At 46.6% G+C, this 60,177-nt stretch overlaps 2 protein-coding genes across 4 annotated transcripts; one reads left to right on the forward strand and one right to left on the reverse strand.

The window, feature by feature from the left end:
* Positions 1-3,622: 3,622 nt before the first annotated feature.
* Positions 3,623-9,902, forward strand: CD40LG (CD40 ligand; the record flags this gene model as incomplete). Its single annotated transcript, XM_082289315.1, has 6 exons — positions 3,623-3,778; positions 5,572-5,709; positions 6,893-6,935; positions 7,226-7,282; positions 7,564-7,626; positions 9,535-9,902. The coding sequence occupies 6 exons, from the start codon at positions 3,623-3,625 to the stop codon at positions 9,900-9,902; spliced, it is 825 nt and encodes a 274-aa protein (XP_082145441.1).
* Positions 9,903-13,968: 4,066 nt separating this feature from the next.
* ARHGEF6 (Rac/Cdc42 guanine nucleotide exchange factor 6) lies at positions 13,969-47,032 on the reverse strand. 3 transcript variants are annotated; one of them, XM_082289217.1, is made up of 21 exons: positions 46,946-47,032; positions 43,899-43,983; positions 39,136-39,263; positions 38,523-38,724; positions 35,871-35,941; positions 34,569-34,663; positions 33,823-33,918; positions 32,879-33,001; positions 31,436-31,574; positions 29,509-29,568; positions 27,237-27,383; positions 26,287-26,373; positions 25,222-25,300; positions 24,217-24,350; positions 23,810-23,935; positions 20,983-21,003; positions 20,078-20,171; positions 18,881-18,970; positions 18,086-18,185; positions 17,203-17,257; positions 13,969-16,285 (listed from the first exon to the last, which is right to left on the reverse strand). In XM_082289217.1, exons 4-21 carry the CDS (start codon positions 38,719-38,721, stop codon positions 16,145-16,147), a joined length of 1,857 nt encoding a protein of 618 aa, XP_082145343.1. In that variant the 5' UTR covers positions 38,722-38,724; positions 39,136-39,263; positions 43,899-43,983; positions 46,946-47,032; the 3' UTR covers positions 13,969-16,144. The 3 variants fall into 3 exon arrangements, with proteins under 3 accessions (XP_082145343.1, XP_082145341.1, XP_082145342.1); XM_082289215.1 differs by lacking the exons at positions 43,899-43,983; positions 46,946-47,032 and having other exon boundaries at positions 39,118-39,217; XM_082289216.1 differs by lacking the exons at positions 20,983-21,003; positions 43,899-43,983; positions 46,946-47,032 and having other exon boundaries at positions 39,136-39,259.
* Positions 47,033-60,177: the final 13,145 nt, after the last annotated feature.

Genomic DNA, 60,177 nt, shown 5'->3' on the forward strand with positions numbered 1-60,177 from the left:
TTTGACAGATCACAGGGGCAGGCAACCGGATATTTTCTCAGTAAACAAAACTCAGAGCCCTGAGTACAAATGGAGACAATCTGCTGATCAGCGGAAATACCACAACTAGGGCAATAGGAATGCAAGCAATGGATCACATTTTCCCATCGTCTCACCCAGGGGTTATCTGGCTGGATGAACTGTGCTAGTTTGGGTTCACAAGTGGGTGGGCATGGTTATGTTGAGAGAGTTTGGTGGGAGGTGAGAGAAAACCCAGTTTGTTTCTTGGTGATGGGCTCGTCACTGGGTGAAGATGTGACTTCATCTTCCCTGGAATTATCCCACGAAGGCAGACTCTTCCTTCTGGCGCTGGGTCCTCTCTTGCCCGTCATCTCTCTGGATCATGCCCCACTTTCCCCAAGACTCTGTTCCCCACCCTGCTACACTCCCCCATGTTCCTACAGCAACCAAACAGTCAGGGATATGCATCCCCCCCATCCCTACCATCCATGTGGGGTGGCAACAGAGCATGTCCCAAGGGGCCAATGACCCCACACGCCCTGCAACAGGTCCTTCCTCCTGGGTTGCCTGGCTCTGAACAGCAATGGTGCCAGAACAGCTCACTGAGGCCCTGCCTGCCACAGGGCTTGGTCAGCACCTCCTGTCTGATCCAACACTCCTGGCAGAGCAGCCATGGTGGTCAAGCACAAGTCGGAGAAGCCTCAGGACCAGGTGCTGCAGGGTGGATGGCTCCTGAGGGTTGCTCCCCACCAGCTGCAGCAGTGAGGGGCTGCACTGCCGGTGTGAAGCAATGGTTTCCTGAAGAGGAGCTGCCACAGACAAACCTCTGCCAGGATCCCCACTGTCATATTTTCCACCTGGTTTCTCCTATCAGCGTGCTGCCAAGGAGCAACTCAGTTTCCTGGTTTGCAGCACAAGCTAGCCAACTGGTGATGTTTTGTTCTGGGTACCCAAAACTGGAGCCTTTCCCCATCCTCCTCACCAAACCTGTCAGCGCATTCAAGGCTCCAGCCTCCCCATCAAGGTGCATGCAATGGGACCAGCAACATACTTGGGCTTTTCAACATTTCCTACAGGATCTTCTCATTTCAGTGAAGCAGGTGGCTATACAGAAATGTCTTTGGAAAGGTTTTGTCTGCTGGAGAAAGCCAGGGCTCAGGAATAGCTGTGCAAAAACTTTGCAACACTCAGCGCTGTGGTTTCACACATTATTGGCTGCCTCTGTCCCAACACATTCAGGAACAGTATCAAATGATGACTTGTCATATCATTTAGTTTCACATGTAGTGACTTCCCCCAGATGTGTTAAATTTAGAGGAAACTCTGAAGAGCCCTGGAAAATGCTGGTGAGTGTGATGGGACTAAGGCATAGCATGAGGACTTTGGGGAGCTGGTGCTGCTCCCCACTGTGGCCTCACAGCCCTCAGCTGTGTGGGGTGTTCTTGGGAATTTTCAAATGGCTTTTTGCTGGTGGCAAACTTGTCGTGGTAGGAACAGTGTGCAGGAGCTTGATGTCAGACCAGATGCCTGAGAAGAGGCCAGGCTTGGCCATTCCAAAGATTATGGCAATTTTAAGACAAAAAGAAACAAAATCAGGCACTTGGCAGTGGCCCCAGGCTGTGTGTGCGCTTGGCCCTCTGCACAGCAGAGCTGCAAGCCTGAGGGACCAGGTCCAAAGCTCAGTGATGCTGAGGAGACCCCCTTTGGGGACACAACTAATGTATCCCCAGCACTGTTTGGGTCTCCTTGCTGCCATTGGGAGGACGCTCCTGAGGAGACTGGAAAGCCTTGGCGAGCTGAGCAGCAAGGCAGCCCTTGGATGCTCAGGTTGTGTGGGCAGCCCTCAGTGTATGGGCACTCAGGGGCAGGGACTCCAGTGGCCACCCTCTCCTCTAGAAGGCAGAAGCGGGGCTGACAGCCTCTTCCCAAAGGATGAGCCCTACCCATCATGGCAGAGGTGTGATAGTCCTGGCAATCTAAGGAGTTACATGACTCCAAAGCACCAGCCAGGGCCTCAGCCCTGAGCTGTCCTCTGCCCTGTTACTCAAATGCTGCCCACAAAGACCCTGGAGTCATCCCGTACTTGTGATTAGGATGTTATATTTAGGAGCACAACGACCTGCTAAGGTCAAACCCTGATTCAGCTGCAGAGGTGTTTGTGCTTTGTTATCAGCATTTGCATTTGCAGCTCACAGCACCTTAACCACACAAGGCAGGATGCGGGAGAGAGGGCAGATAGCAAAAGCAGATGCTGGACTCCATCCTGCAATGCTCTAAGCAGCCCCAAAAGGCACTGTGTACCCTCCTCTCCTGGGGCTGTTAGCGAGCAGCACCTGCTCAGCATCCCCCTACCTCAGCAGGATCCAACCCTGTATTGGCTGTGGGCACATCTGATAAGAACATCTCCTCTAACAGACCACTTTCAAAACAACTCCACATGATGGTTGATGATGCCTTCAAACCAGCGTCCCAGCCCCCCTCAATACATCCTTGAGCCCTCCTTCCCTACATCCCAAAAACCCCCCAAATTTATTCTCTTTACATGGAGAAAAAAGGTCTGTCCCCATTGCAAGCAACGAGAACCCTTTGGTATATTATTTTACAGGTGTTACATGTACTCATGAATGTCGGGTTCCTGAAGAGCTGGGGGGCAGGACCTCAACTCCCTGCAGCCAGCTCAAGAGGGGTCAGGGTGTAGAGGAGACATGGGTTTCTCAAAGTTGCATGGCAATGATGTTGGGAGGTCAGAAGCTGGCAGGAGTATCTGGCATTCCCAACAGCCCTTTTCATGCCTAGGTACATAGATACAGGTAACAGGGATAAGTGGGGCAGGGTCTGAGATGGCTTGTGTCCTTGGGTACAGGATGAGCACCTCACTAGGGTATCAAGAAAACTGCTTAAAACTTGTCTCTCCAAACTGATGGCCAAGCACCAAGCCCAAAGTCCCACTGTCTGCTGTGGAGCATAAAAGCTGTGCCCACACCAGGGTCACGGTGTCTTTACAGTGAGTCCTTTCTCCCAGATCATCCAGACTACCCAGGCAGAGATATCACCCATGAGGAGCACAAGGGAAGGCAGAAACCAGCACAACCCACCTGCCTCAGCAAGCATCTTCACTGCAGAAATCATCCTTCTCTTAGAGGAAACGAAGAGCAAAAAGCCATTCTTCCCGTTCTGAGAAACAACCAACTTTCTGAGTGCTTCCCAGCCCCTGGCAGCCCACAGTACTGCTCAGCAGCTCTGTACCTGTATCCAGTCTTCATTTCTTTTAAGACAACGTGCCACAAAACTTTCATCCACAGCAGTAAAAAAACCCCACCAGGGAACATTTTGGAGTGATTCAAGGGCAAATATGAATGTACAAAACAAGAACCTCTCTCTGTTTCAGGTAGAACAGTAGGAAAAAGCATGGAAGTGCAACAGAGAAGAAAGTCTAAGCAACTTTTTTGTTGTTGTTGTTGTCGGAGATGGTAGTGAACAAACCTACCCACTACGAAGAGCTTTTTCCAGGAAGTGTAGGTTGCTGTACCCTGTATCCCTTGAGCAGCAGGCGCTCGCACAACAGTTCTCATGCTACTTGCAAGCAGCGCATTTGGAGGAGCCCCAGCAACGTGCATAGAGGATGAACGAACCCTATGGCCCTGAGGCACCCCGTCCCATCGGCAGCCCATCTCCCGGCATCATGAAAATGTTCATAGGCTTCCTCACTGTATTTATTGTAGTGCAGACCATTGGGACCGTGCTCTTCTGTTTGTATCTTCACATGAAGATGGATAAGGTAAGCGGAGAGAGAAGGTTGTCTCTGTCTCTGCTGGGTTGCTGGCATGGTTTGACTTCAGCTCTGGTGAGATCTGCTCACCAAGAGGATGAACATGGTGGACGATGGTGCTGACCGCTGGATGGAGGCAGCAGTACCATTTATCACACCCATGTTCTCATTTCTGCTTTAATTTGCCACGGAGATGCATGTGGGAGGAGAGGTCTGTTCCCTTTGCTAATAGAAAGAGAATGACCAATTGAGAAGAGACATTAAGAGCAAAGCTGGTAGCTGATGGTCAGTCTGAGGACAAGAGGGTGTGGTTTAGACATGCAAGTGGCTATTTTAGGCTTGGTAGGGGTTTTTCTGATTTTGTAGCACTTAGTAACGCTCTGACACTAACTGAGAGGCTGAAAGGTCCAGAAATGAAATTTTTTTTAGTGTTTCAGTGATTTTACCAACATCTCACTTCAGATGCTGTCTTGCAGTTTAGGGAAGAAAAGACTGGACCACAGCACTTTCTCAGTTTTTGAAGGTACACAGTACCAGTGATCCTGTCCCATACTTGGGACAACATTTACCAAAATGTTAAAGTCTGGAAAGCTGGTTTTGAGGCTGGTATGACTGCAGCTGCACTGCATGATGCCTAAAATCACCAAGGTAAAACCACTTTCCTCCAAGCCAGAAACAACTGCCAGCTAAAGAAATATGTGCCTAAAATCCAGCATGAGTTTTTCTTACCAGATACACTGATAAGGTGGATGTTACTGATTTTCAAATGTGTTGTCTCAACTTAAATTGAAATTTAACAGTGTGATTCCTGATCTACAAGGGTGGAGAGCAATCTTGAGCTAGGGGGGCTTTAATATCAGAGGGTTGGAAGGGGACTTCGCTTCATGGAGGTTGCAGCCTGTGGTAAAAGAGTGTGTAGAGGGTCTCTGGCAGAGGGAAATGTGACTGCAGAGGGACATGTCAGAGGATCAGAGGCAGCTGAAAGGCAGTCACAAGTGGCAAGAGGATTTCAGTTGCCTTCAGAGCTTGTGGCAGGGCTTCAAATCTGACCCTGCCCATCCTAGCGCTGCCTATGCTGAGCACTCTGCCTGGCTGTGTGTCCTCATGTCCAGCTGCACTTTACCATTTAACTGAATGTTAGATTTTTACAAGGAAAAAAACCGAACAGGTGTAAATTTAAAAATCAATATTTGGATGCATCTAATTATTTTCTTACTGGCTTTCTGAATTTTTTTTATCTGAAGATCTTGGCACAATTCAGCCCCAACACACATGTTTTGTTTTGTTGGCAACACTTTTAGTCAATAAGCAAGCAGAAAAAATTTAAAGCCCCTCTGTGTGGGCAGGGCACACAGAGGGCAGAGCCCCTCTGTGAGGGGCTGAGTGAGCATCCCAGCTGCCTGCTGGGGCCCTTGGGGAAGGAGCTGCAAACCTCAAGCCCCTGAGCCACCCACTGGGATTTCTGTGCCTTTAAGAAAAGTCAGAGATGGACATTTAAATTATTTTTCAAGGTGATAGAAAACAGATCCTGAGCAATCCTCCTCTCACCTAGCATTGTCAGTCAGGGTGAGCTCCATGGGTGCAATTCCCAGTGGATGAGGGCACAGATGCTGTGCTGGGTCTGGTGAGAGCTCTTGCTACTCACAGATTGTCTGCTCAGCTTATCCCTGTGCTGAATATCTGACCCTGAGCTTCCCAGGCTGGATTTATTGCTGGCAGGAGTGCAGCATGGCTCTGCTGCCAGCTGTTTTAGGTGTCCTACTAACATCCTATTGACCCTCCTTTCTCTCCTTTGTCGGCAGATGGAAGAGGTGTTGAGCTTAAATGAAGATTACATCTTCCTGAAGAAAGTACAGAAATGTCAGACAGCAGAAGGTCAAAAGTCTACATTGTTGGACTGTGAAAAGATTTTAAAGGGCTTCCAGAACATCCAGTGCAAGGTACGTGCTGTTGGGTGGATAAAGATCCCACTGAAGGGGGACAGGGGCTCCCAGTCACACACAGAGCTTCACCCCAAGCTTTTTTTTAAAACCATGGGTACTTTCTACTTCAGGGCTGTGTAGCAAATGCCCTTTTTTTGTACTGTGTTCTTTTTACACTATATTGATATCATCGGAAAATCTCATTGATTCTTTTCCTAAAATGCTCTTGATCAGAGCACATCCAGCTGCAACATGCCATAGTATGTTTGGGGCTTGTGGTGGGAGGGATGGAGCTGCAGCCACTTTGGCTCTTCTCCCTGATTCTGGTCTGAAAAATATTGATTTTCTGCTGTCTCACACCTGGTGGGTGTGAGGACGCTTGTGGCCACCTGCCACTAGGAACACTTTTCCACCCACTTTGCCCAGGTGTCAATGACAGTGCAAGGCTTGGGCCAGGAAACAGAGCTCCTGGCAACCAGTGAGGAGCATGAGGGTGCTGTGCAAATGCCATCCCATGGACTCAGGGGTGGCATCTCTAGTTGGAGCAGTGGCTTCTCACATTTGGGTGCAGAAGAGCCAATTTGCATTGCAATATCCTCCAAGAGTGGCTGAGGGATGCCCAGCCAGGAATGAGGTGCTCTCATCCTGCTCAGCCCTGAATTCACTTCTTAGGAGTGTCTGTGCTGGCCAGAGTAGATGGGAGAGGAACATTCTTCCTCATTGTCACTGCCTGATGACAACAAATGCCTCAGCTACACCTGCCTCAGATAAACCTTCAGGTTTGCAACAGTACCCAACAGACCACCAAAAAATATGTCTGAGGTAGGCCATGCTCAGCAGTCCTGAAAACCTCCACTGCAGGGCAGGGATATGCCTTGGCAGCACTTGCAGCATGTCTCCCACATGAAAAGGAGATCTTTTTTTTTGTTTATCTTATTGTTTTCAAATTTTAATTTTAATTGAATTAAACTTAAGAGCATAAACCCTACAAACTCCCTGCTGCAAACAGCCCATGGTCATATGTGAAACCGGGGAAGGTACTAGAGGGGCTCTCTGGTTTCAGGTACCCTCTGTCAAGAGCTGACAGGGCTGTTGGAGCCAAATATCACCAACCCCAGCAGTGACCAGAGCATATTTTATATAGAAACTTTCAAAATCACTGATTTGGAAAAAAACCGATATATTTTTGCTGTTGTTACAGGACGGAGCCCTCAAGGAGCAGCCCAAGTTTGAAATGCAGAGAGGTGAGTTTCCTGATGTAACCAGTGCACTCATGGCTTGCAGGGGCCGAAGGAGTTCCTTGGCCTGGGAAGGGACTTCAACAGCCCATGAGTGTCTCAGGGCATGCTGTGGAGGCAGGGGACAGGTTGGGGTTTGGAGCATCCCTATGGGGGTAGGACTGAGCTCGGTGTGGGCTGGCAGAGGGGGACACTGGGCATGGCCATCTCCCCAGGGCAGGCAGTTTTGGGTGTCACAATGTCTGAAGTTGTTGAAATCAAACCCAAAATTAAATCTGCGGCCTTTTACATCGCAGGTCCTGAGCACCATGAGCATTCTCGTTTGACACACAAGAATGAGACGTCTTTTGCAGGTGAGGTGTGCACATCCAGGTCCTGTTCCAATGGCAGGCATGGTGACATCATCTCCTCCACAGGTTTTATCCGTCAGAGGTTTCACTTCAGAGGCACCTGCAGGTCTTTGTTGAGTAGAGGCCACGTCCTACCTCACTCAGGGGTGGGGGTGGAATTTGGAGATGGTGTCTTGGCCTGTAGAGAAACATTAAGGGCAGGAGGTCCTGCAGTCCCTGCAGAGGAGCACTGGGGAAAAAGTGGGTAACAAGGCATCAATAACACTGGCCTTTCTAAATTGCAGCAGAGAAGAGGGAGCCAATTGCAGTTCACCTGGCAGGTCAGCAGAGCAACAAGGCAGGCTCAGGTAAGACAGACTCACTCGGTCCTACCTCAAGCAGGGAGCCAGAGGGATACAGCAGTGTGCATTCCCAATCCTGCCCTGTGGCTCTCTAAGGGCAGGGACAGAACAACTCCAGCATGAAAGTGTGCCCCAAAACACAGCAAACCTCCCAGTGGCCACATGTGCAGCTGTGCCACGTGGGGTTCGTCCATCCCAGCTGTCCTCAAGTAGCCCTGTATGTGCCTTCCTAGAAATGTACCACAAGGGCTTAATCCTTCCAGGATTTTTTATGAGCGGAAAACTTTTTGTCTTTGTATTTAAGGAAAACAACCTCCCACTTTTCTTTTGTTCTTAAAATTGATCTTTTTGGTCTCCTGGTCATGTCTCACTGGGGTGGCTGCTGCAGGAGGGCTCTGCTCCCATTTGCATCTGCTGATTTAATCCTCTTCTCACCCAAAGTGGTCCTGGCAGCAATATGGGCTGGCTGAGGGCTTTACAGTCGCATCATAGATGGCTCCAAACGGATTTAGTCAAGTTGCAATTATTCACAGCCATGGCCACATTAGGTTTGAGAGATATACCTGAGACTTTTTGCGTTTGTGCATCCCACTGTATTGGCCGTGGCTGCTCTTGCTGCTCTGTCCCCCAGCGTAGCCTTAGTTGAGGGACTTCCCACAACAGCAAGGACTACCAAAGTGAGTATGAGCTTGCAAGGTCAGTCACTCCATCTGGCAAGGATTTCGCAATCTGAGCATTTCTGATTTAATTCTGGAGTAACTGACAATAATCAGCAACTGCTCTTTCCATCTCTGACGCAGCATTTCACCCAGACCTCATTCTACCTGTGGAAAGCTTAGTGTTAGATAAGATCAAAGAAGTGAGAAACTCGCTGCATTTTAAAACTCCCTGCTCAAGCACTTGTTGAGCCTAAAAAGCAGGGTCCAGAGAGCAGCAGCTGCCTGGAGCTCAACTCGGTGTGGGGAAATGTCCCTGTGGGATGCTTGGTCATGGCCCATGGGCTGCGTGGCACCCCCAGGACTACCCATAGCACACTGTCTCTGGGCAGAGACAGCCGAACCCATTATTCCCCTTGGAGCCAATCTGCTTCCCCTGGCTGCTCTTGCAGGTGTCTCTGTAGGCTGGGGAAGGCAGAGGTCCAAATTCCAGAGGTCATAGCTGAGCTCAGCCCCCACAGCCATGGCTTCCAGGTCTCTGTATTGGCTTATCTGCACCAACTGCATGAGCTACTCTGATGACACCAAAAGTATCCCAAAATCCATGGCATCACCTGATCTGTGTGGGCCATGGTGCTGGCAGTGGGAAGAAGCACTCACCGTGCAAAGCCCTTGCAACTCTGCACCCAGGCAGGGATAGCAATTGTGCAATGTTAATTTTTGTACTTCCTTGGTAAAGTCTTGCCATCCTCAGAGGCCAAGTGGAGGAAGGACTCTGGAGGAAAGGCAGCCCCCAGCTGGGAAAAACTGGGATGGGAGGCTCTGAAGAGCAGAGTTGCAGCATATTTTGGTAGTGCTCTGAGGGCTTGGAGGGTGTCCCACTGAAGTCCATGGAGGCAGCAAAAGGAAGTAACACAGTGTTTGGTCTGTTGTGGTAAACACAGGCAATCCTCCTCCCTATGCATTTCCACTCGGCTGGATGAAGGAAGCTAAATGTTCCTCCACTCACATACCGATTCAAGGGTGACAAAGCCAGTGATCAGCAACATGGGTTAAACCTGCTCTGGCCTTGGGGAAGGGGTCCCTGCTCCCATGGGCTGGGAATGGTGTCCTGGGCTGGGTACCCCACTAACTGCACCCCACAGACAGACAGACAGAGGCTTTGAGGCCAGATGTCTGTGGGGTGCCCCCCCAAATCAGCCTGCCAAACTTGGAAGTCTCCTTCTTTGAGCTCACCTACCATGCTCTCTCCCTACAGTGCTGGAGTGGAAGGAGACGATGTATGGCCCCACAAACAGCTTGATATCCAATAAGGAAGGGAAATTGAAGGTGGAGGAAGCAGGGCTCTACTACATCTACTCCCAAGTCAGCTTCTGCACCAGGGAGGTGTCTTTGGCGCCCTTCACCCTCTATATTTATTTGCATATCCCCAAGGAAGAGGACCGGCTCTTGCTGAAAGGACAAAAGACACAGAGCACCTTGAAGTCCTCCTGTGAACTCCAGTCCATCCGGGTGGGAGGTGTCTTCAACCTTCGGGAAGATGACATGGTCTTTGTCAATGTGACAGACTCCACAAAAGTGAACTACAGCCACGGCAACACATACGTTGGCATCTTTAAGCTGTAGTGAGAAAAGGGCTGTCCCGAGCTGGGAATCCAGCCCAACTTTCTTGAGCAAAGTGCCTTTCCCTGTTTCCCTTATTTATGTTCCTCTGCCTCTCTGTTTCTCTTGTTTCTTAATTTGTATATTTTGTTATTTATTAATGAGGGCCAAGAGGCCCTGAGAACACAAATGGAACAAAGTTTGAAGCTGTTTTTGTTTGCTCTCAGATTTTTTTCTTTCACAGCCAGTGACTTGGTACCATGCTGGTGTTGTGTGTTTGGGTCCACCAAACCCCACATTCCTGGCAGGGTCGATGTCCCTGTTATGTCACAAGAGCTTTGTTTACCAAACTCTACCATCAACGTTTCTTTCCTAGAAACGTAGGATGGCTCAGGGCACTTCAGTCAAGCTCGGTTCACACATATCTCCAGCACCAATCTGCTTACAAACATCAACGGAAAAACATAAAAAGGCTTAGGAACATCTCCTCTAAAGGAATCAGTAAGCCCAGCACTGTCTTTATATGGTTGCTGCTGGTGAGGCAATGTTGCCACTCCAACTGTCTGCTGTATCTGGAGAACCCCCTCTTTTCCATCAAGGCTTGTCTGTGAAACTCAACCACTCAACTCCTCAGGGTGGCACTGCCTTGGCTAGGTTCATACTTGGTGACAATCGCTCTACACCAGAGGGGTGACTGGTGGCCAAGGGAGGACTGCAGATTTCAAGGCAGAGAGAGGGGAGGGCACCAGTGGTGGTCTGCTCTTGGTGACCTGAATCTGCTCACCAGACTGTCCTCCTGCCTCTGCAGGCAGAGGAACCTTTGCCTGTGGACTGTTTCACTCCCCTGTGGAAGGGGCACTGGGTACCACCATCAAAACTGGAGCTGCATCTTCTCCTGAGACCCCTCCTATCCAAGGAGAAGGACCAGGAAAGCACGGGGGTGGCAGGACCAGCTGCTTCTTCCTTCCAAAGCACATGTGCAGAGCATCTTCTGGCTGTCCTCAGTGAGGATGTGTCCACAGTGGCACTTTTCCTGGAGCTCCAGGACAGTAGGACTGTGCAGACGGGCAGGACCCTTCTTGGGCAGGGGGTACCTGGGTGACACCGCACACTAGGGTCTTCCCAACCCTATTCTCCAGCATGGCCTGCAGGGAAGGTGAGCAGGGCACAAGGATGTTGATGCAGCATTTAAAAAATGCATTTGAAGATGATAAAGGTGACAGGCCTGGGGTTTTTGGTTATACAGGTCACACTTAGAGTGCCAAAGTTTGGAAATAATCCTGGAAGCCAACAGGTTTGGAAATGGAAGAGCTTCCAGATTTGGACAGTCTTTAGGCTTTGTTGTGCTGGAAGCTGCAGGTCTAGTCCTAACACGGTGCCCAAATGCCACCACTGTGGGACAGAAGGGGCATTCTTTGCACAGCTCATTGCAGAGCTGAGTGCCCAGCACAGCCCCCTCCAAAGTCAGTAGAGCTCAGAGACTGTCTGGTTCCACTATAATACAATAAGTATTTTTTGGTTGTTCTCCAAAACTGCCTAACTTTTTTAGGGGATGAACCACTCTTGTCTGACATCTTGTATAAAGACTATTTATTTAACTAAACTCATCTTACATTTTAAACCAGAGAGACTGTGTGCCAGAGGACTGTGCATGGCTGTAGCTGTGTTCTGCAGCATAATTCAGTGTTTGTGGTTCCCCCTTCCACAGTGTGGGGTTTCTTCCGCCGATCACCCCACAATTAATACAATTTATGAATTAAGACATAGATGGCTCTGTACATTTTGAACACTGCTCACCCTTCCCAGCCCCAGGCTGAGATTTCACAGGATCCTGCTTGGGGTCTGGGGACTAAGAGGGCAGTGGGGTGGCACTGGGGGTCACCCTGGGGAAAGCCAGTCCCAGCAGCCTCCAGGGGCAGTCATTCCACCATGCTCCTTGGGGCATGTTGAGGTGCCAGGGCCAGGCAGCACTAGGAACATTTTGGAAGGAGAAGGAAGAAAGGAGCCCCTGTCCTGGGAGGGTAGTGAGGCACAGGTGCTGAAGCCCCCAGCACAGCTGTGGAAGAGAGGGGTGGGGACTAGTTTTAAGGGGATTTAGGACACCTGACTGAAAGAGGATTATTCCTGTCTGTCCTACAGTCATGGAGCCTGCAGGGATGTCTCTGCTTTGGAGCAGCGGAATGGATGCTGTACATGCTGCGTGTGGGGCTGGGCAGCTGCTGACTCCCACAGTACCCCGCAGTGGTGTGGGTCCAACCATATCCCTGCTGCTGCTGAAACACAGCCAGCCCTTGGGCCAGGCTCCTGGAGGAAGTGCTGGCTTCCCTGAAGAGCCACAAACCTCCACAGGGGAGGTGGAATTGCTCGGTCACGGTGGAAGTGCTGGTGGAAGCTACAGGAGAAACCAAAGATGGTGCAAACTGGGATAGTCTGAGACTGGGGGAGGGCTTGGGAGCAAGTAGATGGGGAGGAGAGAACTGTGAGGAGCACGTGTGTGGCCAAAAACCTCCAGGAGTGGAAAACCTGCTCATCACAGGCAAGGAAAACCTGTGAACAGTGCACACTTCTAAACCTCCTGCAGGCCCCAGCCTCAGTGGCCAGGAGCACCTGCCAGAGACCTTGGGCTGGGCTGTGATCCCCAGCCCAAATCACTGAGCAGGGATCCAGGAGCTGCAAATTGCATGATTGGGGAAAACAATTAAAGAGGGAAGGAGAAAAATAGTCATAAAACGAGTCCATAAAGTCTGCAGCAAGAGCAGCAGATGCTGTCACCTCCCCTGCCTGTGGGCTGCCTGACCAACCCTAGCCCCTGCCCACACCGCTGCCTTTCTCAGGGCTTTTGTTCCTTGCCTCTGTTTCTTGACTTACCAAAAATAGCCCATGGGATTCAGATGTGAAGTAGCATGTAGGAGGGGACGAGATGCAATTGCTGCCATCCAGCTCTGTCCTTCTCCCACAGCCCTGCCCGTTGCTGTAGCTGGCACGGTTTCCTCTCCCCATGGAAAGTTTAAAGGTCGTCAAAATACTGATTTCTCCCTTGACGTGAGGCCTCTATGCCAGTCCTCAGGCCGTGGATTTTGCAGTTTCCAAACTGATTTTTGTTCTTTCTGAGTTAAGAAGGGGTTGAGAGGGTGATGAGTTTGTGGGGCACATCAGCAGGACCGGCACAGGGGGTCATGGATGAGCAGCAGCAGGAACAAGCAGCAGCATGGTCATTTGCTGGGAGAGGTGTTTGCATGGTTTAATACACACTGAGCTCACTTTTAAAAAAAACCAGCTATACATATATATATATAGATACCAGGTTGCTCCAAGCCCCACCCAACCTGGCCTGGAACACTTCCAGGGATGGGGCAGACACAGCTCCTCTGGGCAACCTGTTCCAGGGCCTCACCACCCTCACAGGGAAGAATCTCTTTCTAATATCCCATCTAACCCTGCCTTCTGGCAGTTTTGGACTTCAGTGTTTTCCCATGATGCACCCAAGGCTAGTGTTTCTTTTTTCTCTTGTTCTTTTTCCCACTCTGAGTGCTGTGTTTGGGGAGGGAGAGCAGGGTCCAGCCCTGCTGCCTTTGATCCTCTACTTCTGCTGTGGGCTGAGACCGTGGCATGTCTCTATCAAAGAGTTAAAAAAACCCCAGCCTGCAGGAGACGTCTTGTCCAAATGGTGGTAGACCAAAGGAAATCCTGTCACCACGCCTAATTGCCAGAAAAAACACTAACTAAAAAAACATAAAATTTCAAGCAGGCAGGAAGTCACTTATCTACAGCAACTGCCTGGTGCAGCAGAGCAGCCAGTTCTCCATTAAGCATCCTTGTGAACAGAGTGCATGTGGGGCTTAAGGGATGGAAATGCATCTCCTGTCCTGGGACCAGGTGCCCTTGGCGTGCTGCAGGTCTGGGTGATGGTGGGCGCAACAGCCGAAGTGCCAGCATCACCTTTCACACCAGTAAACCCACCAGTAAATCAGAGAAGGATGATGCTGCCATGGCATTCTGAGCAAATCAGTGATGCCCAGAGCATGCACTGGCTTTGCTTTCACGGCAGAAAACACAGGAAGCAGCACCAAGGGCTAAGAAGCGACTTTTATCCTTCTTTATTTGTTGAAAATGTCAATTAAAAAACTGTTCAAAATAAAAACATGTTAGAAAAGTTGAACTTGCATAAGTCGTTACACTAAATAAACCTATGTGACAAAGATACACTGGAAGGCAGCTGACACACATCCATCTAAAGACAGACTCACTGGAACCTATTTACAAAGCACTGTAAACAAAGTAAATATGCAAACATTGCTGTCCATCTGGCATGGCTTCTTTTCCTTTTTATTTTCTTGTCTTTTTTTGGCTTCTAGCTCTTGACAAATGCTTGATCCAAAAAGTCCCAGTGTGCCCTCCATCACATTACATCTCACAAACATGCATATGTATACAGTACAGGTTTCAACTGAGCCTGGGGGCAGCAAAGACACATTTCTACCCTCTCCCTGGAGTGTCAGTGGCTCCTGGTTTGTTCTGCACGTCAGTAGCCTCGTCCCCAACCCAGCTTTGGGCAGGCGGCAAGGCCAGGCAGTAGTGAGGGGCCGGCGCATGGCCTCCCAGAGCAGCAGTACATGTAGCAAAAGTTCTGCTCCTGGAAAACGATCCGCAAGCACAGCAGAGCTTGACTGCTGACCAAACCACTCAACTGTGTGCCCAGGCAGGGATGTGGGGAGCTGCCATCTGGCTGGGATGCTCTGGGGATGGCAAACGTAGCCAGACCTCTGTTTTGCCCTAGAAACAGCTTAAAGAGGGTTTCTTATTACGCTCCTTGAGATATTTTGGAGTCTACATCTCCCAAAACACCATTTGCAATGTCCTGGCTAAATTTTAATGGCAAGGAGGGAGTTGTAATTATTGCCTCTGTTATGTCCTTCACAACCAACATAATGGTGTGACTGTAACAAGCTGTGGTGCCTCTGCACACCCGGGGACCATGCTGCCCTGTGAGATAAATAAGACACGTTAACTTTAACAGAAAGTTATTTTTATAAAGCTGTTAAGGAAGGAAGAAAAACATCAGTTCTAAACTAAGGTATACACCAAGTAAGATAAGGAGAGCTGATACATATGCATGTTGCCTGTGTGCTGTGGTCGAGGAACTGTGCAGGGATCCGTGAGGGTGTTGCACATCCTTGCCCCAGGAGCGTTCCAGCTCTTGTCAAAGCATAAATACCTTCCCTATCACAAGAGAAAGTTCCTTTTCCCTAGCAGAAAGCCGCTTTGGGGTGGTGTGGGGAGAAGTGGCCGCTGGCTACATTCCCAACCCTTGGGAAGGAGCGATGGAGAGCCTAACGTGGGCAGAAGGGAGCAGGGGACCAGCACATTTGGGGTTGTTTTTTGTTGTCAAGCAATGTTTACATTTCATACAGAGAAAAGCATGTCCTGCAAGAAGAAGCACAGCAAAATTATAATCTCCTAGGATACCTGGACACTCGATGTGAAAACAAAGCAGGGGGTAGGAATTCTACATCATGCATAAGAAAAGGGATGGGGGACAGAACAGCAGTTACCTGTTGTGCTAATCATGAGCTGTAAGGAGGCAGCACTGTGCAAAATACCTTCCTATGCGCTCTGACAGGTGCTCCAGATCTGGCTTCCCCAAGGAGTTCAAATGTCTTCATGTTAATTGCACATTTTAATCAGTATCAAGGCCACACAGGAACCACAGTATTGCTGGGCTCTAGTTCGCTACAGTCAACTAATGGGGAAAAAGAAGATAGATGGGAAAAGCTTCCCCCGTTGTGACTATCTGAAAAGAGGAGCATGGTGCTTTTTTGGTTTCTGCTCAATGCCACCTCAATAATGTTTTCATTCAATAAATAGGTACCGGTGCTTTTGGAAAGAACGAAAGCATTAAAAAGTGCTTAAGCTTCTTCTAGGAAACTGCTGCCCAAGCCTTTGTGAGCAGCAGTCACTAGCAGAGTTTGTATTTGCTCCCAGTAGCAGGTACAATGAGGTATTAGTTGCTGCAGATGAATTGTGAATCATGGACCGCTTGCTTACTGGTTCAGCTGTGATTGATTGTTTCTGCTTTATTTCCTTACTGGATGGAAGAAAAACTATTTTTTTTTCTCTATGACTTTTTTTTTTTTTTTTTTTTTTTTTTTGGTAACAAAATACCCCAAACCAACAAAATAAGGAGCAAGAAGAGGCAAAGGATCCAGTTCCACTTCCCAAAGAAACACCTGAGGTCACACACCACTGCCTGCAGCTTCTCCACGAATTCAGGCAATCAGGGATGACTTGCGCCCAGTGTCCTCCCTGCCACACTCATCCGTCTGCTTCAGCAGCCTTCTCACCAGCTTCTCCAAGTCCTTCCTGGATTTAAGCTCTTCTTCCAAACACTGTTTCATCCTTTTGTTTTCCTGCAAGGTGAAAAACAAAGGCATAAAGATGCGGTTAATGCCTGTGCACTTTATGCAGTGAGGTACTTCATGCATCTGCTGCCTGATGCCTCAGAGGTGATGAAATAACAGGGACATTTGATAGGACTTCGTGAGGATGTAGACTGTAAGTGGATCAGACCACAAGTAACCCAAACAGACCCTTACTACCTCAAAGACCTGCACAGAAGTTCCCTGACTTTGGGCAGGCAGAAACATCCTCCTGGAAACCTAATTTTAGCTTGGGTTGAAGAACCCTGTTCTCCTGCGGTGGTTTCTCCCACCTCCAGACTTGGGACTGGAGGGAAGAGGACATATTTCCTCTGAGTCCACAAGAACTGGTGTCCACCAGACCCCTATAAAATGAATAGTCAAGTTGAAAGAGCTTTTGGAATGGAGGGAAAGTTTCATGTTACCACAAAGACCAACTACTCCTTCCCTCTTGCTGTCTCTGGCACTCAAGCATGGAGGATGAGGAAGTGGTCTCCAGCTGTGCCAGGGCAGGTTTATATCGGATATTAGGAAAAGTTTCTTCAAGGAAAGGGTTGTCAAACACTGGAACAGTCTGCCAAGGGAAGTGATGGAGTCACCATTGCTGGGAGTGTTCATAGAATGTGTGGGTATGGCCCCTCCAGGACATGCTTTAGTGGTGAACATGCTGGTGGTGCTGGGTTGATGGTTGGACTCCATGATCTCCCTGGTCTTTTCCAACCTTAACAATTCTATGATTCTGTGATTCAGAGAGGTAAATCAGAAGAAAACTAATTCTCATTCAGGAATTTGCAAGATTGGACCAGGATCAGTAAGACTTTTCCTGGCACCGACCAGCTGAAGATGACCCAGCACAGATTGGTTGGCTTTCACTCAACTCCCAGTACAAACAATCCCACCCAAATTACCTGCTTCAGCTCTTTGACTTCATCTTTCAGTGCATAAACTGTGTCAACAAGGCTTCTGAAAAAAAAATTGAAAAAAAAAAGAAATAAGAAGAGTTGGAGTGCAGGAAAACAGTGACAGCATGGGAGGTGCTGACAGGGAAGTTGCATCCAGATTCTGTTTCCTGAGCATCAAGCTGCTGCCTGTGAGGGGACTCTGGAAACACAGCCCAGGAGCATTTATAGGCCACTGGTCCAAAACTCAGGGCTCTTTTCTCAAACCTCAATACCTTGTTCTGCTTTGAGTTATTGGCAAAGGTCTGTGGCTTTGGCTTCCTTGTTTATGCTATGGCAATAAATAACAATGACTTTAAAGGTAGAAATGCCTGAGCATCTTTCGTAAAGTAGCCTTGATTGGTTGAGGTTGTGCTGCAACAAATCAACCATGAAAGGAACACACTGACTGGGTTGGAAAGGGAAAGGCTCAACACAGCCACACAGATGCAGAAGTTACAGTACAGGCTGGGAGCACTCACAGGCAGGTGCCAGGCAGGCTCCCGAGGGGCAGCAGCAGCCCAGTACATCAGTAGTTAAAAAAATAAGAAAATAAGAGCCACTTGCTTGGTTCTGTCCCCGCTGACCCCATTATCCTACACCTGGATAAGCCATAAACTGGGGATCCAGATGCCCAGAGGGATACAGCCACCTCAGGACAGCTGGGAAGGCGGCTCTGTCCTTAAAAGGGACAAAATAGCAGTTGAAATTGTCTGGTGGTTCTTTGCCAGAACTAAGGCAGGAGTCAATGACACCAGCCCTGCTCCTCTGTGGGGACAGGGCATTGGTTCTTAATGCCATTCCAAAAAGTGATACAGGGATCTGTCTGCAAGTGGAGAGCAGCTACACTTACTTTTCCTCCGTGACTGTCTGGCCATTGCTTCGTGTTTCCTCTATGATGATTTTCTCTTCCTCAGGAAGAAGGACTTGGGGGATGGAGTCTTTACGGGACCCTGTGTACAAGAATTATTCATCAGGCAGAAAAAGGGGTAATCTTCCCTGGTGCCCATGCTACATCAGACAGAAGCTCTTCCTGCTCCACTATCAACCTGGGGCAGGCTGGAGATGTCAGCTGCATCCCACCAACCCAGAGCTACAGCAGAAAGTGGAAAATTTTCAAGAGTACTCATTACATCTAAAGTTATGTCACGACTTATAAATGAAACCATTCAACTAGGGTCAAGAGCTCCCCAAAGAACCATGGCCTCCCTTTTTTCTGTGTACCATTATTTGACAGTTCAGTGATTTAATCTGACATCTCACCAGCAATGATAGTTTTACTTCCAGAGCTGAAGATGTTAGATAGCTTCCTATGAAGCAGGTTGTTCTTAAACACGCAGCTGATTGAGAGATAATATTCATGCTTCCTTTCTAAAGCTATAAGCAACCTGAGATTACCATCAGGTAATCACTGGTGAAATAGCAGTGTCTCATCTGCCCTCCTACCTGCTTCGTTCTCTGTGTTTAGAAGAAAAACAATGGCAACTAAACCACTAGGCAGATGAAGCTCCCTTATCTCGAAGACTGAACACTACACAGTTTCCTAGCATGAGTCTCATTGCTGTATGATGCAACATCTGTTTTTTCCCAGAGGGGTTATCAGTGTTGTGGGCAGAGTCGGAGCTAAATAACATGGTTGTGCGCCCACCTGAGCTGAGAGCTTGCTGGAAGCCTGCCCCAGTACAGTATGCCTCGATCACTTTCAGGATCTGAGCATCCTCCTCCAGTGCAGCAGTACCTGTAAAACATTGCAAACAACAGCAGGCACAAAAAGCAAGGTACTCTGGCCTTGTCTCTCCCAGTCTTTGTACCCAAGCCCCTTAAGAGATTGTGCTGTTTCTTTGGCTGACTGTCTCTGGGATATTGTCCAATCCCTTTCGAGGTCCTTTGCATTTTCTGGCCTTAGTGGCATCAAGCGCCATGACCAAGTGGTGTGAAAACTCATCTCTAGTTGCTCATCTTGGCAAAACTCAGGGAGTTTTTTGCCCTACTTTGGGTGCAGGCAGCACTGGGAGATGGGCAGGCAAAGCCCTAATGTCAGGGGTCTGGTACAGCAGCACCAGAGCAGGACTTGGAAATACAAAGTGTTAATTTCCAGCCTCCACTCAGTGCTGTCTTCTCAAGGGAGAGAGATAGTCATGGAGCTTCACCATGGCTGGGTGACCATGGCCTTTCATGTAAAGCTCCCAAGGAGTGTCCCAAGTGGGCTTTAGGGAGCTGTCAGGACACCCCTCTTTGCAGGTGAACACCCCTGTTGGGACGGGGACCTTTTTGTTTCCTAATTCCCCATGGAAACTGTTCTAGGACCTGCTGGCATGGCCAGGTAAGGGTTTGTCTGAGCTGTCAGACATATTTTGGTGATTCTTGATGTTCAGTTTTAATGCAGTTTTTAAGGACTTGGAAGTAGTTCCTTGGCTTCATACCCAGAACAAGACCACCCACAACCCATGACCCTGTGCTAGCAATCACAAGGAGGGTGGTGACATGTCTGGCAGTCATAACTGGGAGGGGAGGAAGGATCTGTCAGAGGCTGAGGACCAGTGCACTTCCAGAAGCCTCCTATGTTCAGGAGCACATAGGCTTACAGTGAGAGCATCCTGTCACATCCTGCACTGCAAGAAAAGGTGTTCTCGAAGTCCCATGGAGATCACTGAGAACACAGAAATCTCCAGAAACAAAAGAAAAATAGAATCACAGAATGGTTGGGGTTAAAGGTCATCTAGTCCCAATCCCTGCCATGGGCAGGGACACCTTCCACTAGACTAGGTTGCTCCAAGCCCCATCCAACCTGGCCTTGAACACTTCCAGGGATGGGGCAACCACAGCTTCTCTGGACAAAACTTACTTTTCCGAATAACAAACTCTTCATCCGATGGTTTTCTCTCAGTTTTCCTTTTTGGAAGAAACTTCTTCATTGTTTTTGGACTTTTGCTGGAATCCTACAGAGAAATAGACTCTTGTGTTTAACCAGAATCAAAGGCAGCTGGGACAGGGGAGCAGCACAGCTGGGTGTAGCTACCCATGCTACACACAACATGTTAGAGAACTGTAAAGCAGACAATGACAAAGTTGGGGAGAATGATGGGTTTTGCCCTTCACATGTGCCAGTTGTGACCCACTGCTCCCTGGAACAGGAGTGGGAATTGCACCTGCAGGTTTGGGCCAGGACAGGCTCCTTTAGTTAATTCAACTCTGCTCTAACATCCTTTAGCCAGAGAATTCAAATACAGATAGCACTTTTAGTCTGCTTACCAACTCTGTCATCTGTGCTAGAAAACCCTAAAATGTGGTTTATTCCATCGACTCGGTTTCTAATATAAAAGAGTTGGCAAATAGCTCTGCTTCTAAATGTCCACAATTTGAGAGTATAAATCCCACACACACATATACACAGAGAACAGACAAACACATACAAAGTTAGTGTTTGCTATGACTCCATGAGTAAGAAACACAAGTTTTTTTCTCCTTCACTTAGTTAAAAGTCTTTCTGATTTGGAGAGAATTAGTGTACTAGTAGGTTACATGCAATAAAGATTTAAAGCAGGAGAAGAGGCATGACAGGAGGTTTAAGTACCACAATACTAAATCCTTTCTGAGACTTATCTCAAAATATATTTGCCAGTTGCTACTGACTCTGACAATAACTTACGGATACAACAAGGCAAGATTAGGGTCATGCAAGCACAAGAAGCAGGAACAGGAACAAGCGTTCTGTGCCACGACAAGCCAAAGAGATGTATCTACCCTTACCTTTAAGATATAAGACATCCTCTACAATGAATATGCAAAGAAAGAGAAGATGAGTGTGAGAGACTGATGATTTTTATCATCAAGTCCATTAAATCCACAATTCTGAAACACATTTCAATGTTAGTCCTGTGATTAATGCAGCACACCCTCTGTACTGGTTTTAAAGCACTATCAACATGCAAAGGAGCACCATGTCATGCAAAATGGAAAATTTACATGTGAGACGCAGGGTGAGTGGGCATTAATACACTCTAAACACACAGAGAACATGCCTCCTCGGTTAGTAGTTGGGTGTTTGTGGATGTTGGTTGCCTAAACTGGTGCTTACAACCACAGGAGCTCCATGTGCCTGGCTCCTTCCAAGCCCCAGGGGTCGCTCGGGGACTGTGCTCAACACCAGTCCTGAGGGCCTCAACCCAGCCTAGTCAGGATGCCAGGATGCTCTGCCCACCCTGGTGACAATCACCTAGGATTCCATCTTCTCAAAGAGGACCTGCCATCCTCACTGCAGACCTGACCATGCCATCAGGCATCAGCACTGCAATACCTCCCTGCTCCACTGGCAGGGACGGGGAGCTTCCTCCACATCCTGTGGAGGGCCCAATCCCTGGATGCCATCCCAGGGATGCTTGATCCAGGGAGCCACTTGGCTCTCCTGCAGGTCTGCCCAGCAAAGTCATGAACCCTGATGTTATAAAGCCTTCACCTGATGCAAAGAAGCCAGTTTAAAAAAAAAAGCAGTAGAAGAAATGATCTGTAAATCTTTTTCCCTTTGCTAAACTGAATCCAGACACAGCACTTTACATACGGAACTTATCTGTTCTGTCATTTCAAATTACTACTGGAAAGAGAACAGGGAAAATGACCCAATTTCAATGGAAATAGCAAGAGTGATGTGCAGTACACAAGCAGGGTCTGGGGTTTCCTGAGCACAGCTGGGTACAAGGAAATGCACAAGACTGTGCCATCCCATCCTACACTATGACAAGACAAGTAAAGTAACACTGGATGTCTGAAAATCTCTAATCTTTTAATCAAACTCTCCCACTCACTTCCCTGCAAATAACCTTTGAAATTTGTATTCCTTCATTAAATCTTCATTATAGGAAGGTGCTTGCACGGAGCTGTTAGCATTGTTTATTTTGTGCTCTACTTTAAATTTAAAAAATTAAAACACAGTGAAATAGGGATAGTGTTTAGTCATTAAACACCCCAGAGGGAGGGATGAGGTAGATGTGGATCTGCTTGGGCCAACAACCAAACTTATTTCCCATCTGTCATCGCAGGCTTGTGTCTATGAGTCTCTCCATAGGCTCGTGTCCATGAGTCTCTCCACAGGCACAGCCTGGACTGACTGGGTACCAGGCTGTGCCTGCCCAGCTCTGGACACGTTGGCCTTTAGGTTTCCACCAACATGGTCAGCACAGCTTGTTCCCATGGAAGCCACATTTTTGGTCCTATGACACCTCGCAGGATACCATCCAGCATCCAGTCCCTTGGGACTCACTGTTGGCTAGGCCTCTGTGGCAGAAACCTCTGCCCTGGTTTTGACACAGAGTTTAATTCCTGCTATGGGTGGCAGGGGACGACAAACTGCAAAGGACCGTGGTATTAATTATATCACTCAATCTGTGGTTTTTCCCACAGAAAAATTTCTCTTCTACCTCAAGCCTCTACCTATATTTTTAATTCACCACGCAAGCAAGAAATCATTTAGCCTCCATTAGGAATTTGGAACATGCAAAGATTATGGATCATTTTCAGTCTGTTCAGTTGGTATTTAAACACTTTAATTCCCAGACTGAAATGCGTTACTTTACAAATTCTAAGAAATAAATGCAACAAGATGCAATGAGGCTACATAAAGTCTCTACCTGGAGCAGCAGACTCACAGCCCTGCCAGCTGCCAGACTCTCCATCCCTAAGTGCTGGGAGGGCTGAGGGGGTCCAAGCCCCCTCCCTGACCCCATCCTCGATGGGGCAGTGACCCTCCCAGGGCTGCTGTACGAAGAAAGGCAACTGACTCAGATCCAGAGTGCTCACTCAGTAAGGGGAACGTTACCTGAGGTACTGATGAGTAATCCCAAAAATTAAACATGAGGTGGGGAAGGAGAGCACTACAGTTGTGGTGCAGGGTGAGAATCAGAGGTAGGCTGTATTTTGGGTTTCCCCACACCACCTCCCAGCTCCCAGGCTGGGATTTCTGCAGGGGAAGCCGTCACTTGGGCTGCTGCCTCCCAGCAGGACCTTGCTGTGTAACACTCAGGTGGGTGGCAAAGGAGGGTCAAGCCCCACATCCTGTTCCAGCCACCAAAACAGGGTGGAAGACACAAGAAACACGGGCAGGTGTTTTTCCTCTTCCTCGTGGCGCAGTATTGCTTCTCAATCCTGTATCACGGAGCTACTGCTACAGCTGGAGCTGGAACACATTCCAGCAGGGAGCACGCCTCTGTCCTGCCAAGACCAAGCTCAGACCAAGGCAGGAGGAGGAGAGGAGGCAGCTCCGCCATGGCACTGCCAAAGGACAAGGCTCAATGGGACACCCAGATGTGGGACGGTGACATCCAGCAGCTGAGGGTGCTGGCTACAGCAGCCAACAGCAAACATCCAGCCTGCAAACACACATACTCATGAGTCCCTTATAGCACAAAGCCTGGCACAGCAACCAACATCCATCACAGGACTGGGGCCAAACTGGCAGAGTCATTTTTCTCAACATACCCAACATACTACATTTCTGTGCCCTTGCTACGGGATACGAAACCTGGGCACAGGGTCTAGGGATTGTGTGAAATGAAGGTCCTGCACAGGCAGGTGGGATGATTACCTCTTTGTAACTCAGCGCTGCTGATGGTCTGAGTGGAGGAGCAGGGCGGAGGCAGCTCAAGCTCCAGGGCTTGAGGATTTTAGGGGGTTCCAGAGGCCCGCGCATCTGCCCAGCTGAACTAAATGTCTGAGAAAATAGACGAGAAACAAACCAAGACTGTTAACCACCAAACAAGGCAGAGAAGTGGAGGGGGATGGTCAAGCATTGAGACATTGAGACATCTAAGTTGCAACAAAAATAGGGCAGGCTAGGTGTAAAATAGTACAAGCACAGCATGGTTACAAACCAAACTGTGGGATGTGTCTTACAGCTGTCATGTTACCTTAGTGTCAAGGTGCACTGCTGAAACAGAGAGCTCAGGCAGCAGCGAGGAACCCAGGCAGCAAAGGCCAGGAGGTGACACTTACGGAATGAGGGCTCCAGGACTGTGTTTTGGACACAGTGCTGCATGTCCCTTTCGTCAGCCTTTGCAAGTGGTCAAGCCACTCGTGCAAGTCCTGGCTGGTGCTGCAGGACACAGTGATCCGCTCCATCATGTTCCCTGTGGCAGAGGGTTAAATAACTGTCTTTAGCAAGTGGAAGAGACTCAGGAGGAAACACAGGGTGGGATCAACTCAGCACAGCAGGAAATGGCTCCTCAGTTTGCACAGTCCAGTGGCTCCAAAAAGGCCAGGGCAAAGATAGAATCATGGAATCATTAAGGTTGGAAAAGACATCTAAGATCATCAAGTCCAACCATTAACCCAGCAAGGTGCACCACTAAACCATGTCCCTAAGCATCTCATCTACAATGATGATGTGACTGCCCATCCTGCTCGGGCCAACCACTGAAAATGTGGGAGCTGCAAGAAATGCTAAGGGAACTGGTGAGATGAATGTGTGAGGATTATTTAATGTTAAAGGTCATTAAACACAACATTTCCATGATTAACAGGATCCTGACACCAAATACCACCAGCACAAACAGCTGTACTGCAGCCCAGGCACTGAGCATGAAATTACCATATATACCCACAAGTAATGAGATAAATTGAAGGGGAAAATGGGAGGAACACTAGGAAAGCTCCCTGATTACCAGAACCATTAATCTGTCAATAAATTAGGTACGCAGAGCTACAAGGGATGGCCACTGGATGCAGACAGGGCACACCAGTGCAGAGCAGTGCTACTGGGGCAGGAGATTTGTCCCATACGAAACACTACAGTCTCCAAAGGCAGCCAGAGGCAGAGCTCCAGGGCACTGGGAGGAGATTGACTCAACCAGGACAGAGGTGCTCAGAAACTCAGACAACACATGGTAAAAGAGCAGGAGGAAGATCATGGTGGGGAATTAGGGAAAGGAGGACCGGTACTTCCAGTGGCAACAGTTGTTTGGACTGGGAGGACAGCCCCAGGCAGAAGGCCCCACTGACCTGTGATTTCAAACATGTGCTCATTCCCTTCAGCATCTTCCAGCTTTGTCAGCGTCATTCCTGTCAATGGCAGCTTTCCCTGGGAGAATTGAAGAGCAGTCAGCATCTGTGTCTGCTTCCCAGCAGGTGTTGTTCTGCTTGTTTCTGCTGATTCCTCTCTCTTTGGGAATCGCCATTTAAAATTAATTTGTGAAGGCTTCAGACAGCAGGAAGAGTCTCCTTTAATGTATGGATCTAGATTTCCCTGCACAACTAGGTCAAACCCCAGAGATGAGGCTCCCATGACAACTGAGTCATCCCTGGCTCATCTGCCACCCTTTCCCTTCATTCAGTGCAAACCTTTTTCACAGTCAAGTCAGAAGGATCAATTTCCCCTGTTTTTTTCTGAAAGCCTTCCCCGTCCCTCTGATTTGCATGCTGAACTGCCTGCTCACCTTACTCCCATTGGTGGGTCAAGTCAGAAAACCCAGCCAAATATTTCCCATATCTTTCTCATTTCCCTTGCTATGACAAATGACACATCAAAACAAGAGCATCCTTTTCCTGGCAGTATTGATGGTTTCAGACAGCTGGAGAAAAGCCAAGCTCTCAAAAGCCTGATTCCAGCCATTGGATGGTATGGAAAATGGTAAAACACAAGAAATGCAGAGTTATACGTAGTACCTCATGGAGTAGAATTTTTGTGCTCTTTGCAGTGGGCTTTACAAGTGTTTTCCAGAGATGGCACAAAACTGAGAGCCAGCTGGCTGGTCAAAACCCTACAGCTGGGTCAGGACACCTTACACATACACACACCCCACTCTCAAGAACAGCAGGTAGAACAAAAGGTTTTGAGGTTTTCCCCTTTTTTTTTCTAATTTCACAGCATTCACTTACCAAATGCTGCTTAACCATTTATCAGGACAAAGGCATTGACTATCCTAAAGCCAAGTCCTGGCTCCCAGCCTGGGGTGTTTGCATCACAACAGAGAGTTCGAAGGACACAGAGGACTTGAATTTGATAAGGACTATCTGATTTCCTTTTTCACACCGAACGCCTTGCAACTTCAAACTAAGCATGTCTACCTGATAGATGAACCCACTCATCCGTGGGCTTGCAGACAGCATCAGCAAAACATTGGAAAATAACAAGAAATACCGCTCCTCTTTCTCCTGGGGGGATAAGAATTTAGGTTAGTCCAGTTGGCAGTGCATCACAAGCACCTGCCTCTAGCAAACTGAACCCGTTGCAGCTGGAATCACAGCCTGTGAGATCACCCCCAAACCAACTATTCTGGCTTTTTTTTCTTTACAGCATCTCATTTATGTACCAGTTTTCCCTGCATAGATTTTTGTCTGCATCCTGCTAATCCTCTTCCAATCATTGTAGAGTGACTCAGAGGGCCTTATGTCCCCCAGCATCTCACATCCCAAACAAGAAAGACTTTTGGGACTAGATGCTGCACAGGTTTGTTTTACAGGTCTTCCCTTCCCAGGGAGAAGTTGCTACAGCAAGCAATTCAGTGCTAACAGGAACTTTCCCACATCGAGCATGCAGCACACATGCCTTTAGCACCACTGAGGAAGGTCTGTGGCAGGCACCGGTGCGATGCATTAGGACCAGTAGGACAAGAATCACTCCAGTTAGTTCCAAAGCACAGTCAGCTCTGGGATGGGGCATCAAAGCAGCCCCTGTGCTGGGCATAGGACACTTTCTAGTCACTCCCATTTCTCAGAGTAAGTCACAGGGGAGAAAGAGGGAAATTAATGTGCTATATGACACTGAGATACTTATTTTGCTTGAAAAGTGTGTCACCAAAGGCCTGAAGCTAAACCTACGGGGTGCCTGACTCACTTCAAAGACGTGCACAGCCCCATTGCACAACTCTTCCTGAAGTAAAATTATTTATCAGCATTATTTGTCACCAGTTTGTGGCCTGGAAGGAGAGGAGCTGCCGCCTCGCATCACTTATCCCGGGAGCAAGCGAGTATTCAGACATCAGTTCTTTAGCCAGCAGAAGGAGCATTACACTCACCTCACTTGCCCCAGACTGCACCATAACCTGGGACATGTAGATGACGTTTCCCATCATTTTTATGTCCTCTCCTTCCCAGCGCTGGATGGATTCAGAAAGGATTTGCAGCTCGAGTTGTTTCCTCTTCCTCAGCTCCTGGCATTGCGACTAGGAATCACAGCAGAGCTTTGTTAGCTGAAGGGCAGGAGCCAACCCAACAGTTGCAGTTGCAGTTCCACCAGCAACACTCACACAGCCCTGTGGGCTCAGGGATGGTTGTGCCAAGGATCAGGAAAGCTTGCTTTGGCTCCATTACACAAAGTTTCTTAAAAAATCACGCCCTAGTGATTTATGAAGTAATGATTACATTCAAATGTCAAAGAAATTGCAAACTGCACTGAGCAAACTTTTCTTTCCAAACCAGCTCTACCTCTGAGAGTTTAGGGTCACAATTTCCAAACCAAGACAGCTGCACAGTTAAATGTCTCTAATTTTGCTACTGCTTAGAGGGATTTTGCCCATTTTGTCCAAACAGCAGAGTTGTACTTGTAGCACTGCAAAGTCCCCACAAGTCAGATGGGCAGATATTTTCTAACCAAAATCTGCAAACCCAAAAGCAGGACTGGGCAGTGCTGTAGAATAGTACAAAAAAGAATCTTCTCAAAGCACTGTAACTGAAAAGACTGCACCACTGCTGGGCGGCTGGGGACTGGAGAAGCTCTAGGGAGTGACCAGTCTCTCAGCAGCTCTCAGCAAGAGAGGACAGTGCTGACTGGACAAAGACAGTCCTGCAAATCCAAGCAAAACTTTCTTTAACTGACCCCTCTGCCAACAGGGAAAATTGCTGCAAAGCCAAACCAGAGCTGTTTTCACCAACTGCTTGGTTTTTTCCAAACTCTTTTTCTGACCGAGATTTTCTTCCTTTCCAACTCTTTGACTATCCAGCTCTTCAAAGAGAGAGGTTGCATTGGGTCTAGTTTGAAACCACACACATTTGAACCAAACTGTGGGTGCTTACTCTAGTTCTACAACTGTTGTATGTTTTGATGGTTCCCCAAGTGTAGCTGAATCCAATGTTCCCAGGATAAAAATCCAAATAAAATCCACAGGAGTTCATCAGTCTGTGCAGAGGCACCGCTGTGAATCGCCAGGCTCTTTGGTTCCTCCCTGCCTTTGCTTGGGAGCCTTCCTGGTCCTATAACAGGACCACGTGCCCATCACAAGGGGCACCTCTGCCTGTCTGACCTCAAATCCACACTGAACCTCTTTAGCTGTGTCATAATGACATTAAATTACTCATCACCCTAGTACACATTTCAAGTAAAACCATCCAGCTCTTACGAGATTTCCTAAAGATTAATGACACCTTGTAATTTAAATGAGTTATTCCCCTATTAGCTTCCAGAATAAATGGAAAGGGTGCTGAGTTTCTAGTAAATGTAACATGATCACTCTTTCCTGTTTTCTATGAACTTTCTCCTCCCCATCTTTTATCTGCACTGCTAAACACTTGCATCTGTCACAAACGTGTGACATCTGTTGTGCTAAGGGGAGGAAGCTGGGCCATAGCTGGAGTGGTTATAGATCTGGAGTGGATATATATATATATATATATATATATATATATGTGGCTACAGAGAGACTACAGCTTTTTTAATAACCAAAAAAAGCTTTTCCAGGTAAAACCTTAGTGCACACAGATGGCTTTCCCCCTTCTATTTCATCTCAGTGCAGCACGACTTTGAGGGGTGCAGGTGACAGTGTTCACAGAAATAGGTTTGTTGTCTCTGAGTCATCCCTCCTCTCTGTTCCCCACCAATGGCACCTGGAGCCACAAATTACTGGAATGTGGTCCAAGCCTCCCAATGCCCGTGGAGCAAACCTCAGCAAAATCAAGAGTTACTCCATGGGCTCAGAGGGGAAATTCCCATTGGCACCAGCACTGGAGTCAGTCACAGCTGTGCTAACTACTCCCTCAATGAGCAAGGGCAATCTAGTTTCAGGTGGCAGATGATTAGGGAATGGACGCAACAGGAGATGAAAGGGACCCTGCTGTCACCACGGTCCACATGTGGCTTTCAGCAGCAGAGGGGACCATAGAGCCAGGGTGCTCTTGCCACAGCCAGAGGAGCAGCTCTAGGGTTGAAATGTGAAATTAAGTTTCTTTGTAACCCATCTTTTCCATTCCAGAAGACCTTTTTTTTCTAACGGGGAGAAAAATGTCAGGCTTGACTCATTCTTTATGAAATGCAGACCAGAAATGGAGAGCTCTATTTTAAGAATTGCCACCTACCACAAGGGACTTGAAGGATGTGACAGCTTTCAAAACATCTTCATGATCTGCATGCGCCTCCTAGTGAAGGGAGAGCAAATTCCTCAGTCACCAGCACCAGCGGAACCCACCCTTGAGCATCAACCCACCCTGAGTATCACCCATCCTGAGCGTCACCCACTGTCCCAGTACACCCAGGGCTGAGGATACAGGCAGCATGGGAGTCAGGAAGAGCTCCAAGTCCCCCAGGTACCTTCCCCGCCATCCACTTCAACACAGCATGGCTAAAGGCAGCTATGCAATTCACTGATACCAATTTAATCAGTGTAAAGTGGCCAGAGCAAGAGTAGGTATGATTGGACTTAGAACAAATCTGACTTGCAAAGAAAAATCAGTGAAAACAGGAAGTGGTACAGGGTGCACCTTCAGGAAGGAAACTTCCATTGATGTGCCAGGTATTCCAGGCACTGCCCCATCAAGGGCAGAAATCCACGAGCATCAAGGGGGCTTCACCTCTGGGTTTAAGGGAAGGCATGTCTGAGCAGAGTGCTCTTGGGCCAGGTAAAAGCAGAATGCTGCCCCTTATCTCTGATCACAGCTGTATGCTAGTACTCTCCCAGAATTTTCTCCTGGATCTAGGGGCCTGCTCCTCACCACCAAGTCCTCATGCCAAGCAAATCATAAGGTGTCTCGGTTGTGATGGAGCTGTCCCTGCAGCCTGGGATTGCTCATGTGGAATGTGGGACGAGTGGCTGCCTTGAGCACACCTGCCCCCTCAGTAGCTGTGCAGCAGCGCAGGGAATGCTGTGGTGTACATCCACACTGCATATAGCCTGCAGCATCACAGCTTAAACCTCAGCCCTACTAATTCATGCAACAAAATTCCCACACTCATCTTAGAAACTAAGAGAAATAAGTGATGTGTCCCCAAATCCACTGCTGAACCGCCTGCAAAGAGCAGGCAAAGAGCACAATGCATATCCTGCAAAGAGCGCATTATCCCTGCATGGACATGGTGGCTGCAGCCAGGCTCAGCTCAGTCCCTGTAGCTCAGCTCAGCCAGGTGAGAGGGTACAGGTAGGTCTGGAGTGTTCCTATCCTGCAGGCTCTCATGCTTTCTCCTATGCAGTAATATCCCTGGCTCAAGCATAGAGGTTTTAATACTTTGGCTCAATTGTACGTCATGGATAAGTGTGCTGAATTAACTGGTAATTAAAACCGGATGAGGGGAAAAAGCAAACTTGGTTAAAAACAGACTGTTACTTCTGTTTCCTTCGCCCCCTTGCACCACCTCTGAGTTTTGCCTTCCTGCAGCTAGAGTGCACCAGCAGCGAGTAGCAGAGATCTCTACAGTCCCTGGGGCAAGAAATGTCCTGAGGCAGACCTGCTTCTTGCCAAGGAAGTCTCTGTGCCCCTGGCTATACTCCCTGCTCCCAGGGACTTGCTCTCCACCCCTGTGTCTGTGCTGGCTGCCAGATCCATGTCGGTCTGTGCAGCTCTGCCTCCACCCAGGAGCACAGCCCTGGGGCAAGGAGTGGGGATGTGCCGGCAAGCAACAGGAGTGAGTGGCCAGGCTTAGGAATCTCATCAAATGATAACAAAACCACAGATTTATTCCCAGCTGTGCAAATAAATAGCAGCTGCAGCCCAACTCTAGACTCTGCTTTTACTTGTGCTGGAAATGGCCCATCTTTGAGGAAGGGCTGGGGTGAAGAGCAGTCAATGCATTTCCTTAACATTCCTCAAACTCTTCCACCGGTTTCTCACTTTTAATCTGAAAGGTGGATGATGTCTGGGGGACGTGGGACATCTCCTTGGAGATGTGGTAAGTACTTTTAGCCTCATAGTGCTCAAATACCAAGAGGCAGAGGCATGTCTTGAAGCTCAGGGAGCAGCTCCGGCAGCATCAAGGGGCAGAGCCTGCCCAGCAGCCCCACACCCCACCTACCTCCATGTGCCGCTCCAGCTCCTGCAGCAGTGTCACGTATTTATCCAGCCTCAGGAAGGGTTTGCTGAGGCTTGTGGTCAGGATGAGAATGCCTGGGTTGGCTGCACCCTGGCTCTCCATGAACTTCTCCAGCTCATCACTATAAAAAGAGACAACAACAAGGAGGGGTCTCAGAGTTGAGGGCCATGTTTTGCTGCCCCCCACAGTCTCCAGATGGCCGGGGCTCTGCTCTGAGCTGGGCCTCTTTGAACGCAGCACAAACTCCCCTCTGAGCACCCCCACCACCACCAACCCCATGGAGCAGGCAGGGAGCTGGGAGCTTCCCACCAAGCAAGACCCTTCTACCCTGGAAAGCAGGAGAGGATGCTGTGTGGCCACAGGTGTTGGAATGCACAGCCCCTGGGGCACATTGCTGCCAGAAGCTGGTCTCCCAGCACAGCAAGGTGGCACAGGGCCAGGTATCTAGTGGTGGATGGGGACAGGGGGAGCTGCATAGGCTGGTGCTGTGCTGGAGGAGGCTGCAGCAATGCACTGGGACCCCGCTGGAAGCTGTGATACATTGTTTGGATGCACATTGCTCCAGAAAATATGGCTTGTGTGTGTCAGCACATCTGCCAAAGCTGATTCTTTGGTTGATTTAGGAAAAGGGGTCAGACTGAGGAATCACATGAATGAGTCATTTGCTGGAGCCAGGCTTGCTGTTACACTGAATTAAAGCTGGATTTCAGCAGGTGAGTAAATACATTGCGACTTCCCATTGCAGAATGGGAAGACGTAAACACTATGGATGTGGTCCTGGCTTTCCCATCATTGCAGGGAGGACAGCTAACCTGCATTAGGGATGACACAGTGGTAGCATCTTGGCTTGGCACACTCTTGAGCAGAACATCACAAAAGTTTTAAGTGCTTACTCATGTGGGTCACACTGAAAAAAGATGTTATTAATGTGATCTGCCAATGACCCTGAAAATCAACCATTTGGTTGAATAGAAGCTCAATTAATAAACTGGGTAACTGGGTGACTTGATGACCATCCTCCTTCTGCAACAATGTGCCCCCCACCATGGTGCCATAGGGGAACATCCTCCCATTTGTCAGTGTGTGAGCACTTGAGCAGTGGGTCTGAAACAGCAACTGGGTCCTTTGGCAAGTAAAAATCACAGATGGTACTGCCAGAGCTGAGGCTGCCTGTTTGACCCAAGGTGGGAGTCATCTATGTGCAAAAAGGACCTGTGAGATCAGCTCTGAACACGAGCAGTGAGTTGTCTTCATGCTGAAGCTGAAAGGCTCTGCTGAAGAGCCCAAAGCCCCAGCAGTTTTTCCAGCAGCAGGAAATCCCCTCGCCCTATTGTCAAAACACAAGTCAACAGCCATGCCAGGCCAAGTATCAATAACAAAAGTCAACTTTTTAAAGGAGTCTGAATCGCCTTCTCCATCACTCACCTGTGCTGTGTGAGGACATTCACAGCTGAAGGGTGGTTAGCACAGTACGTCAGGTACAGGGAGCGGAACTGGGGCATCAGGTTCATGAAACAGCCTCCCACACGCTGCTGGTTCTCGGGGAGCCTACAGACACCAACACACCAGCCAGGTTAAGCCTCCGGATCTGCACCCTGAAGCTACAGCACTCTCAGGGACCTGCCCAGGAACTACCCACTGCACAAGGATGTTCCCACATCACCTGATAACTGCAGCACTGAGCAAAATACCCACACTTGCCACCTGGGGAGGCGGAAGAGGGGGATCCTCAGGTGGGTCTGGGTTTCTGTGGTGCAGACAGTGAGCATCACAGCCTAAGACAACCTGTGACTCAGCCTGATCTGTCTCACTAGCAAAGCTACAGCTGGGATGATGAGGATGTGCTTGAAAGAACTAGGGGGTAATGCAGGGGGGGTCCCGCTCTCTGGGCTGCCCCTGAATATGAAAAGGTGGATAAAGAAAGAGAAACCACAACCTGAATATATTCCCAGTATTCAGTCTTTCCCCAACTCTTTTCAGCCCTTAGCTAAGGCTAAATGTGTCTGTCAGCCTCCCTGCAGAAAATTATCACCTCTAATAATTTGCTCTTTGCTCCCTGGCAATTCCCATCTTCTTGCCTGCCAGATCTCCCACCCTGCATGTGCCTGCATCTTTGGATTAGGTACACTTCTGTGTCAGGTCTAGTGACACTCATTCAGCAGATGCCTTAACACCAGAAATGTAAGAGTTCCTTCTACCTTTCCTCCTGCCAAAGCACTGCCTGTCACCTTTCCTCAATCCTGTTATTTTCTTCTATATTTAACAAGTCTAAGACAGCAGCCAGGAGGAACATTAATGAACATGTCTTTCTATTATTTTTAGCTACAGTTTAAAAGCTTAACAACCTCAGTGATATGACACAAACTTACTTTGCAACTTCTTCCAAGGCTTGGTTCAGTGTTTGCTGAAAAGCAGAGATTTCTTCCATGTTTCCCAGCAATGCTGCGATGTCCCCCGCGCTGAGCCTACAAGAGCCACATCACCAGTCACCATTAAAGAGAAGTTGCTCTCAGGAGCATACCATTTTTATTCGTAAGCAGCCCTTCCAAAAAGACACAAAAATTTCTCCTTCTCCAGATACACAAAATTCATGATCTGTGAACTACAGTCCGCAGTCTCCTGGAGAAGACGTCTGCTGCCAAGGATAATCTTAATTGGATTTTAATCACTTAATCACACTAATCTTCACAGATCTTTAGCTGTCTAATAGACACAGACAGATGGGATTTCAGCCAGAGGTGGGGAGGGAGGTGTGTGCACAGACACAGAGACAGTTTGGTCTTCAGGGATTCATGCTATGGATTTCCCTATGGGAGGAGGGTCCTACGGGTAGGGGCTGCTTTGTTCCTTTAGTGAGATTGGATGTTCCCAAAGCTAATGTGCCTGTTTCTGTCGTCCTGCGAGTCACTCTCCTACCACCCTCATTTAGGCCTACAAGGCTGAGAGCGCAAGAAATTTTCCCACATGAAGATTTTGGGAAGGGAGAAGTGACTGAAATACAGAGGCCACTCTCCCATCTCTCCTGACTGGACAATGTCTAAACATGTGCCCTCTGTCCATGACACCCCAAGGCTCCCACAGTGTCCTCTCCACCTCAGATGCCCTTATATCTTACTTATCATAAGACTGGAGGGGTCTTAAGTAAGTTCCCAGAAGTGACTGTAGTTCCTTTGCATAATCTCGTTCTGTTTCCAGAATATTTTGCAACACCTAGGGTGAGAGACAGAGCACTGAGAAGATTTATGTACTAGCAAACTAGTCAAAAGAACATGACATCAGCTTCCAAGTCTGGAAAAGCATGGAAGTGTATTTTAGGTCCACAAATCACGTTTCTTAATGCAGAACCCAGAACACCCAGGAAAGTCCTGGTAGTCAAATATTGAGATTTTACTTTGTGAACTTGAGAAGGCCTGGAAAGCAGGTGTTAAAAGCTGCACCAAGGATGGCTTCTGTGGCAAATCAAGCCAAGGCACACCTCGTTCACCACTTCAGGGATGTGGTGATCTGGGTTTGGTCCTGCTAATCCATCTCAGCAGCTGATTTGTCTCTGGCCGCATAGCAGGCAAACCCAGTGCCTCCTGCATGCCCCCAGTCAGCACTCCAGTTTCTCAGTGTGGATAAGTACTGGAGACAGTGGAGGTGGTTTCCAGCTCCCTGGACAAACTGTTTCTGCTTTGCTTTGCTTGAAATATATTTAGACATACTGATGAGCAGGATTCAGCTCCAGCACTGAGAGCCAGGGATGCTCACACGAGGCATCTTCACTCTCCTACACCACAGGGGGTTCACTCCAGGGCTCCTGGGCACAGGCAGTGAAGGTAACTGCCCCTGCTTTGCCAGATCTCCTTGCTTCGGCAGCAATATGTAGAGGAGGGGATGTTTCCCCACCCATTCTGCAGCAGCCATTCATGGCCTGGCAGGCTATGAACCTGCTCCAAAGCCAAGTCCAGTTACGAAGCCAGGCCATGAGCTCTGGCAGCTGCCTGTCCTCCGAGGGCTGCAGCTGCTGGCAGAGGCACAGGACAGGCACCTTGGGGTATAACAGCTCCAGCCATACCTAAGACAGGGACCAGAGCCCTGATCTGGCTTGCCTACACCATGACATTATCTCCCCTTCTTTATCAACAGGAAATACTGTGCCTTATCCCCCCGCATTGATCTGAAAGTTGTCACCTCTCCTTAACTATCTCAGTTGTCTACTTCAAGTCTCTACTTTTGACATCTTGCAGCCACTTCCATTTGTGGTTTATTGTCTCAATGGCCTTGAATCCAGGGAATGGAAACAGCTGCATTTAAACACAGAGCCACATCCCCAATTGTTACAAATTGCTTCAATGATTTTTAAGGGAAGGAGCCAGTTCAGAAGATAAATAACATGGTACTTATTAAAATGTATGATCAGCACTTTAAAACTTACCACAGGGTAATAATTCTTTGTCAGCTGAGTGTTTTCTAGCCCTTTTAATGCTTTGGGAGAGAGTGGTTTATCTGCACAAAAAAAAAACCATGAATAAATTACAGTGCACAGCTCTCATTATTTCACCAGGAAAAGACACTGCCACATCATGTCCAGCAAATGTAACTTCACCCCTGTGACCACAAAACTTCAATTGAAGGGTTTGTTTCCCCATTTCACAAAAAACTAGGATCAAAGCAGTGGCATGCACAACACTGACGGCAGCCAAGCGAGTCACACCAGGAGCTTCGTGCAGCCTCTGCCAACCAATGTCCAGGTTTGCTCCAAAATCCCTGGCAGCAGCCCAGTATCTGGCACTGTTTGGAACTACAGTGTGGCTTCACCTGGCCCACTAAATTTGGTTTTAAAACTGGGTGTCTGTCAGAAATGAGAGATACTGTGTTTTTTTCCAGGTGATTCACAAGACACTTGAAGCCAACCCCAATCTATATGCTGAACTCTGATCTCCACAGTCACTTGTGATGCTAAATCCTTCTCTGAATGAAGTTAGATTTAATTGAAGAGCTCCCAAAAACCTGGAAATCCATTCTCATTCTGCATTTGCTAAATCCCTGTGGATGCCTCCAGCATCTGTACATATGTGCGCACACACACACACACACACACACAGACACAAGTTCTTGCTCCACTGTTCCTTCCTTAGAGAAGCCCCTTCTCTGCCAGCAGCATGGCTTTCCCAGCAACACCATCACCCCTCTGGACTGGGACAGGAAGGCTGTGCAAGGCTGCCCCAGCCCTGGCCACTCTGTACATACTTAAACAGCTCCATGCCATGTGGAGCAGCCAGGCTCTCCTGTCTCCCTGCAGTCGCTCACACAAGGCAATTACTTTCCCACTGATAGCAGGGGAGAAGCTTGAAATTGATACATTTAGCATCTGGAAGCTGCAGCTTGATGTACTTTCTAATTACTGCCATTGCAGTGCTTCCTGTCACTTCCAGCCAGGAGCACTGTGCCTCATCTAAAGACTCAGAGGAGCTCACCTCCACAGTTATTTCACAGAATCACAGAATATTTCCACCCAAAGGACACACCTAGGACAGAGCAGAGGCAAGGACACTGCTGAAAAACAACTCCATTCAGAGTGACAAGTCTTACACTGTGGAGATGGGGAAAGCAGCTCCCTGCCAGCTGCAGCCCCGGCAGTGCTCCTGGGGCATGGAGGGTTTACTGATGGTCTCTCATTCCTCACTTGCAATGCGGCCACATCTCCTGAGCATGCAGACACCAGGGCAATGAACTGTCCTGACATGTGAAATGGTGCCAAGAGAGGATCTGGAGGGAAAAGCTCTGGAGACAGAAAAATCTGATGGGCTCTTACATCAGGACCTATGGGAGACTGGCCCTTCACTTCAGTGAGGTACTGTCATTTCATGCAGCTCCCATCTGATTTTCCCTATAGGACTCAAGCGTATTCTCCTTTGTTTAAAACATCTCTCTTCTCCCCTCACTGAGTTGATTAGTGATTCCTGAGTTGTGCCAGACATGCCTTCAATCCCTGCTGCAATGTCCTGCTCCAGCTCAGACATCATTTCCCAGAGGGAAACAGCGGGAGATGAGATATCCTAACAATGATTTTTTTCATTTAGAATTAAATAAAAACTGACCTAATACTGAGCATTAAATCATGAATTTTTTTCTTCCCTCCTTTGCTTTGTTTTTGCAAGTGTGGAAGCAAGGATGTCTAACAGGGGCTGCACATTTTGCAGCTAATTTGCAGACCCCTGCTGGTATCTCATTGTTTGAGGCCAGAGCAGATCTTGAGCCATAGAACCAGCACCAAGCACACAACTGGTCTCTGTCTATGGTAAGTCCTCAAGGTACATTAAGGAGCTAAGTTCCATTTTGCAAAAAACCAGTTTAATCTCACAAAAAGGCCTGGGTGAGCTGCTTGAATGGATGTGTAATGCCACAGGGCAGTTGGCCAGGGGCTTCACATTATTATCACCCTACATCTGCATATAGCCACATCACAGAAAATGTTAATGTTAAGGACACTCAAGACAAAGCTCAATAAAGGCAGATGACATCAGACGGATCATCCCCTCCCTCTTCCTTTCTCAATATTGCAGCAAAATCATCTGGGGAAAAATGTACTCTGTGAAATCAGCCATCACTATGGACCATGCCCTGTGGCCATGCAGTTTTTGTCATATTCCACACCATGATGGTGAGCATCCATTCCACTGATGCCTGAAAAGCCAGGATCAAACACAAATACATTGCCTGACCAAGGTCTCTAACAAAAAGCTAGTTCTGTGCTCAGATGCTGGAATGACCTGATGGCTCCCCAGGGCAAACGGGACCCACATCCATCTCTGTCCTCATCGTCTGATAATATCACTGCTCCCATGCTGCTGAGGCTTGGGGGGAGCAACAGAAAGGCACAATGTGCTGGGAAGAGGGTGAAGCAGCTCTCAAGCAACTCATCTGAAAGACTAGGCTTTGCCCTTCCATTTGTCCTTCCATTAGCCCAGCTGCCTGAAGTACACAAACGGTCCTTAATAAACAGCAGCAATTTCCCAAAGGCACAAGGGTCCTCACTGCATTATACCACTGTCATTCAATCAGCCCTTGAAAGCAACTTGCTTACCGGTGGATTTGATTTCTCTGACGTAGTTACTTGGGAACCAGCCTGTTTTTCCATTCAAGGTCCCTTCCCACCAGCCCCCTTCTTCAACTCGGGTGACATAAATAATGTCTCCTTTGTTAACAGAGAGTTCATCCTCATTGGTCTGCTTAAAATTGAACCTGGCCTTTACCACCAGCTGATGACTGCCATTCTCGGTCATCTCCTAAGAAAAAAAATGTGGAAAAACATCAGTAAATAGTCAAAAAAAGCAGAAACCACTAGGACAAGCCATTGTTCTTCTCTGTTGTGACAGCTGTTTTTTAAGTATTGCTCTGTATAACAAGCAATAATATCTTGCTGTTACGTAAACACTCCCTTCAGAGGACCACAAGGTCCCTCCCAAGCATTAATTTAGTTTCCCAGTGCAATGGGTGGCAGATAAGAATCACTCTCCTCATGTCACACAGAGAAACATTGCAGTTTGGAGAAGCTGCGGGACTCTCTCCAGGTGAGGCAGCAAACCCATGACGGAGATCAGGGGAGAATAACCTCTGATGCTGAACCAGAGGTACCAATCACACTCCTCTACCCCCAAGGCCATCAAACCCACGATTACATGTTAAATAAAGGGTACCACAGGCTTGGACTGCCTCCGTAACACCCTTGCTGACTGGGAAGCTGTGCCGTTGGAGTCACTCTGGGGGTCTCCAGCCGCAGAGTTAAGAGAGGACAGATGTGAACATGGCCCTTTTGACAGCTGATCTGGGGAAACAAAACAACGTCTGAGTTTTACCCAGCTGTCCACCATCCCTCCACATCACAGCAAAGCAAAGAGTAAAGCCTGCAAAGAAAACAGGAACAGGGCACAACAGTTCAAAGAGCATCTATCAGAGCAAGATAGCAAGTGCATGACATCTGCAGTGTGGGTAGTCCCAGTCAGCAGTGAGGGCGGTTTTCTGGGCTGGGATAACCCTTCCATCATGGAAGAAGTTAAATTGCATCCTGAGGCACTCCTAGGTTGTGCCAGCTCTGCAGCCACACATTCAATTGCAGTAGTTCTTTGAAATCCCCCTTAAAACTGTAGAAAAAGTAGAATAGTACTCAGTACAGTGATTCCCTACTGGGAATGTTTCTGGGATGCAAGTAAGCACTGTTGAAGGTGTGTCAAAGTTTAGCTCTCCAGTGAGTGCTCTTAGGTCACCTCTGCAGCTGCAGCGTGGGCTATCCCGCTGAGTGGGGAGGAATGCTGAACAGTTGGTCCACACAATTGCTCCTCTATTTAGAGAAGTCCCTCTGGGTTCATTATCCAGCTGAAAGAGGCTAGGCACTATTTTGATTGCTGTTCATGGACGGCTGCCATTAGTCATGTGAGAGAGGGATTCAAGCCACGCCAAGGAAGGACAGGAGTGTCATGGCCAGGAGATGAACTGCCCATGGAAAGGTTCAGATCATCCCAGCAGCTCTTGGAGCTGCCTCCTTCAAACACTCAGAGCTCCTTGCTTTGCAGACCAATCTTTAGGCTTGTTTCTGTCCCCACCTGATGCTGAAGGCAATGCTGCTGCTCTAACACACCTGTTTTCATAATTAGTGATTTGTTTCTATATTAACACTGAAAAAGTTGCCAGAGGGTAAAAAGTTTCCTGGTCCTAACTGTGCAGAGACTGAGTCAGTGGCCTTGTTGCTAAGAGCTGAAAAGAGCAGTTCCAGATCCTGCAGGACCTGGCAGCACTCAGCCCCAGCATCCTGCTGGATGCTGCAGAGGGGTAAAAACTTGGGACTCAAGCCACCCAGTAATTCCCGGTACTTCACTGCTACTGTACCCCACACCACAATGTGGGACACCACTCTTATCACCTCCATTCTGTGTTCCATGGTGCTCAAAAGACACAACAGCACATATTATCACTTCAGTAAACTGTGAAGGACTTTTAAGATTGGTCTTGTAGCTTCTCTTCATATTTTAGGACACTTCTGCATTCCAGAGCTGCAGTTTTCCACCTGCAGTGGAACCTCACATGTCTGTGGACCTCAAAAGCAGAGCAGAGCAGTCTGCAGGAATCCTTGTGCTGGGTGTGCAAGTCCGTGGACCACGTTTGGAGTTCTGCCTTGAAAACACTGCAAGAGGAGAGGGTGATCCAGCCACCAAATGTGCGCAGAAATCGGAAAAGACAAACCGCAAGGCTGCTTTTCCTCCATTCTCCTCCGCTTTGAATGCCAGCATGGAAAACTCATTCTGAAGGGGAAATTTGGTGGGAGTTACAGGAACTCAGCTGGGCTTTTATGCTCCTCAGAGGATTTTTGTTTCAATAGGAAAACACCTCATCCTTAGATTGGACCTGGAGCAACACAAACTGTGAGCTCTTGTGGAAGAGACTTGCTTTGTCTCTCTCCTGCTCCTTGCACAGTGGGGACCAGGTCCGTGACTACGACTTCCAGGTGCTGCTATCTTACAAAGCCCAGCCATGCCATATCCACACACCCGGCTAGCCAGTCTGTGCTCCAGTGATGGACAACATCCATGGCAAACCTTACGTGCTGTCAGTGAGTCAGTTTTCTCTCTTGCCCTGCTTGTTACGACTGCAGGGTGAATTCCCAGATTCCTGGGCTGCAGCAACTGCAAAATCCCTCTCCATGTAAAACCCACTTTGCCAACAGAGTGGGTTTTTCTCTCTGAAGCATCCTGATATTTGAGCAGGAGCGGTTTTGGCTGCTCTTGGTGACTCACAGGCCAGGGGTGTGGCTGGCTGCCAGTGTGAGATATTCTTCCCCTGATGCCTTCTGAAAGGGAGGGCATAAATCCTGAGTCCAGACTTCGCTTATTCAAGTCATCAGCCACAGTCCCACGGAAATGACTCCATTACTGTCGATTTTATGATTCTCCCTGCCCCTCCCAATCTTCCAAAGCTTTTATAAATATCTGCAGCAACCTAGAAACAAATGCAAAACTGCCTTTGACAGTTTGGCAGGGAAGTGTATCATTTATATTGCATCGTGACAGTGTCCTATTTTATGCCTGGTCCAGCATGGAACACTGCTGCCATATGTTGCTTAAACTATGGTTAAAATAGCTGGGTTTTCTGCTCACATTCCTACACTATTTTTGGCAGATGAGCCTTGTCTGATCTAGCACAGCTGGTTTTCCTTGCCTGCCCTCTCTTGCAGATAAAAGCATCAAGCTCTGTGTTGCTGTGTTTTGATGGACAGCTGCTGAACTAAAAGTTTATCTGCTACAAATTATGCCTCCAGTTATTTGCACAAAAAGATCCATGAAGACACAAGGATTTGGACTTCAAATAGATGCTCAGAAATGCGTTCCCACAGCGTTTCCTTAGCTGACACCTACTTTCCTCTGCCTCCAACCAGGATGTTGGGATGCAGCAGCACTGCAGGTGTTGGGATGTGCAGGCATGTCAGAGCCTTGGCGACAGCAGCAACTGCAGTAGCTAGTACCAGGCTTATCCTGATGCTCTAGTCAGACCATGGCCTCTGGCAAGACAGACAAACTGGAACATCTGCAGAGGCAGTTTGTAGGACACAGGCTCCTGCTCCTCAGGAATTTAGCCAAGCCACCAAAAAGCAAATTATTTAGACATGTATTTATTTTACCCTGTACTCTTCCCAAGGGTGCTCTCTGCCTGAGCAGCTAGTTATATTGCAGGCATTGTGCTTTTTAACATTTAAACACAGAAAGCATATGTTCAAACAGATGTTTGCCATGAAACCAAGAGGATCCCAACTTCTCTGTAGCCCCATCAGTAACGTATGATAGGAACTATTCCCCAGCAAAGCCCTGTCCCGGGCTGAGCTGGAACAGGGGTGGCTGGAAGAATGGAGTAGGGAGTGTAAATAAGGGGACTGACGTGAGAATGGCTGTCACCCTGTCAGCACACACCCCATCACACCCCTCCAGTCCAACAACAGGTAAGGACAGAGGCAAGAAAGTTTCTCTCTCTTTTCACTTTCAGAATAATGAAGTAAATATCAATCACAACAGCAGCATTTGCAGAAGTTGTTCCCAGTTGAGTTAACCTACATTTTATATATATCCCCTATCACACTGAACTGCAAAAGCTTCTACACAGGGTCAGCAGGTGCTGTTGGTAATTGAGTGGTGAGGGGCTGGGAGGAGGTGCTGAGGTGGGAAGATGGCATGCTGAGGCCAAATTCCCATTCCCAAACTTCTATGGAGTGAGCTGTCAGCAGAGCTGAGTCCTGGCTGCAGAACAGCATCCTCAGAACCTGAATTTCTTCAGAGCAGCATTATACACACAGACACACACATATATGTGTGTACAAATCATAGGGGGGTGTGTAAAAATATATACTATTATTATACAATATATATTATTATTAGACATATTATTATGTATGTTGATGTACAACATATGCATGATAATTCATACACCAGTTTATATAATGTATAGGCAAAATGCAGTAAGCCAAAAGGAAAGACTTCCCATGAGAGGAAAATAATGAGTTTTCATTTTGAAATTTCCTCCTTAAATCACCTCAAATGTAACCTGCAACAGGGAAATGGAACTCTTCTCCTGGTGCTGGACTTTGGTGGTTGTGCAGGAGTCTGTCCTAAACCACCTGTATGACAAGAGGCTGTGAAGTCTTCCCAGCACCAGGCAGACCTGCTCCTCATCCCCTCATAAAGGAGACCCCAGTTCTCTCACCCCTCCCCAGAGCACCACTGTGCCACTGTTCTCCCTGCTGAACTTCTCCTTTCACAGCCTATGCTACTAAATATCATTTTAAAGCAATCTGTAGGGAACAGTTACATATCTGGGATGGAATCAGGATGAGCTGATTTGTTTTGCTTCAGCAGCCTACTCCTGCTCCCAGGGATGCAGGACAAGCCATCAGCTTGATTCCCAGATCCAGGAGCCTACTCCATGGAACCAGGGAGAGGAGAGAGAGAAAAACATCAATACAATTTACTGAGCAACTAGCAACAACATTTGTTTTGACATTCAGGAAAGGTATTATGCAGATGGAGCTGTTTTTCTCTTCAGCTTTAAAACACACTCTTTAAAATCTGGTATTTGCATTTTGGGAGGTGCATGCTCATTTACATTGAGGATCCCTTACACTGACCTACTTTGAAGTCCCTTAATACTGTCAAAACTGAGCAGAGGTCCCTCAGTGTAAAGTGATAATCGAGCTCTGCAGAGTTCACACAGCAACTCTGAAACGTCACAATTTAACCCTGAGTTGGTAGAAGCCTGAAATGCCAATCCCACCGTCCACTATCAGCAATCAGTGCTGGGTGCACAATTTGACAATCCTCCAGAAATCACCATAAATCAGGAATTAGCAAAAAACCAAAAACTGGCCCTGCATACACATGAGAAATAGTTTGAAATTACAACAAAAGGACCTCTTTTTTCTTACCTTCAGTAGCTTTATTTACAGCTGTTAACGTGCTCAGGACCTTGGAGAACTGATCTCCAGTGTACAAATCATGTGGATCAAACACCTGTGAAAGATGAACTCAATCAGTTGTGCCCAAAACATCTCACTCTGGCTGCTGGAGCTGCCCACGATGCTGGAGGGTGAGGATTAGGCAGCCCCTATGTCTCTACAGGGACAGGGTGTTTATTCAGGGCTGACAAGTCCATTTCCTTTGCAGACAGAGAATTCCTGGGGCACCACTGGCAGGCGGCGTGGGAAGGGCAGGGGGACCCAGCAGTATTTGGAGTGTAATGCTGGGAACAGGGAAGGAATCAGTGCTGTCTGCAGAGCAGAGACTCCTCTGAAAATCACTGAGAAGGTTATTGCTGGCCTTGAGGGAAGGAAAGATTTTATTGCTATTTTTGTTATCGAAAGCTGAAGAGATTGAGGCCGTACATACAGAGAGCTATGTATAAACACACACATATTTTCCACAGCAGAATTAACACACATGGAATTTTCTGCTATTGCAATATATACATTTACACTTTTTTACAGGAAGACAAACCCAGTTATCTTGTATACCAAAATTTCACCCTAAAGAATTTGATGTTGCTAATCCTCAATGGCAAAACAGAAATACATGGTTAGCAAGGGCTTATTTTCCATGATTGATAACCTGAACCTTGTACACTTCAGAAATCATCACCAGTATAATGAGGGGCAGTCTGAGTTTCCAAAACACTTCAACCCCCTCTAACACCTGAAAAATGCTCTCAACTTCATACAGACTGTACAAATCCTACCATCAATGAAGCAAAGATAAGAGATACAAAAAGTCCCTCTTGATGCTACCACCATGGCACCATCTGATAATCCCCAAATACATGTTGTCTTGCAGATGGAGACCACAGATACACAAATCCCATGAACAGGAAAGATGATTTTAAAGCTCTCCTGACAGACACCATCTAATTACAGACACCTCCAACACACTAAAGAGTGTATCCTGCTAAATAAGGACAAAAGTCATAATTACCTTTAGGCTAGTACTGCCCTTTAAAACAGCCCTTTCTTGCTTTCCACACAGAGCTCCTTGAGTAAGCTTGGCATATTTCAAATAGGAAGGGAACTGGCCTCTCTCACAGCCCTGGATGCTCGCGGCACCTCCTCCTCTTCACAGACACACCAGAGCAGCACCAAAGTCCAACACAGACAGTACGATGGCTGATCTTTGTTGAGAATATGTTTTCAAATTAATTCAGCTACTCAATACTGAGAGACACTAAACGCTAGACACTTTACGCTGAAGAAATTTAATCCATGCTTAGCATGGGGTCAGCCTGCTGTCATTACAAATACTAAAACCTGTAGCTCCACAGCTCCAGTTGCATCTACTGCTCTGCGCATTCCAGGGATATACCCACCTTCCTTGGGCTGTTTCTGAGCTGATCTATCGCCTGCGTTCACTTGGGTTTGCTCCTTTGGACTATGCAAGTCCCATCCCCTCTGCCAGCTGGTGCATGAACCATTTTTCCTGCCCTGCAGTTGCAGGCAGTGCTATCCAAGCATCACCTTCAGCACTAAGCAGCGATGTTCCCATCTCCGTGGAAAGGGAAACGGTAACAGAGAACCCAGGTGTGCGCTGACCCCCTTGGCAGCTGCTGGAGGATGGGATATTACAGTTGCACAAGAGGAAGTAAACAGCCAGGCTGGGATGCTTGAATGCATCTCTCTGGCGTGTCATTTTCTCAGCCATACCCTTTTTCTTCCACTTCAGTAATTTCAGAAAAATAAAGTCCTGCCTTGAATGAATGCCTTTTTTTTTTCTAAGGAGCAAAATAGTAAAATATATCTCAAATCCTTCAATGAAGAGGATAATGCTGTAAGCTCAGTCATCAGGCTGACAAAGTCCAGATAAAAATGGTGGGAAGAAAGATATGCAAAAAATTCCAGCACAAAAGCAAGTAATAACATTTAGAACTTCTTCATGGGGAAATTGTCTTGAACAGCTACTGTGGAACAGTGGCTATGTGGAAAACTCTTCTAGGTCAGCTACTGTAATGTAAATATACTCTGCAGCTTGTTCCAGAATAAATTCCTCATACAGAAAAGTCCTCACTTATGACCTAAAAATTACTTTTTCCAGCACAATCCATCGATAGTTCCATTCATAACTAAAAGACAAGCTGCAGCTAGAAGACAAATAGAGGCAGAAAAGGCTTTTTCTCTTCTAACTCATGGAAGATCAGGTGGATGTAACTAAAACCGCATTTAAATCTACACCTATCATCTGAGGATCTGCATTAAAACGCAATTCTGACTTCAAGAATCACAGACTGCAGCTCCCCTCGGTAAAACGCTCCGGCTGTTTCGTCAAGCACCGCGCCGGGCGAGAGCTCTGCACTGCCGCACCGCCAGCCTCCGCCAAAGGCAGCGAGGGGATGAGCAGGAGACGGTGCTTCGCGACCAGAAGAGCGCCCGGCTATTCGGGAAGGACGAGAATAGGAGGCCCAAACCCGTGTGCGGTAAGCAAGTTATCAGGACCCAAAATCCCAGTCCCACGACGGGAAACGCAGAAAAGTTAGGGAAAGCCGGGCTGTGTTTCGAGTCCGAGCTGTCCACAGTTGGACAACCCCCGGCAAATCCCCAGCTGGGTGCCAAGCCCGAAGCCCGGCGCGGCCGCGACCCCTCCAAACCCGAGGACGGGGGCTGGAGGCGCCCGTCCCCCAGCGATGCGGCGCTTCGGGCGCTCGCTGACCCGGCTGCCCCCACTGAACCTGCCTCCGCCTCCAGCGGGACCGGCGGCGCGGCCGGAGCTCCGCCAGCATCGGCGAGACAGAGACAGGCGGGCGGCGGGAGCGTCGTTGTACCCGCGGAGCGCCCAGAATACAGCCACCGCGCCGGCTCCGAACCCTCCGCTCCGGTGCCGCGGTGCCGCCACCCCTTTCAGCGGGGACACCCATGGGAGCTGCCCGGAGGCATTCCTGCTGAGCAGCTGGGACATCCCCGGGGACCCCCGGGGGATGGAGGTGGTCGGTACTCACGGCGGCGGGCGGGCGGGCGCGCAGCCCCGGGGCATGGCGGCAGCGCGGGCGGTGCTGCGGGGCGGCAGCTGCGGCTCTGACCCGGAGCCGGATCGCAGCGCGGGGAAGAGAAGGGAAGGGAAGGGGAAGTGACAGGCAGTGCCGCCGCCCCGCTCCGCCCCGCTTCGCTGCTCGCTGTGGGACGCGGCCCGGCCGTGCGGCCGCAGCTCCCTCCGCCGGCCGCGGGCGGGAGGCACCGGGCGGCCCTGGGGAGAGCAAGAAGCGGACTGCAAAGGAGAAAGGGACATGGGAAAGGGAAGAAGAGACAGGCCGGGGGTTGGGGGGGAGGAGGGGGAAGGAAAGGGAAAAGGGAGAGGGAAAAAGTTAATCAGGGAGGGGAAGGGGAAGGGGAAGGGGAAGGGAAAAGGGAAAGGAAAAGGAAAAGGAAAAGGAAAAGGAAGGAATAAAGGAGAGGAAAAGAAAAATTTACATGGACAGGAAAGGATGGGACAAGGAAGAAATACCCACGCTATTGGAACAGCAATTGCAGCAGGTTTACACCATTGAGAAGAGAAACACTGCAGAAGGGCCCATAAATAAAGCACAGTTCAGCTGAGGCAGTGAGAGCTCAGAGATGATGTATCCTCTGCTGCCTGTGCCCATCTGTTGGGGGAACATTCTCCTGCAAGAAACAGGAAAATCCCCAGATACTTCAGCACACCAGCAGACTGCAGCATGGACAGGGAACGGAGCACTGCACTGATACCCAGGGTGAAGCCCAGCCGTAGGTCCCAACCCCATGCAGGGACACCCCACACACCTGGAGCCAGGAGTCTCTGGGACACTGGGTCACTCTGAATTCAGGCAGAGCCATTCTCCAGTGCTTGTGCTGGTTGGTGTTGGGCAGGAGCTCTCGCTTCTGACGTTATCCAGCTAAGAGAGGTAATGTCACTTTGGAGTGAAGCTAAAGCAGAGCAGGTTTTGGGAGTACATGGATGGGGAGCTTAGAGGGTGATGATTTCTCACCTGCTCTCCCATGCCTTCAGTCCAGGTAGTTTGTTGGAGGTTGCAGGCACCTCCAACAGCACAAATAACCTCTATGCTGCCCATGATAGTAACGACCCTCTGCATACTCTATGATCATTCTGGACAGCCAGGTTTAATCCAGCTATTGATTTATCTTGCAGATACTGTTCTTAGTTCACAAAATTCAGACCTTGCCAGAAGTTCTGTTGTTGTATTAGCAATGAAATGCTGCTGCTGAATGAAGGTCTTGTGCTTCTTCAGCAGCAAATGATGCTTATCTATTGATCTGCTGTTGTTATATGCACACCAGTGTCAAGAGCAAAAGCAAACAGCTCCCATTTGTGTCCACCAGAGCAAGTTAGGCCAGGAGCTTTCTATGATTTTTCTCTTTCCTCATGATCTCTTCCCTGTCTCTTCTACTCTAGATTCCACCTGGCCATCAGGACAGAACCCTTTGTCTTCCACTTTCCACCTCAACCCACCTGCATCCAGCTGGCACGGCCTTAGCAGTGCTCACTCACCGGACCAACTCTTGGGTCAGATACACAGCTCAGATGTTGAAGCCACAGTATAAATGAAGCACATTCAGGATTTCTGCACTGGCCCTCAGTCCAAACCATGAAAGAATCCTCTAAGGACACTTAAGCTCCAATGAAGTGCCCATATCTTTTGCCTAGTCCTTTGTCTCAGCAGAGCTGGGTTGACAGATATTCTTATAACTTGGATCAAATCCTAGCACTGGAAAGCTTTTGGAAAGTTTTGGACACAGTTTCATTGTTTCACCTCATTATAACACTTGCCTGGTTAGAAGGATGGGGCAATTCCCCTGCTTGCCATCTCTTCTAGGACTAACACACATGAAACAGCAAAAGATTTCGGGCTTCAGTCCTGAGCTGAAGCTAAGAAATAGTTTTGTTATTTATACTCTGCCATGAGGCGGATTCTTCCAGCTCACACCTCCAGCCTGTAGAATGGCTTCAACTTGATGGAGCAAGCTCATAGCAGGAAGGTCACAGAGTGTCCTTCTGCCCCTATGTCCAAATGTTTCACTGCTCCTGTAAAACATGAGAAGTTGCTGTTTGCCTCACTTTGTCTTTCGTCCACTTCCCGAGTTACCAGGACAACAAAGAGTAGGAGGGAAGTGCCTATGTGTAGCTCTGAAAGAGTAATCTCTATGCATAGACTCCTACTGGGAAAGATTGGCAAGCAGTATCTGTTCAGTGGAAGGTGGGACTTCGGTTTCCACCAAAAGCTGCTGGAAACCCTGCCTTCCACACTGACCACCCTTCCTGCATGCTGGCAATGGCCAGTGAAGTGGTGTATTCCATGGCAGCTGCACAAACATCCATGACAAAAGCAAATGGAAGGCAGAGTACAATGAAGCCATGGGATGCTAGGATGGGATGCTAATATCATGTTTGAGTTTCCCCAGGATAAGGCCCTTTTGTACAAGTCAGTATCCAGGAAATAAGTTGGGAACTTTCATTTTCCTCAGAACATCCTCTTTTGCTCACATCTGCAACAAGAACAGAATATTTGACCTTAACGTGCCCTGTCAGTTTCAAGACAGAAGTGGCTCAGGTCCACTAGGGTACTCCTTCGTATCTAAGGAGCAAGAGCCCACTGTGGCATTTAGAGAAGGGCAGAATTTGAGAGAACCATCAGGGTTTGATTGTCATATTCATGGTTTGGGTAAGCAGCAGGATGGCTGTCGTGGAATTCAAATGTACTAAGCCCAGACCTTTCCTGATGTTACCCTTTTCTCAGACTATGTTGCTGAGGCAGAACAGATTCCCTATCCTGTGCTCATCTTCCTTTTACCTAATACCTGATCACTGCAACTTCAGTGCTGATACATCTTGGAAGCAGAAGGTTCTCTGCCTATTCTGATACTCCAGACATGCTTCCAGGGTAAATGTGATGCAGTAAACCCCCTCCCAAAGGGCAATGGCCCTTTCCAAGGCAAACTAGGGATCAGGCATGAGGGAGGATCACCCATAGGAATGCTGCTTAGTCTCCTTGTCAAGATGTTCCAAACAGAGGAGCTTTTAGAAGGAACAGATGGCAGAGGCTCTGCCTGAGAGGACTCAGAAAAGCTGGCAACACAGGAGAAAAGTCGGAAGGAAGCATAAGCACTCTGCCTGTGCCATGTCTTGCCCACCATCTCAGCTGTCCCACCTCAAGCCTTCTTCTGCATGAGGCTTCCGAGGGAGCTAGGAAGAAGCAAAATTCATGTCTTCACTTGGTATTCTAATTTGACAACACTTCGGGAAAAAAAATAATTAGAAGAAATTGTTTTCATTTCACTGCAAAATTTAAATTCGAGCTTGAGAGGTTTGAGTTTTTACCCAGCTTTTGAGGTGTCCTCTCACAGCAAACAGGAGAGGAGCACATGAGTGTGAAGGAAGTTACTGAAGGCTCAGAACGTTTCAAAAATGAAGTGGGTTATAAATCAAAGTTAGATAAAGAAGTTAGAAACCTTGAATTTATTAAAGCCAAGGAAGAAAATGCACATGGAGGATCAGAGAAACACCCAGAGACGGACACACCGTGTTGCCTGTTTTGAGTATTTGAAAATTGTGGAGTGTGACTGTAGTATTGCAGAACGAGCTTTCAAAGCTATGAGATGGCACTGCATGACAGGTGAGGACCGTTCCCCCATCCTATCTTTCAGCAGTTTAAGATTCCTATTTTTAAAAATACTTTCCACCACAACCATTTTATGATTAGTTTGCAAATAGAAAAATAAACTCTCAGAAAAATGGAGGAAATCACATGGTCAGTGCCAGAAGACTGGAAACAACTGATTTCTTATGCGATAGGCCTTCTGGGATTATCAATCTCTCTCTCTCTATATATATATGCTCTTAAAACTGTGCTGCTGCAGCAGGCTCCAAGAAAGGCATCACTGGGCAACAAAAGGCCAGGGAGACAGTTCTGGAATGAGCACATTTTCATGCTGCTTAGCTTAAAGCATTTTAGCTTCTGAAGAGAAGAAAGGCCCTTTTCATGTTTAGACCTTCAAGGGGAAAAAAAAAGCAGGAGCAGAGCTATTGTGGGTTGGACTTTTCTCACTGTGGTGTGTGAATATTCTGTATAATGCCCAAGGATGCCATCCCTGCTTCTGGCAGACTTTGTCTTCAGAATGTTTTTTTCCACAATCTTGAGCATATTTCAAACAAGATAGTGATGACACTTGGTTACAGGTTTGTTTTTTTACTGTAGGAATTTAAGTGTGACACAAAAGTCTTTAAATAGTAAATAATTTGATGGCAAAATTAATTGAACTCTGAACTAATTAATTTAGACTCTGATCTTGCAAATACGAGCTATAAGAATCTACACAGAGGATCAGGAACAGCCACAAAAAAGGTATCTTTTGACTTCATTAGGATTATTTTTATGTGTAAGGAACAATTTAATATGTGTTTGGCAGAATCTTACACAACAGTTGCAGGGGATGAAAAAATACTGTAGTATTAAGAAAACTTCACCTTCCCATTAAAACAAGGCTAAAACCTGCAATTCCTTCTAATAACAAAAAAAAATTATGAACAGGTCCAGGCAAAAGTCTGTTTAGACAGACCTCCTATTATTGCTACATGTTTCGTCTCAAAAGATGAGAATCTGTTAAGCTCAGAGTCAATATACTGTTTCCAAATTCCCCAGACTGAGTATTAAATCATCCATGCTCGGATTTATGTTATTAATACAAAAGATGAGGAACTGATACCAACTTTTCCCCTCTGATATCTGACTTCCTTTCAGAAGGCTGATCAAACTGGCATGTTACAATAAAAGAAAGGATCCAAGCTGACTTACCTCCACTTTCAGGAGTGCGCAGCCTTTCAAGAACTCTTGAATATTACTGATGCAATCAGCTTCATTTTTAGGCTCCAGGCAATACTAAAGAAAGAAAATCCACTGATCTCATTGCATTGCCTGTGCTGAGAAGGCCTGCATGAATATTGACATGTGCATTTTATACTGAATTAGGGAAGTTTCTTCAGGGGGCGGGTGGGGGTGGCAGGCAAGCTGTTGAAGCAGGAAGAAAGCCACTGAAGGAAGTGATGCACACACAGAAATGGTCGGCATCTTGTTTTGAATGTCAGCATATGACAGTGTCCTAAGTGACGGTGGGAAATTGATGACCTTGAACAAGACACTGTCCTGAACCACCAAATGTAAGAAAAAGAAAAGGAGCTAGCAAAACTGCTTTCTGCACAATGAAAGGCTCCTGTTTCATAGGGTGGAGAACCTGTTTTGCTGTTTTTTGGGGTTTTTTTAAACTTCTCTTCTGTGTTGCCAGTTCCTATCTCTAATTGGACTCCTTCCCTTTTTTATCTCCTGCAGATTCTTATCACGCTTATGGACTGTAAATACACGCCTTGTCAAACTGTAACAGGAGGCATTCACATGGCTTCAATACCAATGGATTTGCTGGTCTTGGGACAGACCAAATGGCACAAATGCCAAGGGTTATTATTTACTCCTGTCCTAATCTGCTTCTCCAGTGCATTTCCTGACTAACAAAGCATTTTGCAGTAAGAGTTCTGAAAGAGTGAATATATTTACAGTCATAATTAATGATATTTATGTAAATACTGATAACATTGCATATCCTTCTATTCAAAACCAAAATATTCTGATCTCTGGTGAGCCAAGTATTTCCTGCCATTGACTGAACAAGTGTAAGTGAGCCAACTGCAACCTTGCAGGGTTTTTTTCTGGATGTAGAAACAAAATCAAAGAACTAAAGCTACAACCATACTCTGCTCTCAATTAGAAACTTAAATGTAGAACACCTCTCTCTGAAGCTCCTTGCTCCTCTCATTTTACCTAAGTAACTATGCCTCAGAATGCCCAGGGCAGAGTTTCACTGAGCAGGGCTCTGTCTCAGGCTAACGAAATACATCAGAAAGCATTACCTTTTCCGCAGATCCCGGAAGAAGTCGATTAATGAGTTTACAAAGCACAGTTCCATCTTTCAGAGAAGTTTTCAGGAACTCCTCCGGATCATCTACTATTTTCTTAGGAGAATTTAAGACTCCTAGTGAAATAAGCCACGTTACAATCTGTTCTTCTGGATTCATGGCGGAGAGTTCTGCCGCCAGTGCTGTTCTCCTGTGCAACAGCGTACTGGAACCCACATCCGTGATTACATCTTCCTGATGCAGCTCAAGTGTGAAACTACGGGTTTTTTTTGGTTGGTTTTTTTTTTTTTTTGCTTGGTACAAAAACCAAATCTTAGGAACCAAAAGTAGCTAGTCTAAGGTAAAAAACTGTTGTTAAAATAAAATAGTTTCCAGCACTCAGAAGGAGACAGGGAAAGCAGATTGTTAACTACATCTTTGAAAAATCATTGAAAACACAAGAACTTTGTATGAATAGTTATTACACCAAAAATATCTCACTTAGGGACTTCCTCCTTGCGGCAGCTGGCACCATATCACCTAGTAAACTTGGTCTGAACTTCAGGTTATTGCCCAAAGAAATAAATTTCTTAATACTGTAAATAACAATATATTTACAGTGTCAAAACAGAATTCACAATGGTGATGTTTTGGAGGAATATTGCACTGAATAGATACTTTTGACTTTATGTGGCAAATGTAGTTATTCAAATTGCCTTTTACAGTAGTTTTCTATTTTCTATTGTCTAATTTTTGAAAATAAATTCTGATCATGGACAAATAATGCTTCTTTTCAACTCTTGCGTAGAAGTCCACATATAATCCAAAATGGTTATTTAGAAGATGATAATGTCTCAAAACAATTATCTGGATAACTTCAAAAAGGTCAGGAATTTAAGTCATTCAAAGCTGAGAATAAAATTCCCAACTATTTCACTTGTCTTATTAAGATGCCCCTTTCCACCACCACTTCAGGATCCACTGTAGGTAGTTTTCCACCCTGCCCAGGGCAGTATTAACCATCACTGCTTATCACAGCAAGTCAGAGAAGTCCAGCCATTTTTATAACTGTCCTTTCACAAGAACAGATGGAAAACAAAGCAATTCTGTTCACTATGAAGTTGGAACATCATGGATTGAAGCAATCCAACAGGAACAAAGTATCCTAGAGACCAGAATTTCTTGGTTACAATGTTCTGAGCCAATTCCTACCCTGTTACTTGAAACAGCTGTTTTCAAGAAACCAGTGTTACCAAACTACTTATGATTTAAAGGGTAGAGAAAAACAGAGCAGGAGAGGGATAAATTGTACAGTTAAATGTGCATGGATTTGTCTCCACTTTGCAGGTCTTATATGACTGATACTGGGACCTACCTACGGACCATCTTAACAGCCACCAGTAAATGAGAACTGTCCTTTTAGGATTAGACACAATTCTGACCTTTTCCAGGATGAGTTCCAGGTCTCTGTTGTGTGGAAATACTCAGAACACATGGCTGCAGGCACTGTGAACAATAAAGTGGGCTACAGCTCAATCACAACTCACTGCTCTTTGGTGAGGCACCTCTACTAACATGCGTGCAAAATATTTCAAAATTACGACTAATTGGCAATTCAGCTGGGTTTTTTTTTTTCCAGTTGTCATAAGCACTACTGCTTTGCAGAAGGGAATACAGAGAGTATCCACTTTCAGAATTCTTTTTTCAAATCTGTAGGTAGCCAAGACAACTGCGAATGCTGATTTCTCAATGGGGACATGCATTTGGATACAGAAGACACTTCAGTCACCTCATCAGAACACAGCAGTTTCTGATATAAAGAGACATACTTCCAACACTGGGACAACTCCATACCTGCTTCACTGAAGTCAGTGTTACAAACCTGAACACCCAAGTACTTCACCCACTCCCTCCTCTAAAGGAAACCTTTGGTATAGATGGGGGAGCTTAGTTTTATTATTTCACATGCAGCTGCTGCAGCCAAGCAGATATTAATGGCTGCAACTACAATTAAATGAAAATACTTCCCACATCTTGAACACTTACCAACTGCTTAAAAGACAGGCAGATTTGGATATTCGGAGAGCCCAAAAATTCATGGAGTTTTTGATTAGTCACTTCAATCCCAACCTTACATCTTTTAGAAAGGACTCATCTAAACACATTCCAGCTTGTTTACCCACGCCCACACCGAAATTAATTCTGTGGCAAACCCAGGGTATGAAGGTAGAGCCAGTAAGGAAGGAACAGCATCTGGTCTGGTCTTTGAAAAGACTTCAACTTTGGCTATTTGCTGACAGCAACAAATCAAGTGAATCGTCGATCACCGCTTGCAGAGTTATAAATACTTATTTACAGCCTGATTTATACCAGTGATGACTAATAGCACAGTGTTATTTTAAAAGGGGCAGCTTACACATCACAACAGCATGGCGACAGGAGCAACGTAAGAACAGCAGTCACATGTTCAGACATCATTTTTGAGTGGTTCTTCTCAAAGTCACACATAAGCTTAAGTAATTAACTCTTTTTTTCCAGCAGAGGGAAAATACTCAACCACAAAGAACAGCACTGGAGTATTTGTCTGCTGCAAAATCTACTGATGCATTTCAACTGGTAGCTTTCAATGATGAAGTTTGACTTGGTGCATGAGTCAATACTGTAGATCAGGGTACATTTTCATTAATTAGGATTTTAGGTACGCATTGATCTTACAGTAGCTGCCATTTTGGCATTACACTTTAGGCAGGATGATCCAGTTCAGCCTGAACAGCAGCACTGAAGACTGTAGGTTACTGCTGAAAAAGGAGCCTGGTAGTACAGCACGTCAGCCTTTCTTGCAGAAGAGATACTGAGATCACTTTGTAACAATAACCCTCCAAGATGTAACACTAGTAAATCTTCACCACTATCCAAGTGTCTGAGTAAGACATGTTTTTTCTTTTTAATTAGACAAAAAAACCCCAAACCCATAATACTTGTTAACAGTAAATTTATTTGCCCTGGGAAATATGCAATTCTATCCATCTGCTACACAGATTTACTCCTAGAATCTGCAGCCCATAACTGAAGTTTAAAGTGATACCCTTATCCCCAAACCCAAAGTTTTAAATCTGTAGACAAGGTATGCATGCTTTTTCTTCTTTAGCTACTCATTATGAACCGAATGTTGTTTAAATGAAATCAGTTTATGTTTATCACAAAAGTCAGTATAAATTTTATTATCCGTGATTGTTTAAGTACTTCAGTTAATCTTAAATTACGAGTTTTCTACATGAAATACCAATGCCTGAGGATTCCTCTCACATATATTGGCACATCAACATGTACACATAAGAAAAATGCATCAAAATCAAGACAAAGTTTTGAATGAAGCACCTACTCCCAAGAGATGCAGTGCTGTCTAGTGTACATACAGGAACACTAATTATTCTGGGCATTCATCACTAACATTGTCTCAGTACACCAACACTCCCCTCCTCTCATCCAGAAGGTCTAGACAAATCTGTTAATGTAATACAGCAGAAGTTTTCATGGTTTCTTAGTCAAGTCCTCTGTATTTAAGAGGACTAAGACTCACTTCTGTGTAACTTGCTCTTTTTTCACTATAAATGGCAAGCACACACATGTGCAACCCAAGTACTTCTCTGCTGTAGGATGTGTGTGCAATGAATGGGCTCACTCTGGACTGTTGGAAGGTGCCAGCTACTGCAGACAGTGGTTGGCTTCCACCAGGAATTTTATATATGTCCAAGAGATCAGTAGTGCTACTTTCAAAGGCAACTCCTGAATGCTTATGCAATCCTCTAGAAAACGGTGGGCAACACTACACTTAAAACTCAGGCTGTATCAGCTGTGATTTGTTATTCTTCGATTTTCCAATGCATATCCACTGTTGCACTGCCACCTTCTAGTCACCGTAACTGGAAAAAGGAAATGCAAGTTAGTACCCTCTCAGAAGCCAAGAGACAAAAAAGATACATTATCTTTGAATTAGTTTTATATACACAGTGAATACACTGGGATTGTATTTGATCTGTTCCAACAGTATGAAAGCACATCAATAGCTAACTACAATAATCAAAATGCCCTGAGGACAACTTGTATTAATGCACACTCCTTGTGTAACACTGTCTCCAGAGCAGGTATTAAGTACTGCAATTCCTGTGTGTATTCCCTCTCCAAATTCCACCCACCACAAAATCCCACCAGCTCTTGATAACCTCAGCATGCTGCTCAGGAGTTCAGTAATACACTGGTATACATACTGGTACTAACTTGTAAGTAATAATGTGCTATAAATTAAATAAAACTTGTGACCAAGGGAAGGTAGACAGCTGGCAATTCCAATCCTGATTTTTCACAAGCTTATTATTACCTTCCTTGCCATAAGTTAAGGTCTATTTACTGTTCCCTTAACATTGGTACCATGTCTGTTAAGAATCTGGAAACATTTATAAACTGAAGACAAGGCTAATAAGAGTGCGCTTTTGTCTCTAATATCTGTATTTATCACAACATGGTCAAAACAGATTTACTAAACTGAAAAAAAGCACTTATTTTTTCAAAAAAAAAGGGAAGCTTTTTCACTTGTCAAGAATAATTAAGCTTCAGCTTCCCAGCTAACAGAGAGAACTGAGGCGCAAACACATGGAAGTTTAAAATGTTCTGACACAACCTATATGATGATTTGTCAATACCTTTTGAAGTCTCCTAGAATGCTGTGTATTAAAAACAGTATTTGGTCTCTTCATTAGAGGATTTAGGACCTGGGTCAAACCATAAATTTAAAAACTGACTCCTAATGGTTTTTTGCAGGTGGGTGGGGGAGTGAAAGGGAAATGCTACTTTTAGACATATTTTCCTAATCCACTTCAGTGCCACACTAGTGACATCAGTGATTTTTGAATGAAAAAGGTTAGGTTTTTTAACCTTTAGAAACACCTATTGTTCAGTGTCCTTTCAGTAAGACTCAAATTTAAGTACTTCAACAGTCACATTTTAAGAGGAAAACAAAGACAGCATTTGCTAGTTGAAATTTTATCAAGTGATAGAAAAATAAAAAGCTGGTTGGGGAGTAGCTTTTGTTTTGCTTAACTACATGCTTCCCCTGAACAGAAAACACTCGTGATGATTCTGTATTTAATCTGAAACACAATCCAGTACCCTGAAACAAAGCATATTTTTCCTTCATTATCAAGGTAACAGCATCAATTTATCAGGAGTATTTATAAAACATTACTGGCATATTCTGACAATGGCATTGCACAGTTATTGAGTTGCTGTTACTGAGACTCTATATAATAACTTGTAACCCAACTGAGGCTACAAAATCACACAGTATACAACAGATCCTCTCCTTCCCACAAGATAGGATTTCCTTGGTAACAGTGACCACCTGCCAGATAACTGTACAAACAACAGCTTTTTCTTTTTTACCTTTTAAAAGTTGTTTCTTAGAAGTAGAATTTGAAACTAACAGCAAAATAAGTTCTTACATTTACAGACTATTTAAAAAATTACATAAAAGAGTACACATGCTTCTTTACATAAATGCTTCTCTTGGAAAAGGTAGTTATCCTTATCCTCTAACTTTTACTAGATTTTATCAAATTCTGCACAGACTGTAAGTTACTTCCATTTTTTTACCAACAATTATTTAGTAGAGAAATTTTCTGGAAAGCTGTGTTAGAATGACAGCCACTACCAATTTTTCCTTATGAGTTTTCAGAGAAACAGGAGAGTCACGCTTTCACATAAAATCTGAAGACAGCTGCTCTTGAATCGACTTAAATAGTAATTTTAATAGGGTAGACTTCAGAGCCATGAAACACAGCTGACCTAGTCTTAAATCATTCTGGAGATGCCTGAAGTCTGCAATTTAATCCCAGGACCACTGCAGAGATCAATTCCTAATCGAAGATTATACTCGGTCAAATTGCCCATCCTGCATGTTAAACAAGACTGATTAAATATCTATACTGACATTCATTATGTCAGATTTTTATGGTCTGCTCTTACAAAAATTCATACTCAGTACTTTCTGCTACGTGATGTAAAGTGCAATTGTAAACATGTTTTTCTTTAGCTGTACCCAAATCAGACCCGTTTTTGCAGCCAAGTAGTGTCTTGCTGCCATTCCTAACCTGGCTGGCTTACAAAGCCTTCTTAAACCTCCTCCTCCAAAATTTAAACAGAAGTCAAAAATAATACTTAGCCATGAAGAACACCCATTCAAACCCACAAACACAATGACCAGGAAACTTCCTTGCAGCTATTACACTGCTGTAATATCTACCTTACATATTGGTACAGGCACCACTCATGTCTGCCATCAACACAGATGAAACAGCATTATTTCAGTGGTATCTTCTAGAAGTTATCCCCCTGCAATTAAGAGAAGATACAACAAATTAAGAAAAACACATTTTACAGCACAAGTTAACCTACAGTAATTGCTCCCATTTCAAAACAATGGCACAAGTTTGGTTTGCATATTACTCGGTTGCAAGTTTTTACTACTTCTTTAAATGGTGGAGGATTCACTGGCTTGGAATGGACTGGAATGGCTTACAGAGAGGTTGCATGGCTTAGGGATTCTCATTCCTTTTCAATGGTGCACTGCCATGTTAAATCCGTAAGTTGAATAACAAAATTTACTGAGGACTAAACAGTAGTACAAAGGTTTTGGGTTTGTGGTTTGGTTTTTATTTTTAGTTGGAGGTCTTCATGCTTACTATATTCAAGAGCATCTTTTGAACTTCATGGCTTTACCCGAGTTACAGCAACTTGCCACAGGTTCTGCTACATGTACTGGGTATCCCTGCAACGCAGTGTCAAACTAAACAGTTAGGCATCCAACTAAATGTCAAGTTTGCATTTCTTGCTTTAAACTCCCAATAGTTGAGCTGGTATTTGTCATTCTAAACCAATTCCTGATTTTGCAAGGCTTTAATTTTGTTAACATACTGTATATGCAGCCTCTTTAAGCATCTTCACTGAAAGATACTGGTCACAAAATACCCCCTCCCATCCCTACGTGGGAATATTCCATCTACAGTGAGCTGCATTACAGCTTTAGTTTCAAAATTGAAATTAGGTGCTTTTTTTCAGTTTAGTAAATGCTTTTATCCAAGAATTGTTGAATTTGGAGAATTTTTAATGTATTGAGGAATTTATCTTTTTTCTTTAATCTAGACAGCACTTCCATTGCCATGACATGCAGCTTGTCTTACTGTACTAGAAGAAGGTAATTTGTTTCAATTTCGATTTAGACTGAAAAACTAGTTTGCTTTGCTTACCATCTTTGCTGTC

This window comes from Coloeus monedula (assembly GCF_965178545.1).
Source record: "Coloeus monedula genome assembly, chromosome: 12".
Lineage (NCBI taxonomy): Eukaryota > Metazoa > Chordata > Aves > Passeriformes > Corvidae > Coloeus > Coloeus monedula.

Bases quoted from the DNA above. Each gene is read 5' to 3' on its own strand.
- ARHGEF6 (XM_082289217.1), bottom strand. From the start codon at position 38,721: ATGACCGAGAATGGCAGTCATCAGCTGGTGGTAAAGGCCAGGTTCAAT. The intron at 33,002-33,822 runs GTAAGTTTGTGT...TGGTGTCTGTAG, and splicing joins GCCTTGGAAGAAGTTGCAAA to GCTCCCCGAGAACCAGCAGC. The intron at 24,351-25,221 runs GTCAGTGGGGCC...CCTCTGCCACAG, and splicing joins GCACATGTTTGAAATCACAG to GGAACATGATGGAGCGGATC.